The sequence below is a fragment of the Ovis canadensis genome, chromosome 2 (genome assembly GCF_042477335.2).
Source record: "Ovis canadensis isolate MfBH-ARS-UI-01 breed Bighorn chromosome 2, ARS-UI_OviCan_v2, whole genome shotgun sequence".
NCBI lineage: Eukaryota > Metazoa > Chordata > Mammalia > Artiodactyla > Bovidae > Ovis > Ovis canadensis.
This window is the reverse complement of record NC_091246.1, coordinates 214,770,080-214,842,168: the sequence shown is the minus strand read 5'-3', so window position 1 is coordinate 214,842,168 and position 72,089 is coordinate 214,770,080. Positions and strand designations below refer to the sequence as shown.

The window sequence follows — 72,089 nt, the reverse complement described above, 5'->3', positions numbered from 1 at the left end:
ATCATAGACAGAACATAGAAACAGATGGCTGATAGGCATAAATTAGAGACAGAAGATTGATTGTGGTTACCTGATACTGGAAGAGAATGGATGGGGAGATTGAGGTATGATAGCTAAGGGATATGGGGCTTCTTTTGGGGGTGATAAAATGTTCTGAAATTGATTGTGATGATGATTACATAACTCTATGAATACACTAAAAAAACCCACTGAATTGTATACTTTAAATATTTGAATTGTGTAGTATTTGAATTTTATCTCAGTAAAGCTGCTATACACAGAAGAACTACACAAAAAAGATCTTCATGACCCAAATAACCATGGTGGCATGATCGTTCACCCAGAGCCACAATTCTGGAATGTGAAGTCATGTGGCCTTAGGAAGCATCACTGCAAAAAAGCTAGTGGAGGTGATGGAATTCCAGCTGAGTGATTTCAAATCCTAAAAGATGATGCTGTTTTAATATATTGGGTGTTACATTCAATATGCCAACAAATTTGGAAAACTCAGCAGTGGCCACAGGACTGGAAAAGGTCTGTTTTCATTCCAATCCCAAAGAAAGGCAATGCCAAAGAATGTTCAAACAACTGCACAATTATACTCATCTCACATGCTAGCAAAGTATGCTGAAAATTCTTCAAGCTAGGCTTCAACAATACATGAACCATGAACTTTCAGATGTTCAAGCTGGATTTAGAAAAGGCAGAGGAACCAGAGATCAAATTGCCAATGTCCATTGGATCATAGAAAAAGCAAGCAAATTCCAGAAAAACGTCTACTTCTGCTTTATTGATTATGTCAAAGCCTTTGACAGTAGTCATGTATGGATGTGAGAGTTGCACTATAGAGAAAGCTGAGTGCTGAAGAACTGATGTTTTTGAACTGTGGTGTTGGAGAAGACTCTTGAGAGTCTCTCGGACTGCAAGGAGATCCAACCAGTGAATCCTCAAGGAAATCAGTCCTGAATATTCATTGGAAGGACTGATGCTGAAGTTGAAACCCCAATACTCTGGCCACTTGATGCAAAGAACTGACTCATTGGAAAAGACCCTGATGCTGATTGAAGATTGAAGGTGGGAGGAGAAGGGGACGACAGAGGATGAGATGGTTAGAGGGCATCACCGACTTGGTGGACATGAGTTTGAGTAAGCTCCGGGAGTTGGTGATGGACAGAGAAGCCTGGGGTGCTGCAGTCCGTGGGGTCGCAAAGAGTTGGACATGACTGAGTGACTGAACTGAACTGAACTGAAAGCCTTTGACTGTGTTCAGTTCAGTTCAGTTCAGTCACTCAGTCGTGTCCAACTCTTTGCGACCCCATGAATCACAGCACGCCAGGCCTCCCTGTCTATCACCAACTCCCGGAGTTCACTCAGACTCACATCCATTGAGTCAGTGATGCCATCCAGCCATCTCATCCTTGGTTGTCCCCTTCTCCTCCTGCCCCCAATCCCTCCCAGCATCAGAGTCTTTTCCAATGAGTCAACTCTTCGCATGAGGTGGCCAAAGCACTAGAGTTTCAGCTTTAGCATCATTCCTTCCAAAGATATCCCAGGGCTAATCTCCTTCAGAATGGACTGGTTGGATGTAGATCAGAGCAAACTGTGGACAATTCCTCAAGAGATGGGAATACCAGACCACCATACCTGTCTCCTGAGAAATCTGTATGCAGGTCAAGAAGCAACAGTTAGAACTGGACATGGAACAACAGACTGCTTCCAAATTGGAAAAGGAGTTCCTCAAGGCTGTATATATTGTCACCCTACTTATGTAACTTATATACAGAGTTCAGTCAGTTCAGTTCAGTCGCTCAGTTGTGTCCAGTTCTTTGCGACCCTATGGACTGCAGCATGCCAGGCTTCCTGTCCATCACCAACTCTTGGAGTTTACTCAAACTCATGTCCATTGAGTCAGTGATGCCATCCAATCATCTCATCCTCTGTTGTCCCCTTCTCCTCCTGCCTTCAATCATTCCCAGCATCAGGGTCTTTTCCAATGAGTCAGTTCTTTGAATCAGGTGGCCAAAGTATTGGAGTTTCAGCTTCAACATCAGATCTTCTAATGAATATTCAGGACTGATTTCCTTTAGGATGGACTGGTTGGATCTCCTTGCAGTCCAAGGGACTCTCAAGAGTCTTCTCCAACACCACAGTTCAAAAGCATCAATTCTCTGGTGCTCACCTTTCTTTACAGTCCAACTCTCACATCCATACATGACTACTGGAAAAAACATAGCTTTGACTAGATGGACATTTGTTGGCAAAGTAATATCTCTGTGTTTTAGTATGCTGTCTAGGTTGGTCATAACTTTTTTCCAAGGAGTAAGTGTCTTTTAATTTCATGGCTGCAATCACCATCTGCAGTGATTTTGGAGCCCCCTCAAATAAAGTTTGTCACTGTTTCCCCATCTATCTCCCATGAAGTGATGGGACCAGATGACATAATCTTAGTTTTCTGAATGTTGGGTTTTAAGCCAACTTTTTCACTCTCCTCTTTCACTTTCATCAAGAAGCTCTTTAGTGCTTCGTTTTCTGCCATAAGGGTGGTGTTATCTGTATATCTGAGGTCATCCACATATTTGAGGTGGTGTCATCTGCCTGTCTGCATATGCAGAGTATATCATGCAAAATACTGGGCTGGTTGAAGTACAAGCTAGAATCAAGATTTCAGGGAATGTCAATAACCTCAGATACGTGGATGATACCACCCTTATGGCAGAAAGTGAAGAGGAACTAAAGAGCCTCTTGATGAAAGTTAAAGAGGAGAGTGAAAAAGCTGGTTTAACACTCAACATTCAAATAATTAAGATCATGGCATCTGGTCCTATCAGTTCATGGCAAATAGATGGGGAAACAATGGAAACAGAGAGACTTTATTTTCTTGGGCTCCAAAATCACTGCAGATGGTGACTGCAGCCCTGAAATTAAGAGATGCTTGCTCCTTGGGAGAAAAGCTGTGACCAACCTAGACAGCATATTAAAAAGCGGAGATATTATTTTGCGACAAAGGTTCATCTAGTCAAATCTATGGTTTTTCCAGTAGTCGTGTATGGATGTGAGAGTTGGACTCTAAAGAAAGCTAAGCACTGAAGAATCGATGCTTTTGAACTGTGGTGTTGGAGAAGACTCTTGAGAGTCCTTTGGACTGCAAGGAGAGCCAACCAGACAATCCTCAAGGAAATCAAGTCCTGAATATTCACTGGAAGGACTAATGCTGAAGCTGAAGCTCCAATACTTTGGCCACCTGATGTGAAGAACTGACTCACTGGAAAGGACCCTGATGCTGGGAAAGATTGAAGGCAGGAGGAGACGGGGATGACAGAGAATGAGATGGTTGGATGGCCCCACTTACTCGATGGACATGAGTTTGAGCAAGTTCTGGGAGTTGGTGGTGAACGGGGAAGCCTGGCGTTCTGCAGTCCATGGGGTCACAAAGAATCAGACACCGAGTGACTGAACTGAACTGAAAGCTGCTATCCTCAGAAACTATAATCTCCAATGATTTAAATAAAAGGGAGTCAAAGCATTTTAAAGTTGTAAAAGGTGACCCCTCCCCCAAAGCAAGGCTGCAACTTCTTTGAATAATAGCTTGTAAAACTCAAGACACACTGGGTGTAAGTAAGCAATTATTCCTGTTTTATAGATGCAGCAATTGAGACTCAGAGGATTAAACGACTTACGCAAAGTCATACAGGTAATTGGTGGGATAGATGGGGAACCTAGATCTCTCACAGCCTCTTAGTGCATGATTCTGTCATTCCACTAACTCCTCTCAGACTTTTCTTTTCACAGTCCTTTGGAAGCAGCAAAAATACGAAACAAAGCTCCCTTTGCTTATTTCCTTACATTGTGGTTAACAGTGTATTAGTCGCTTGGTCGTGTCCGACTCTTTGCAATCCCGTGGACTGTAACCTCTCTCCATGGGATTCTCCAGGCAAGAATACTGGAGTGGATTGCCATTCCCTTCTCCAGGGGATCTTCCCAACCCAGGGATCGAACTCAGGTCTCCCAAACTGCAGGCAGATTCTTTACCGTAACTAACCCAAGGCTATTTTTAATGCCCAAATCTCAAGGTCTTTGGGGGATATAGCAGAGCCTTGAAGAAACTTGAGGTGGGTGAATTAGTTATTTCCTCACAACCTTTCAATCAGGTAAAGGTGGTTTTCAAGACAAATTCTGCCCCATATATGAATATGAGCAGGTTGGCACAAAGGAGCGCATACAACCTGCTCCGCCAACCTGATGACATCTCAGGGCTCTCACCTTTTGGTTGTGTTTATCTTCACTTGTATGAAAGGTCCACTGCGGAAGACATGGTGATATTGTAGAGGTAGGCTCTGCAACTGTTCAGATCAGTTTAGGCTACAGAAGTCCTGGCTAATGACTGGATGTAAGACCACTCAGACATCAAATCTGGGGCATCATCTTTAAGAGACAGGCTACAGGTCCAGCTCGATTCTGATACCCAAGCAAGGATGCAGAGGGCCTTATAAAGATTTTGTTCAGTCTATACATCGTGAATACATCTAATTTTTACCAATAAAGCACATTTTTAACCTTTTGAACCTCAGGTTTCACTTCTGTAAAATAAGATATTTAAGGAGTGATGTTACAAATATGTGGAAACTTCTGTGATACTCTAAAAAGCCATTCATTTATTTAATAAATAACCATTTTAAATATTTCTAAAATTCACTTCACTAATTAGAAAACCCTGGGTACTGATTGAGACTACAGAAGACAAAATCATTTGCAGTAGCTGCTTCTAGAGCAGTCCTCTCAAATGTGATGCCAACTGGGCACCCCAGGAGTATAGATTTTCCATTAAGTCAGCTGACTGCCCCTGGAGTGGGAGCTTAAACTAAGCAGCATATTCAGAATATCTCAGTCTAGGCTAAAATATTTCAAATTAAATTATAATTAATAAATAAATTAATAAATATGCAAAAAACTCCCAGCAATGTACTAGGGCTGCCACTTGCTTTACATATTTTAATTACATAATTATGATGCTTATGTCCTCAGGCTTGTTAGCAAAGGACACAATTCTTCTTTTTTTGAAAAAATTAATTTTTATATAATTTTTAAATGTTGCTTTCCATTTACAGTTATTTCAAAATATTTACATATTCCCCATGTTGTACAATACATCCTTGAGATTATCTTACACTCAGTGGTTTGTACCTCCTAATTCTCTCCCATCCCACTGGAACCATAGTTAATTCTCTGTATCTGTGAGTTTACTTCTTTTTTGGTATATTCACTAGTTTGTTTTTCTTAAAAAAAATCCATTTTTTTAAGATTCCACATATAAATGATATGCAGTATTTGTCTTTATCTGACTTATTTCACTTAACAACGCCTTCTAAGTCCATCTATGTTTTTGCTAATGGCAATATTTCATTCTTTTTTATGAATGAGTAGTATTCCATTCTATGTTTATAACACATCTTCTTTATCCATTCATCTGTTGATGGACACTTGGGTTGTTGCCATGTCTTGGGAATTGTAAATAATGTTGCTATGAATGTTGGGATGCACGTATCTTCCCAAGTTGATGTTTTTCTCAGGTATATAACTAGTAGTGGAATTGGTAGGTAATATGGTAGGTTTTTTTTTTGAAAATTCTCTGTATTGTTTTCCACAGTGGCTGTGCCAATTTCCGTTACCACTGACAATGTAGGAGTATTCCCTTTTCTCTACATCTTTGCCAATGTTTGTTATTGGTAGACTTTTTGATGACAGCCATTCAGACAGGTGTGAGGTGATATATTAGTATGGTTTTGATTTGCATTTCCCTGATGATTAGCAGTGTTAAACATCTTTTCTTGTATGTGTTGTCGACTGTAGGTCTTTGGAAAAAATGTCTACTCAGAACTGCTTATTTAAAAAATTTTTTTTTATATTGAGTTGTATGAGCTGTTTATATATTCTGGGAATGTATAAATTTAACTCCTTATTGGAAATATAATTTGCAAATCTTTTTTCTCCCATTCAGTATGTTGTCTTTTCATTTTATTGATGGTTTCCTTTTCTGGCCAAAAGCCTTTAAGTTTAATTAGGTATCATTTGTTGATATTTGCTTTTATTTCCTTTACTTTAGGAGATGCATCCAAAAAAATATGGTTTTGATTTATGTCAAAGAGTGTTCTGCCTATGATTTCCTCTGGGAGTTTAATAGTAGCCAGTCTTACATTTAGGTCTTCAAGCAAATGATGCAATTTTTTCAAATCAAATAAAGAGAAAAATGGATAGAAGAGGAAGACATAGAGAATGGATACAAAGAAAAAAAAGTCAGAGGCAGAGAAAAATGGAAACTGAGGAAGGAACAGTTTTAGAGACTCAGAGAGAAGAAGAACCAAAATAGTCAGGCATCCTCAGCTTGGTCATTTTTAAATTTTCATGTGATTCCTTCAAAGACCTCTTTTTCACTGCCAAGCATAGCAAGTCTGTCTCATCAAAACTATCCCTGGCTTGGCTGGAGGGATACAAAGAGGACAACAGAAATATCTTCTGAGAACCCCTGTGTTCATTGCAGCTGTATTTACAATAGCCAGGACATGGATTGAATCTGTGTCCATCAGTGGATGAATGAGTAAAACTATGTAATACATACAAATTTCGGCCATAAAAAGAAGGAAATTCTGCCATTTGGAACAACGTGGGGGGACCTTGAGGGCATTATGCTAAATGAAATGTGACGCAGAGAAAGACAAAGGTTGTATGATCTTACTTTTATGTAGAATCTACAAAATCTGAATTCATAGAAACAGAATACATTGATGGTCGCCAGAGGTGGAGAATAGGACATGGAGGAAATGGGAGAAGATGGTCAAAAGGAACAAACTTCTAGTTACAAGATAAACAAGTTCTGGGCGTAAAACATACAGCATAATGATTAGAGCTAACAATACTGTATCATATATTTGAAAGTTGTTTAAGAGAGTAGATCTTAAAAACTCATCATGAGAAAAAAATTGTTACTGTGTGAGGTGATGGGTGTTAATTAAACTTACTGTAACAAGCATTTTGAAAAAAACACATATATAAAATATCATATTGTACACGAATGCGTGTATGTGTATCTGCTCAGTTGCTAAGTTGTGTCTGACTCTTTGGAATCCCATGGACTGTAGCCTGCCAAGCTCCTCTGTCCATGGGATTTTTCAGGCAAGAATACTGGAGTGAATTGCCATTTCCTCCTCTAGGGGATCTTCCTGATTCACGGTTTGAACCCATGTCTCCTGCATCTCCTGCATTGGCAGAAGGATTCTTTACCACTGAGCCACCTGGGAAGTCCCATGGTACACTAATATGATTAACTAATGCAATGTTCATTGTCCAGTTGCTAAGTCATGTCTGACTCTTTGCGACCCCATGAATTGCAGCACGCTAGGCTTCCCTGTCCAACACTATCTCCCAGTTTGCTCAGGTTCATGTCCATTGAGTTAGTGATGCTATCTAACCATCTCATCCTCTGTTGTCCTCTTCTGCCTTCAGTCTTTCCCAGCATCAGCTTCTTTTCCAATGAGTTGGCTCTTCACATCAGGTGACCAAAGTATTGGAGTTTCAGCTTCAGCATCAGTCCTTCCAATGAATATTCAGGGTTTATTTCCCTGAATATATGTTTTATGTCAATTTTACCTCGATAAAATTGGGAAAAATGAGAAATCTCCTGAGGAAATAAACATAAGCTCACTCTCTTTGACAGGGTGTTGCAGTGCTGGTAGGCACGTGGGTAGAATCCTTCCTAGAGCAAGATGGCCATGCTGCAGCTATACACCAGGGCTCTTTCACAGAGGTGGAGTGAATGACTGCCCATGGGCAATGATATAGGGGTTTCAGGAAAGGATCTCCTTACTCACAATCTATATTCATTGCTTGCCTTGGCTTTGCCACTCAATATGGCATCAGATGAATTATTCAGCCTTTCTGAATCTCAGATTCCATCTTCATACAATGAGGACTAGTGCCATAAGTATATGCTATATGTACTGTGAATACTTCTTTTTCTCTTTTTCCTTAATTCATTCTCTGTCTATCTCTTTTTTTTGGTAACAGATTTTATTTTTCATTACGAGTATCTTTTAAAAATATCAGTGACTCTAGGAGAGGTGCCTTAAGACAATTTTTCTCAAATACCCATCAAAATGCCCCTAATGGAGGAGGAAGATAAACATTTAGACCCCGGAGATCTGGGGAAGGATTTGGAAGCTCTTGCTTCAGGCTAAAAATTTATTTATAGTTTTGATTCATTTTATTTTAAAAGTCCATGAGTTTTGCATTTTACTCCATGTTTGTATAGTACTCTAGTTTGCAATGTTCTTTAAAAAAAAAAGGAATTTCCCCTATTATTGGCACTTCAGGAAAATGTCCCATGTTTATCCTACAGCTTCTTGTTCTCCTGGCATGTGGCCATGTGCTCCTTAGCGTCTATAATCCCTGGCTTGAGCAGAGTGGCCTCATGTATCAGTTAACATGCTGGCAAATAAAGCTACAGAGGAAACAGGACACCCAAAGATGATTCCAGTTTTGTCTTGAGGCCATTGAGCCTGGTATTCTTATGTCTGTGCTGTAGGCTGTGATGTGCTTAGTCGCTCAGTTGTGTCCCACTGTTTGTGACCCCGTAGACTGTAGCCTGCCAGGCTCCTCTGTCTATGGGGATTCTCCAGGCAAGAATCCTGGAGCGGGTTGCCATGCTCTCCTCCAGGGGATCTTCCCAACTCAGGGATCGAACCCAGGTCTCCTGCATTGCAGGTGGATTCTTTACCATCTGAGCTGCCAGGGAAGCCTGGTATTCGTGTCTAGGCTACTCTAAATTGCTAGCTAGAAACTATGGTGATTTTATTTCATACTGAGACCAAAAGGTGATAGGAGGAGTGAGTTTAAGAAGGGGTTTTCTGATTTTATCAGCATCCTAAGAATTTGGCTTTAGATTTGAGGACTTTTTGGCCATGTACAAGGGTTTCTAGTCTCTCAAAGATCTTTATTAGGCTCATTCATCTGGGGCCCCAAGAGAGAGGGTGAGAATTTGAAATGGGATATGAGCCTGAAATATCCTTCCAGGTAATATTTATAGTCCTGGGAGCCTTGAAGTTCTCAAGGTCCTCTTGGTTTCACAGTGCAAGTGTTCCTTTAAGATGGCCATGCTAGTGAGAAGACATCATCTAGTCTTCTGTAGCCACTAAATTAATGATCCCACTTTCATGAAAAGGTACTAAGAGGTTAAATGTTCCTTGGAAGAGGATCTTTTTACAGTCATCTCTCAACAAGTTGTCTTAGGCTGTACAGATTGTCTCAACCATTACTAACAGATGCATCTGCCGTGAGACAATTTTGCAAGCCCAGGCAGAAAAGAACTCATGCTTTTCTAAAATCTTTCCCTTGGCTCATATTAAAACTAGCCAGGAGAGGAGTCATAGCAAAGTTTATTAGGGACAGTTCCCTGGAGGGGAAAATAATGGGGATAATGAGACAAATATTCTTAAGGCATCCTGGGGCTTCTGGAATAAGCAGGCGCTGGTCCACCGGAATAGCTGGTGGAAAAATGGCTTTGTTATACATAATTTTAGAAAATGTGTACTGTTTTTATATTCCAAATACATTTGAAATTTCCTAAAGAAGTTCTTTCTTTGTTGTTGTTCCGTCGCTAAGTCTTGTCTGACTCTTTTGTGACCCCATGGACTGTAGCCCTTCAGGCTTCTCTGTCCATAGGATTCCCCAGGCCAGAATAGTGGAGTGGGTTGCCATGCCCTCCTCCAGGGGATCTTCCTGACCCAGGGATCAAACCCGGATTTCTTATGTCTCCCGCATTGGCAGGTGGGTTCTTTAACGCTAGCGCCGCCTGGCAAGCCTGGTGTAGTATAACCTTAACCAGGAAGGAGGCAGTTAAAGTGTATGTGTGCGTGTGTGTATGTGTGTGTGTGTGTGTGTGTGTGAGAGAGAGAGAGAGCGAGGAAGAGGGAGTGAAAGCTAGAGATGGGCTTTCTGGTTAAGGTGAGACAAGCCATCCATTTAATGGCCTAAAAGCTACTGGAACCATCATGTTCAGTTCAGTTCAGTTGAGTTGCTCTGTCGTGTCCAACTCTTTGCGACCCCATGAATCGCAGCATGCCAGGCCTCCCTGTCCATCACCAACTCCTGGAGTTCACTCAGACTCACGTCCATCGAGTCTCTGATACCATCCAGCCATCTCATCCTGTTGTGCCCTTCTCCTCCTGCCCTCAATCCCTCCCAGCATCAGAGTCTTTTCCAATGAGTCAACTCTTCACATGAGGTGGCCCAAGTACTGGAGTTTCAGCTTTAGCATTATTCCTTCCAAAGAAATCCCAGGGCTGATCTCCTTCAGAATGGACTGGTTGGATCTCCTTGCAGTCCAAGGGACTCTCAAGAGTCTTCTCCAACACCACAGTTCAAAAGCATCAATTCATCGGTGCTCAGCCTTCTTTACAGTCCAACTCACATCCATACATGACCACTGGGAAAACCATAGCCTTGACTAGACCTTTGTTGGCAAAGTAATATCTCTGCTTTTGAATATGCTATCTAGGTTGGTCATAACTTTCCTTCCAAGGAGTAAGCATCTTTTAATTTCATGGCTGCAATCACCATCTGCAGTGATTTTGGAGCCCCCCAAAATGAAGTCTGACACTGTTTCCCATCATGTTAGGTCCAGGTAAATGCTACCAAAGTCTCCACAAGTCAGTATAAGGTCCAAATATGAAGAAAGGAACTTTTATCTATTCCAAAATCACATTACAAAGCCTTATTTAGCGCATCTTTCCAATGGCATTGTAGATAGCTGTGACCCAAGATATATAATGGGGAGGTGAGGAGGGTGTTTCGTGTGCAAACCAGGGAAGCTCCTCCATGCATTACTTCCAAAGTTGACCATTTTATTATAGGCCTGGCCTGGACACTGAGAATATGAAATCAAGCAAATCTGGACATAGTTGAATGTGAGGAGCTTCTGGTCTACTGTAAAGGATTCATGCAGAGGTGTTATACCATGGCTAGAGGCACATACAGAGGCACAGTATAGTGTAAGCTCACAGGCTTCTGAAGTCAGGCTGCCTGGGCTCATGTGCTACCATTGCCACTAATTAGTAGTTCAAGATTACTGAATTTCAATTTTATCATTTGTAAAATGGGATAGGTCTTACCGTATATATGTATGCTATTGCTACTGCTGCTAAGTCGCTTCAGTCGTGTCCAACCCTGTGCGACCCCATAGACGGCAGCCCACCAGGCTCCGCCGTCCCTGGGATTCTCCAGGCAAGAACACTGGAGTGGGTTGCCATTTCCTTCTCCAATGCATAGGATGTATATATATATATGTATACATATATATATGTATATGTCCTCCTATAGGACTATTTTATCTATAAATGAGCTGATACACACACACAGATATATACATATAAAGTGTCTGATTCATAATAAACATTCAGTAAATGGAGATATATTATGATTATATATATAAGTACATTTTTTATTATTGATATTTAGGGAGAAAATTATGTCAGGAGACCTTTGGTAATCCTTAGATTTGGCAATAATGCCATAACTGCTTTGGAGGTAATTTTTTTTACTTCTTTAAGCTAATACTTTGGGGAGGAAGAGGCAAGCAGACCTCAATGAGATATTCTAGTCTCACAAACTAACTCTCTACCCTATGCAGTAAAACTGAAGGAGTGCTCAGCAATGAGAAACTGCCTCTTGCCATGGACTTTTGGAGTTAGACAGGAATAGTCTATTAGGACTATTCAGTTTCAGAGACTGTTGAAGGTCTTTAAGATAGCAAAACCAGCATGAGAATGCTGATTTGCTCAAGGAACAAGAGATGGAGGAATCAAAACAATGGTCCAGTTAAGAGCTTGGAAATTCTGGCTCTGCTCAGGTTGTAGAGTCTGACACAACTGAAGTGACTTAGCACACACACACACCCACCCACCTGTACCAGGTGAGACAGGAACAGTAGAATTTTAGGAGCTGACCTGGGGTTGGGAGTTGTTGGCTGGCCCAAACCTGAGACACAATTAGGCTATGACTGCCTTGAATTTTTGTAGATTCTTTCCATTTTTCTGAGATAGGTGTCTATTTTCTTTTTGATTTTGAATAACTATACCTGGACTCTTTCACACATATGTGAAGGATCAAGCAAGTTCAAGGTAAAATAGAGGCACAGACCCAGATAACCTTCAGAAAAGGTCTTTTTCTGCTTATTTTTCTCCCCTCTGCTGAAGGCTCCCTTCTGAAAGGGTTCCTCATCCTTTCCTATCTCTGCCCTCCCCTTCATCAATTTCTGCTTCTGAAAAGGATTTGACATTGGTCATTTATATTTCATAATGAATTTCAGCCAACATATTACTTCTTTCAGGAGTAATTTTCCCTTAGCCTCAGATACATGTGACTGTTGAACTCAGCTTGTATTGGCTTTACCTCGGCTCCTATGTTCGTTGCAGCATGATAACAGCCTTGGGGGCTCTGCTGTAGATTTTACTGTGATACAACATGGAAGAACTTTTGGTTTCAGAAGGAGTTTTAATTCACTGATATTCTTTGATCAAGCAAAACGTTATCCATACCAGGAAAAGGAGCCATGTTTGCAGGCAAATCAGGAAGCACACTATCAGAAACTGAATGTAAAAGCAGAGGAAGAATGAAGAGCAGAGAGGAGAATGGAGGGGAGAGGGAGGAAAAAGGAAGGAAAAGGAAGAGAAATAGAGAGCATCATTATCTCCTCCTGGCTGAGAACAAAGAATCCGAAGGACAATATGGACACATGGCGCCCGGAAGCATCAGCTTGATGGTATAAACAGGTGCCACAGAGAACCACACTGAATTTTTACAATTCTTTTCTCCTTTTCTTTGCTTTACAAATCTGCGTATGAAAAAGCAGCTTACCATCTTTCTCATTTCTTACTTTTTTTTTAACTCAAAATTTTCTTGCTTAAAACATACATACACAAAAGAAAAACAACACACACACACTCTATTTTAGGATTTTTCTGTCCTCCTGTCCTTGTTAGATACTTTTTTTTCCCCATTCTGCTCATGACCTAGTCTTTTTCTCTTTCTAATTGATTTCTTTGAAGATTTTAAAGGTCAAAGTTTATCACATTATTACCTTTAAAAATGTACATTAAAAAATAGAGCAAAGAATATTCTGAAGAATGAGCCAGGTGATGTACAAAACCCCAAAATTGCTTCTGTTTCTAATTACAAGGTCTAAAAGTTTGCTTTTGAACAGAGATAAAACTAACGGGAGAAAAGAAGATCATTGAAGCAAAGGGAAAGAAGTCTGAAGTATCCAAAAAGTATTATGTTTTCTTTTTTCTCTTTTTAACAGACTAAAATAATCTCTATAGCCCCTGAAACATAGTCGTTTTATATGCAGTTTATATATAGGATGTGTTGGAAATGATATATTAGCTTAAAAATGCTTTTCTTAAAAAACGGCTCCCCGGCTCCAAACTTACAATGTCAAACTGATGATGTAGTTGTAGGGGGAGTATGTAGCCTGAGGAAACTTAGCATCTGAGTTACAGGTTAAAATTAAAATTATAAAATAATGGCTTTCATTCAGCCTGATAGAGTATAAACTGTGATGGCAAAGATCCTATGAATACAAGTCACATGTCCTAATGCATTTGTCCAGTGAATAATTTCACCTTTCTGCTGTGTGCCACTGCTTTACAGGCTGAAAGAACTGGGGTCTCTTCCAGCAAACTGGATCCCCAGGGCTCCATCTGACTGTCACTCTCAGACTGAATTAGGGGTAACCTTTCCCTCTGCCCAGCACTGGAATCCAACACAGATTTTTTAAGATGCATGACTCAATCCTGTTATAGAGAGCACAAGGGTAAAAACTGTGTAACAACAATAGCCACTTGCTGCTTGTTTCCTGTGTGCCAAGCGCAGTACGTGGTTCTTACTTCATCCTTCGCTGTCTTTAAGTCAGGTAAAACCAACATCTTTAGCCCCACTTCCGATCTGTGGAAGAGAAAGGTTCTTTCTTGTTTAGGCTCCAGGTTGATTTTTTCCCATTAGCGGGGCCTTTCCATGCTTTGGCAAAAATGGTTCTCATGATCAAGCTCACAGTGGGTACCTAGGGTTGGGGACTGTCATTTACTTTCCAGAGTTGGTCCCCAGCAAGGGTCCTCCTGCTTGGTGTCCTTTGGGCCAACAGAATCAGGCCAAGCTGGGATCAGAAGCCAAGGAAAGTTTTTATTTTTGGATCAGAAAATGGACAGATGCGAGATTGTGCTGTATAGTAGGGATCCCCAACCTTTTTTTGGCCCCATGGACTGGATTTTAGAAAGACGATGTTTCCTTGGCCTGGGGGTGGGTGTGGGTGGGATGGGTTCAGGATGATTCAAGCACATTACATTTATTATACACTCTATTTCTATTATTATTCTTTCAGCTCCACTAGATTATCAGGCATTAGATCCCAGAAGTTGGGGAACTTTGCTCCTTAGCACACGTTCTCCCCAACAAGCCATTAGCAGGGCTGCTTTATTGAAGTCTTACTATGGAGGAAAGAGGGCGGAGCTTTCATGAGTCTGGCGCAGGCATGTTGCGCAGGGTTTTGGGTCACAGTGCCAGAGCAGCGCTCCTGCATATGCCCTGAGCTGAGCTGTGGGCATGGCCATTTTGTACTAGGAACTGGTCTGAATGGCCAGTGTGAGGCCTCTGCACATGCCCCACTATGAGCAAATGAAACTATTTCCTTTGTCCAAGCACAAAGGGAAAAAAGGTTAGACTTTATTACCCAGATTCTATTTCTAATTCTTGGAAATTTTTCATTGGCTTTGCTGGTGACAGGAGGAGGGATGCTAGCTTGATCAGAGCTGAGTGGTAGAATCCTGGAAAGCAGGGGCAGGTGGCTGGCCTGAATCATGTATTTCCCCACCAATGTGGTCGACCTGCAGACAGTACCGTACAGTTTCTGTCTTATAGCAGTTGAGATTTCGACCTGGAAAACAAATACAGAGCAGAACAGTTATACCGTTTTGTCATGCTGTGAGGTAACTTGTGCATGAGTGGTCCCATTCACGGTCTCATTCTGAGCCACTCATTGACAAGTGCAGTGCCTGGAATGGTGGTAAGTGTGGGGTCTGAAGTGAGACACTTGGATTTGGACCTCTGCTTGACCACTTATGAAACACATGACCTTGGGCGGATCACTTCTCCGGGTCTGAGGAGTTTCCTCTACAAAATGAGGGTTAAACAAGACACATAATGTATGCAAAGTGCTTAATGTAGTGCCTGGCACTTGGTAAGCATTCAGGAAAAGTTGTTCATGATTATTATTCTGATCATCAGTCCAAGAGCCTTAAGTAGCATGTGCTACATGGACTAATGCTTCTGAATACAGATTATTAGCCTTGTTAATCATGTTGAAAATACACAATGTGCTGCATATTTTCTTTTTATAGATACACAATTTGTGATGGTTTTATTCTTTGTTTGTCTTTTCTTTCTTATACATGTTAATGATCTCTTAAAGTGTTAGCTGCTCAATCCTGTCCGACTCTGTGCAACCCCATAGACTATAGCCCACCATGCTCCTCTGTCCATGGAATTCTGTAAGCAAAAATACTGGCGAGGGTAGCCATTCACTTTTCCAGGGGATCTTCCAAACCCAGGAATCAAACCTGCATCTCCTGCTTTGCAGGTAGATTCTTTACCATCTGAGCCAATGTTCGGTTCAGTTCAGTTCAGTTGCTCAGTCATGTCCGACTCTTTGTGACCCCATGAATTGCAGCATGCCAGGCCTCCCTGTCCATCACCAACTCCCAGAGTTCACTCAAACTCACGTCCATTGAGTTGGTAATGCCATCCAGCCATCTCATCCTCTTCGCCCCTTCTCCTCCTGCCCCCAGTCCTTCCCAGCATCAGAGTCTTTTCCAATGAGTCAACTCTTCGCATGAGGTGGCCAAAGTACTGGAGTTTCAGCTTTAGCATCATTCCTTCCAAAGAACACCCAGGACTGATCTCCTTCAGAATAGACTGGTTGGATCTCCTTGCAGTCCAAGGGACTCTCAAGAGTCTTCTCCAACACCACAGTTCAAAACCATCAGTTCTTCGGTGCTTAGCTTTCTTCACAGTCCAACTTTCACGTCCATATATGACCACAGGAAAAACCATAGCCTTGACTAGACAGACCTTTGTTGGCAAAGTAATGTCTCTGCTTTTCAATATGCTATCTAGGTTGGTCATAACTTTCCTTCCAAGGAGTAAGCAACTTTTAATTTCATGGCTGCAGTCACCATCTGCAGTGATTTTGGAGCTCCCCCCAAAAATAAAGTCTGACACTGTTTCCACTGTTTCCCCATCTATTTGCCATGAAGTGATGGGACCAGATGTCACGATCTTAGTTTTCTGAATGTTGAGCTTTAAGCCAACTTTTTCACTCTCCTCTTTCACTTTCATCAAGAGGCTTTTGAGTTCCTCTTCACTTTCTGCCATAAGGGTGGTGTCATCTGCCTATCTGAGGTTATTGATATTTCTCATGGCAATCTTGATTCCAGTTTGTGCTTCTTCCAGCCCAGCATTTCTCATGATGTACTCTGCATAGAAGTTAAATAAGCAGGGTGACAATATACAGCCTTGACGTACTCCTTTTCCTATTTGGAATCAGTCTGTTGTTCCATGTCCAGTTCTAACTATTGCTTCTTGACCTGCATATAGGTTTTACAAGAAGCAGGTCAGGTGGTCTGGTATTCCCATCTCTTTCAGAATCTTCCACAGTTTATTGTGATCCACACAGTCAAAGGCTTTGGCATAGTCAATGAAGCAGAAATAGATGTTTTTCTGGAACTCTCTTGCTTTTTCTATGATCCAGCAGATGTTGGCAATTTGATCTCTGGTTCCTCTGCCTTTTCTAAAACCAGCTTGAACATCAGGGAGTTCACGGTTCACATATTGCTGAAGCCTAGCTTGGAGAATTTTGAGCATTACTTTACTAGCATGTGAGATGAGTGCAATTGTGTAGTAGTTTGAGCATTCTTTGGCATTGCCTTTCTTTGGGATTGGAATGAAAACTGACCTTTTCCAGTTCTGTGGCCACTGCTGAGTTTTCCGAATTTGCTGGCATATTGAGCGTAGCACTTTCACAGGATCATCTTTCAGGATTTGAAATAGCTCAACCGGAATTCCATCACTTCCACTAGCTTTGTTTGTAGTGATGCTTCCTAAGGCCCATTTGACTTCACATTCCAGGATGTCTGGCTCTAGGTGAGTGATCACACCATCATGATTATCTTGGTTGTGAAGATCTTTTTTGTACAGTTCTTCTGTGTATTCTTGTCACTTATTCTTAATAACTTCTGCTTCTGTTAGGTCCATACCATTTCTGTCCTTTATTGAGCCCATCTTTGCATGAAATGTTCCCTTGGTATCTCTAATTTCCTTGAAGAGATCTCTAGTCTTTCGCATTCTATTGTTTTCGTCTATTTCTTTGCATTGATCGCTGAGGAAGGCTTTCTTATCTCTCCTTGCTATTCTTTGGAATTCTGCATTCAGATGCCTATATCTTTCCTTTTCTCCTTTGCTTATTGCCTCTCTTCTTTTCATAGCTATTTGTAAGGCCTCCCCAGATAGCCATTTTGCTTTTTTGCATTTCTTTTCCAATTTCTTGATTTAAGGTCAGCAGTTATATATATTTACTTGTATAGACACATATTACATGATAAAAACACATATATGTGGCATGATGCATAGCATGGTTCTAAGTGCGATTTATTAGATTTATTTACCACACTGTTTACAAGTTTTGTGCCCAAAAAAGAAATTAGTCAACTTATAATATTTTTTAATGAAATGTGTTTAATCAACAAAAATAATAGACAACTTGATAAATTTTCATATTCTAATACAAATTCATCTAGGCAGTTAAAAATAGTAAAGGTGACTAATGTCTTTCCTGGGCACAAAACTTGTAAACAATGTGGTAAATAAATCTAATAAATTGCACTTAGAAGCATGTTATGTATCATGCCACATATATGTGTTTGTACCATGTAATATGTATATGGCTATACAAGTAAATATATATAACTGGTGACCTTAAATCAAGAAATTTAAAGTATAATTTAGTCTAACATTTCTTCAATTCAGTTCAGTTCAGTTCAGTTGCTCAATCATGTCCGACTCTTTGCAACCCCATAAATTGTAGCACGCCAGGCCTCCCTGTCCATCACCAACTCCCGGAGTTCACTCAAACTTATGTCCATCGAGTTGGTGATGCCATCCAGCCATATCATCCTCTGCCGTCCCCTTCTCCTCCTGCCCCCAATCCCTCCCAGCATCAGTCTTTTCCAATGAGTCAACTCTTCACATCAGGTTGCCAAAGTACTGGAGTTTCAGCTTTAGCATCAGTCTTTCCAAAGAACACCCAGGACTGATATCTTTTAAGATGGACTGGTTGGATCTCCTTGCAGTCCAAGGGACTCTCAAGAGTCTTCTCCAACACCACAGTTCAAAAGCATCAGTTCTTCGGCGCTCAGCTTTCTTCACAGTCCTACTCTCACAACCATACATGACCACTGGAAAAACCATAGCCTTGACTAGACAGACCTTTGTTGGCAAAGTAATGTCTCTGTTTTTGAATATGCTATCTAGGTTGGTCATAACTTTCCTTCCAAGGAGTAAGCAACTTTTAATTTCATGGCTGCAACATTTCTCAGGTAAAATAAATTGGTTATCCATTTTTGGTCTTATTCACATTGCAGGAAACCTATTTACCATTTACGTAGTTAATAAAATTACTTCTGAGGTCCTTCCATATCTAAAGCAGTGGCTTTCTCCTGAAGATTTGCCATTTTGATATCTGAGTGCTTTGAGTTAGTTAATTGAGAATTCTTCATCTTTTGAAGAGGCAGTTTAAACAAGATTTGTCACCATGGAGGGAAGAACTTTCTCTATATTCTGTTCATGATGAAGTTGGTCCCTTGGACATGGTATTATTTTCCTTTGAGAGATCATTTCCTGATAAAGGGAATTCAGTATTTCATAAATATCCTCTAGTTTTGTCAAAAATTGGTTTAATAATCTGTTTCATTTCCTGTGCCAAATACTAGTGTAAGACTCTTTTTTTCTTGACTATCATAGTTAATTCATGGACTGCTACATATAGCAGGTCGAACACTACGTCAGCGTGAGGTACAGCTTGGGTTTTTGAAAAAATTTTGTACTTATAGAAAAATTGAAAAAGTAATATAATCCTGATAATATTTATTAGACCCAATGATTACTTTAACATTTTGCTAGTTTTGCGCCTGCGCTCACACAAGCGTCTGTGTCTCTTGATTTGGACTTGTCTGGGTTTTTCTCTCCTGATAAGAATCAAGCTAAACGTTTTTGGCAAGAGTGCAACACAGCAGAGGGTTGCAAAGCTTTTAGAGCTAGGTGATGAGATAGGAAGGTGACAATGTCCCCTTTTATAGCAGTATGAATGTGGGCAGAGTCATCCCTCAGATCAAGTGATATGGGGTGACTGTTTTATATTTGGGGATGGGCTTAGAGAGAGAGTCACTTAGGGATTTGGCTAATGAGAAGGGTCAAGACAGAAAGAGGTTGGCCCCAGGTGGTACATTTAAATACTTCAAAATTCTTGGGTCTAATATGTATAAATATCATCGGCTCATGAAACTTTCCTTCTCTTCCTAAATTTCCAAGGCAAAATCTATGATGCTGTCCCTAACATATCTATTCACAACTTCTAGGTTGACCTTCCAAAAACTTGTTTTTCCCTTCAAGGAAATTTTAAATTGTTGTTTTTATCAAGTTTGACTTAAATGAAAAGATTTATGGATTGGGCTAAGGGCAGGGGAGGGAATCACAAGCCCTAGGTCTTGTACTTACCAAAGTCAGCTCAAAACTTTGTTTTATGTTTCATTTTGAAGCCATGATTCTCTAGGGATGGAGGCAGGGGATTCTTAGAAGTAGAAGAGTTGAGAAGTTTTCCTTAAGTGGGCATCTGAAGAAACCATGCTTGCAGTCCTTCAAGAGGAGATGAAACAAATAAAGAGTTTGGGGTCAAATGCCTGAAGTCCTGGAGTCTGCAGGAAAGGCTGTAAATAATAGATTTTTCTCTTTAAAATAAAGATTGGAAAGTAAAAAGCAGAAAAATAAATGATAAATTTCAGAACATTTCCCAAAATTATTTACTTTGCTTTTTCTAAACTCTCTTGCCCTGGGGCTTATTACCTCTGTGGCAAAGATCTCAGAAAATTGATTAAAAAAAATTAGTCTGACTCTATAAACAATAATGACAGACAGCTATCACATAAGTTCAGGGCGGATGGGAGGTCCTAGAGCCCATGCTGAAGCTCTGTCTTGAGTCCCTGGACCATATCATAGAACACAATGGCAGCTACTAGGACTTTTTTCCCACTGGGTGGTTCTGTGCTGGGCCATTGGCAAAACTGATGTGTTAAAAATCTGGCCACCTCTGGCTGTGCTCCAGGTCTTGCCATCTCCTCTCTCCTGATGGATATAACAGAAGCCGGAGAGCAAGAGAGTGACACCAGGGTGAATTCACCAGAAAGACTGAGTTTCCTACTTTCTGTTGTTATCAATGGCTTTTTGAAGGTTGGGGGTTAGTTTGTAGAAAAAGTGGCACATTGGTTGTGAATTAATTACTGATACAATTTCCATCTGCGTTTTCCATGGACAGGTGGCTCATATGTAAGTCCTAAGAATCTTCAGCCTCAAGGTGCCCTGGTGGGGTTGGCATGTTGTGAAATGAGCTACACATCCTCTAATACCATACTTATCAGCAGCTGTGATAAAGAAACATCTGCCCCCATGAAAAGTCAAGGGCAGAGGTCATCTGGCATTCCAAGGGAACTCTCCACAGCAGGGAGCCTTCTAATTGGCTGATATTGATCAGTAAATTGTGTCCCCACTGTGATTAATTCTAGCCACCCCCCAAACTCCCACAGCAGGAGCGTGATAGGTCAAGATTTGGGGCCTCTAAGCATCCCTTACAAATGGAGCTCAGGTCCTTAAGGATGCCAGTGAAAGACTGCGGCTTGTTAACTCTTCTCCTGGCTGCTAGTGCTAACCCAGGAAGCTGGTTTCATTCAGTTTCCTTGCTCTCACTAATAACGGCTTAATGGGATGCTAATGTGAGGAACAGAAGTTATCAGATGGCTTGTATGATTCATGATGGATTTATTACCATTCTGAGTTCCCTTGATGTTCAGTGCACCCTTTCCCCATCCATCCCTGTTATTGGCCTTAGCAAATGGTTTCATAATTAATTAATTTTTTTGTTCCTGGTGGGGGTTAAATTATTTTTGCCCTGCTGCCTTTTCTCCATATCTAATTCCCAGTGGATGATTCTTCTCTGTGTGCCTACCAAAAATGGAATATACTAACTAACATCTGTTCTCTCCATGGTCCCCTCTCTTTCCCACCTTTCCTGCCAGCTAATGCCTATTAATCTTTCTACAACAGTGGTTCTCAACTTTGACTCTTCACTGAAATTACCAGGGAGAGAGAGCTTTTAAAATACTTTTGCCTGAATACCTTTCCTAGAGATTCTGTTTTGACTGGTCTGGGGTACTTCTTCGGTAACAGGAGTTTGAAAAGCTCCCCAGATGATTCTAATGTGCAGTCAAGGTTGAGAACCATTGGAGCAGACTCTAAATTTATCTTAACTGCTACATGTCCCATGGTGCTTTTTCCTATCTCCCAGTAGACATGACCTTTCATTCCTTAGAATCCATGTATCTCTTTGTATATGTCCTTGGAACTCAGAGTGCTTTGTATATTTCCATTGGCAGTTTACCTATTTGTGAACTTGTCTTATTGCCACTATTAGACTCTGAGCTTACTGTGGTATTGTGAGTAATGCCTGAGCTGTCTTCGCGCCCTTGTGGTGCCTTGCACCTACCTGGGACTCAGTAAATAATTATTGACCTGAGTTTTACCAATAACCATACCCTGTGGGGGGCTTCCCTGTTGGTTCGGACAGTAAAGAATTCACCTGTAATGCAGGAGACCCAGGTTCGCTCCCTGGGTCAGGAAGATCCCCTGGAGAAGGGAAGGCTACCCACTCCAGTATTCTTGCCTGGAGAATTTCATGGACAGAGGAGCCTGGTGAGCTACAATCCATGGGGTCACAAAGAGTCATACATGGCTGAACAACTAACACTTTCACTTTCACACTCTATGGGAAGTTGCTCTCTAGCCCCCAGTCTCAATTACATCTCAGGCACTGTGAGTATATTTTATTTTATGATCTTTAAGGTAGATTTTGCCTGCTAGTGCAACCCTGCTGCCTTCTACCATCCCTTCTCACCAGGGCGACTACCTGACCTGGTTTGCTGGGGACAGTCACTGTTTACACCTTTTGTCCCAGCATCATTATGTATAGTACCTCCTTTCGCTCTCAAAGGTGTTCCAGTTTGGATGGCAGATTATATGGTTCTTCTCCTCATCCCCCTTCTCTTCCAGCTCACTTTCCTTAAGTTACCCAAGAAAAGGCAAGCTTCTTTAGGGCTCAGACCTTCTTGATGTGGTAAGCTTAACTAAGCTTCAGAAAGGCTTGTACTAATAATTCCATACATAAAATTCCATGTCAAATTCCATGTCTAAAAAATTATAAAACAGATGAAACACCTACAGCATTAGGAGTCAGGCTAGTGGTTTTCTCTGGAGTTTTCCAGTATGCAGGATGGAGTACACAGGGGCACTTTGAGGATGCTGGAAATACTGTTTTCTTCATCCAAGTATTGGTTACATACCCTGTGTTCATTTTGTGAAAATTCTTCACATTGTAACACTTAGACTTCTTTTCTGTATGTATATTGCTGCTGCTGCTGCTGCTGAGTTGCTTCAGTCGTGTCTGACTCTGTGCAACCCCATAGCCCACCAGGCTACCCTGTCCCTGGGATTCTCCAGCCAAGAACACTGGAGTGGGTTGCCTATACACCCATAAAAAGTGTTTCTAAAGGGAGGGCTAAATTATAATCAGCACAGATGCAAAAGTCAACACTTATCCTTATCAATTAATATGATCACCCTGATTGATGAATTCTTGTTCAGTTCAGTTCAGTCGTTCAGTCATGTCGGACTCTTTGCGACCCCATGAATTGCAGCACTCCAGGCTTCCCCATCCATCACCAACTCCCAGAGTTCACCCAAACTCATGTCCATCGAGTCGGTGATGCCATCTAGCCATCTCATCCTCTGTCGTCCCCTTCTCCTCTTACCCCCAATCCCTCCCAGCATCAGAGGCTTTTCCAATGAGTCAACTCTTTGCATGAGGTGGCCAAAGTATTGGAGTTTCAGCTTTAGCATCATTCCTTCCAAAGAATACCCAGGACTGATATCTTTTAAGATGGACTGGTTGGATCTCTTTGCAGTCCAATGGACTCTCAAGAGTCTTCGCCAACACCACAGTTCAAAAGCATCAGTTCTTCGGTGCTCGGCTTTCTTCACAGTCCAACTTTCACATCCATACATGACCACTGGAAAACCATAGCCTTGACTAGACAGACCTTTGTTAGCAAAGTAATGTCTCTGCTTTTGAATATGCTATCTAGGTTGGTCATAACTTTCCTTCCAAGGAGTAAGTGTCTTTTAATTTCATGGCTGCAGTCACCATCTGCAGTGATTTTGGAGCCCCCCCAAATAAAGTCTGACACTGTTTCCACTGTTTCCCCATCTATTTCCCATGAAGTGATGGGACCAGATGTCATGATCTTAGTTTTCTGAATGTTGAGCTTTAGGCCAACTTTTTCACTCTCCTCTTTCACTTTCATCAAGAGGCTTTTGAGTTCCTCTTCACTTTCTGCCCTAAGGGTGGTGTCATCTGCCTATCTGAGGTTATTGATATTTCTCCCGGCAATCTTGATTCCAGCTTGTTTCTTCCAGTCCAGCGTTTCTCATGATGTACTCTGAATATAAGTTAAATAAGCAGGGTGACAATATACAGTCTAGATATACTTCTTTCCCTATTTGGAATCAGTCTGTTGTTACATGTCCAGTTCTAACTGTTGCTTCTTGACCTGCATACAGGTTTCTCAAGAGGCAGGTTAGGTGGTCTGGTATTCCCATCTCTTTCAGAATTCTTATTAGGCATGAGAAAAGTATTGCAATGGACAGGGCATGTAAAAATCTATTGTTTATCTTCTTGTGGCATATGTTATTATTGTTTTGTTAAGAAAATGTTGCTATTGACAGCAATATATGTTGTCAATCACCAAATACGGTGCAGTCTTGTTATATAATTCTTCTGGTGACTCTATGACCTAGGCGGCTGTTTTCTCATGTTGCAGATGAGAAAGTTGTTACAGAACTGGTGAAAAGGTAGGCTGAGTTTCCATACAGGCTGAATTTATGCCTAGTAGGTTGAAAAATTAGCTGTTTTTTCAGCTGTCTCAAAGACAGAAGCAGATTAATTGTATGGTTGATGTTATTGATTGGGCAGAAATCAGAGAATTTAAACAAAATAAAATTAAAATACCTCTAGAAAATAAACAATTTCTTGAACTTAAAGAGAAAATCCCAGAGAGTTCGTAGCTCAATAGCAATTAAGACTGATAGTTTTGAGTTTCCAGAAAACATTATAACAATCCAGGTCTTAGTGAGGGTTTTAGTTTCAAATCAAGAGAATCCTCTGAAGGTTAAGTGAGAACCCTGCCCATGTTTAAGTCCTCTCCGAGCCCAGAACAGAGGTTTGTCAGGTTGGAAGCATCTCATAGATTACTTAATGACCATCATTGTCACCTCTTCATTCTACCCCTATAAACATGATCAGGAAATAAATGTCTTCCCTTTTTAGGTGTAGCTAACGTAGGGAAATGAAGTGAATTAATTTTCACGATTACAGATGATAAATACACCTTGTGGTGAAATAAATAATATAATATATAATAATGGACTAAAAAATATGGCTCCAAACTCACAAAGCTGTATCAAAACAGAAACTGTCCAAAGCAGAAAAGTCAGAGAGCTATGTATTTGAACAAAAATAAAGCAGTGAAATCCTGTGGGCCTCACGCACTGTGCCAAAGTGAGTTTTAGCTATTCATGCTGTGTTAACTGCTGATGAAATGTCATTGAGCTTAAAATAAAATAAGTTTGTAGTCCCAGATAACACTTTACAAGATCAAATAATGTTAGGCCACTATAGCCAGTTATATGAAGAAATAACTCATGGCAATGTACCAATATGTCAGGATTTTTCACAGGAGGCAATATGAAAACTAGCTGGATGGTGTCAGGCTTGTTTAAAAGCTCATTTGCTCCCCTTAGTCACTGTCCTTTCACCTTTACATGTCGTATATCCTGGTCTCTTGTCGATGTAGTTGTCAAAGCACCAGCTTAATAGTGCTGGTCCCTCAACAGAGACACGTTAAATGTAAAGATGGCAAAGCTCCCTGCCAAAAGGGAAATGCAAAGAAGTGGAGCCAGCTGAAGTCATGAGATATCAGGTGACAATGAGACTGTGTCATTTCATAACACATTTCCCTGAGGTCCCAATGAACTTTACATAGAGGTTTTTTTTTTTTTTTCTGTTTTATTATTTTGACATCCTGAGGGACAAAAAAGGTTGAAGAAAGACATTTCCATGCTACAGAAATAGAAACTTGGGTTCAGAGGAGTAGAATGAATTGCTCTAGATCACTTTAGTTTTCGGGATTTCCTGGTTTCTGTAAACAACCATCAGTCTGCCTGCACCTCTCAGACACATCAAGACTCCATAGATATTCTTGCATTTGGAGGAGCAGATTTAATGTCTGTGATGGGAGAGGGGGTATATAAGGTGAATGAGAAAGTTCATAGCTTCCTGCCTCCTGAAGTGACCACAACACCAGTCATCTACAAAATCCCTTCCTGGTTCAGTGCAGCAACTGTTTGTTTAATTAAACTCAACCTGTAGGGACTTCTCTTCCACTCCTGATTTTGCCCATCTATAAGATCCAGTGAATGCTCCCAAGTCGTAGGAGCCCAGCAAGAAGACTACACGCTCTCTCTGAACAGTTATTTCCTGGAGAGTTTCATCTTTCCTTTGGGAACTTCTACATGTTTGTGATAATGGGAGATTCGTCTGCAGTAGATGGGGGTTGCCAGTTCTAGGAAACAGGACAGGGTAGAAGCATTGCAGCTCCCCACTTCTGAATGGGCTCAGTGAGGGGACATCTCAGATGTTGGTTCAGCCTCCTGTCTCTAGGTTTTTTTTTTCTTTTGCCAAGGTTTTTATAATTTGATTTTTAATATTGAAATCTTCAGAAGACTTTTTTTTTTTAATCTTTAGCAGGGATATATGGTGAGTCTAAATTTTTCTCTCTCTAAATTTCAGTATCACTTAAAAAATATCCATTCTCCATTGCTTTATGAGAAAAATATAGTAAAAGGAGGCCTGCTTTGGGAAGTCAAAAATCTGGGCTCCAGTCCACATTTATCTTCACTGTATGATGTTGGGCAAGTCATTTAATTTCTGAGTATCAATTGCTTCATAAAGAAAATAAGCATAAGAATAATTCTTGCTTCACTGCATGGTTTTGAAGCATAAATGGTAATGCAGGTGGAAAGCTTTGTAAACTATAGAGCCATCTATAAAAGTGACACTAAGTGTGACAGAATCTGTCCCCAGGGTGTTTGATCCTTTCCTTTGGTTTATAGTTTTACATTTATATCAAAACTCAAGTTATAATTGCTGATTCTTCACATCTATATTCTGATATCCAACAAGACTGATCCCTAAGAATACATTTTGCTAATTATTCTTGTTTAGAGTTTTGGTCCCTTGTTACAAGATAGGCACCAAGCTTAACAGTTAGTCCACACTAATTCTAATGACTTCCCAGAAGGGTCCTGTTGTATTCTTGGCTAGAATTATTTTAATAATTTGAAAAGCCATGACACCTTTATGTTAAAAATTTTCCATTTAATATAAATGTAATTCTTCCTATTAATTATTCAAATTGTATCTCTCAATCAAAGTTTTAACAGTTTTAATACATTTCACATTGAGTTAGTAGGTCTTTTATTTTTTGCTCTTTGAAAAGCTTTTCTTTTCCATTTTATGGTATATTTGGTTGTTGTCAGTATATTGGAGTATTATTGCTTTTTAGGTATTTATCCTACTCCAAGTCATTTTATAAGCCTTTGTTAATGAAGAAAGCTTTTAGTTAATTCATTTTGCTTTTTCAGATATATGCTTATGTGATTTTTGAGTACTTTATTTAGTATCTTAGTTCAGAAAATTTATTCTTTTTGTTTCAAGACTCACTGCCTTAGACAGAGAATATAAGGTGATAAAAATATTAAAGGACATCTTTATATTTATTTCTGATTTGAATATTTCCAGTGTTTACTCATTAAATATACACTTTATTTATTTTAAGCCAAGAGCACCTTTATCAGATTTAAAGGGCATCCTAATTCTATTTAAATGTTTACTCCATTATTAGGAAAAGATATTGATTTTATCAAATGTGGTGTCTATGAAATTATCACATGGGTTAATTATTGTTGAATCAGTGAATACTCAGTGGATTCTTTTTTTCCTTGGAAATCAATCTGTTATCAGTTGACTGGCTCTGCTAACAATGACAAATGTAAAAATGGTATCTTCATGAGTTTGAACATACTAGGGCCAAACTCAGTTCACAAGAAAGTGGGCCAATGCAGAAGCAAGGGTTGTGGGAGAGAACCCCCCTGAACCTGTCTCCTTGGGCACATTCTCTAAAGTCGGTAGCTCTGGACAGTTTTCTAAATTGACATCAGTGTTGTCAACACTATGGAAAAACCACATTAGAGGAGGCAGTATGGAGTACAGTAAAGGAGTTGAGGACATGCCCCCTCAACATGTGATGCTTCAGTGTATTAATCACTTGGTTTTAAAGGTGCTTAAAAAACAGCAGATGCAAGGATGGCACTCGGATATTCCTTTTTCTTCCTAAAAGCAGGAAATAACATTCCCACATGAAAGGTGCCCTGCCTGTACCAGGAGAAAGAAACATTCTTATCACTGGAGGTGGGGAATCGAGGCTGAGAAAAATCTGCACCAACAAAAAACTTGTTCAGCAGCTCATCCTCCATTAGTCACCCCTTATGTTTTAGCTACTTTTCCAAAAGTGCTACTCTTTGTTCCACCTGGTAGAGAAGCACTTTGGTTTAGTCACTTCTTTTGCTCTTCATTTTTCATTTTTCTTGTGAGGACACTCATTTATATGTGAATAAAATGTATCTACTTTTCTCCTGTGAGTTTGTTTTTCAGTCCCAGGTGGAGACTGCAGGAAGGTAGAGGAAATTTTACTTTCCCTACAATGGGAGTGAAAATCAGTGGCCTGCTCATGAAACGTGCAGTTGGAAGGTTGTCCAAGCTGGTGCCTTTCGTGTGTGTGCCTCTCTCTCCAGCCAAAGGTTCAGGCCCTGCTCCCTCGATGGCACCCCCCCACCCCCCGCCCTCCCTGCCACGCCTCGCTGGCTCATACTCAGCAAGCTCCGGCCTCTGGGTTTAAGACTGAGAGTAGAATTTCAATGCCATAAGTCTTACATTTTTAAATGCCAAGCTTAAAAATAGCCTCCAAAATGTAGACAAATGAACTGCTAACATCAATGTCTATACCAGGTTCTTGCTGGCACTCTGGCCACTTGTATGACCTTTCAGCATAGCATTTGAGAAAAATGAGCAGTGCTTTCCTCTTCCCCTGGCAGCTCAGAATAGCTCTGTTTCCTTTCCTATAAACAAGTCGTATCTCTGGGAATTTCTAAAGCCGAATATTGTCTGCTCAGAAGCTGTGACTCACGCTCTTTCCTGGCAGTCCTGACAAATTCATGAACGCCTCTTGAGGAAAGAATCCCAGACAAAGAGTGGTCACAGAAAAGCCTCAGATTCCTGCCTGTCAAACCCAGGAAGCTGGGAGACAAAAGAAAATACCAGCAAGAATCGCTAGTCACAGCATCCCCTTTTACTTGGCTCAGCTCATGTTCAGGACAGTTGGAGCAGAGAGGGGAAGCCCGCTTGGAAACTTGTCCTGTTTGTCTTTAGGTCATCATCTAGCCAGGCCCCTCTGTTTAGGAATCTACCTAGCTCAACTTCCTCCTGATTCTGGATGTACGAGTTCTCTGAGGGGGGACTCCCCAGGGAAATTACCAGGAGGTCACACACACTGGCTGGTGGGGCTTCCTCACCGCTTTTATCAGGAACTCTGTGCCCCACCAAGCCTTCTTTCTGCGCTTCTCTTCCCAGTACTTTCTTCCCGCCTCCACTCCTGGTCCTGTCTCTCTGTTTTTTTCTGTTCCTCTTTAGCGCCACATCATTTTCCTCATGCTAATTTGTCAAGAAACAAGGGGAAAAAATATTTATCCTACCTCTCTCATCTCAACAACATAAAAATCTGTATGTGTGTGTGTGTGTGTGTGATACTTATGTAAACAATAACGCAAAGACATTGGTTGAAAAGTCCGCATGATTAAAATTGAAAAAGCTCTGGCTTCATACTAATGAAGGGACAAAGGATTGATCTGCTTATGGCTCAGCAAATGCCCTGTGGTGGAAGATTTAATCCCAGCTGACCCACAGCACGGTCTGAAATCAGACTCACTATATCCAGAACACAGAAAGTCTGAAATATCCATAACTATGTGATCTGTGAGATAATAACACTTACCATACATACAAGGTGATGTAGGAGTCCGACATGGCGGTAAATACTTCACATGCATTTGCTCAATTAATTGCCAAACCTAACAGCTATTAGTATTACAGTAAGGAAGCAGTACTGGAGAAATTAAATTATTCAAGATTCTTTAAAAAGTCATGGCAAGACTGGAACTTAGCCATATATCTATTTGGAAACCAGAGTCTGGTTCTTAGTCAATGTGCCATAGAGGTACCCTGAGAGATGAATATGGGATGGGAAAGAAGAGAGAGAGAGAGAGAATGAAAAAGAAGACAATGCCATTCTCCCAAATCATCCCACCCTCGCCCTCTCCCAGAGTCCAAAAGACTGTTCTGTACATCTGTGTCTCTTTTGCTGTCTTGCGTACAGGCAAAACCAATACAATATTGTAAAGTTTGTCTTGCGTACAGGCAAAACCAATACAATATTGTAAAGTAATTAGCCTCCAATTAAAATAAATAAATTTAAATTTTAAAAAATAAAAAAGCTCAAAAAAAAAAAAAAGAAAAAGAAGACAAGCATGACTAGGCATATGATACTGTGATTTATAATAAGAAATATATACTCTTCCTCCCAGTTTCTTGCACAGAGCTCTTAAAACTCTCAAAATTTTTAATCAATGAGAATGATAAAGGTGCCTTTTGTTATGTTAGTGAGGTGACTTGTGAACTACACCTAAGGATGGGGGCTGGCTGCCAGTGGAACCAACTGTGTGATTACAGGGTGGAACTTTGTTTCCCCACCTCCTACTCCCCACCTCCACAGAGATGGAGAGGGACTAGAGATTGAGTTCAATCAACAGTGGTTAATGATTTAATCAATCATGTCTATGAAATGAGGGGTAGTGGGGGTTCAGAGAGCTTCCAGGCTGGTGAATGCAATGGGGGTTCAGCAAGAGTGTGGAGGGGAGAGGGCGTGGAGTCTCTGCACCCTTTCCTCCTACCTTGCCCTTGTGCATCTCTTCTATCTGGCTGTTCCTGAGTTGTATCTTTTTGTAGTAAACTGATAATCTAAGTAAATAAAATGTTCCTCCGAGTTCTATGAGCAACTCTCGCAAATTTATCGAACCTAAGGAGTGGGTATTGGGATCTCCAGTCTAGAGCATGGATGACAACTTGGACTTACAATTGGGGTCTGAAGTGGGGGGTGGGGAGCAGACTTGTAGGTCTGAGCTGTTCACTTGTAAGATATGATACTATCTCCCTGTACTAGGGATAGCATTGAGCTGAACTGTAGAATGCTCAACTGGTGTCAGAGTATTACTGAATGGTGTGGGAAAAACCTATAGACACTGGAATTGGTAACCAGAATTATAGTAACTATTGCAGTAATATGATTTACTAATTTCATTTTTTCCTCAGCTCTTTAGTGTGAACAACTTATCCAAATCTGCCTGGGAAGTTCCCAATTTTAACTCTGGAACTCTGGCATCCTAGGAACTCTCTTTGTCTTGGACAAACCTAAACAATTAGTGAATCCATTGGCTGCCATCTAGAAGATTTCTGCTGCAGATCACAGGGATTATTAGAAGACAAAGGCAACCCATTTATGACTTGAAAGAACCGAGTTATTCTAATCCATGTCACAAGGAGTACTGTGTATATCCTGTCTCTATACCTCTCACAGAGACCACATAATTTGGGGCATATAAAAGGCATGGAGTCTCAAAGAGTCGGACACAACTGAGTGACTGAACTGAACTGAACTGAACTGAAAAGGCATGGAATAGTTGTTGACTTGACACATAAAGAGCATGGTAATTTATGTGTCAACAGTTTGTGGGATGGACACAGTTGCAAATAATATGATTTTAGGTAAAACCAAATTCATGAATAGCGAAATTTTAAATATAAAATCTTTGTTTTCTATATAAATGGGCAAGTTTTTTTGCACAATACTAAATCATATATCTATTTTTTTGTGTGTCTGAAACCACCGGTATTCACTTTTTATAATAATGGTGCTCCTGAAAGATACTATGAAAAAATAATTTTTTTGTAAATCATATGTTTAGTGCCTTGGGCTTCCCTGGTGGCTCAGATGGTAAAGAATCTGCCTGCCAGTGCAGGAGACCCAGGTTCAATCCCTGGGTAGGGAAGATGCCCTGGAGGAGGAAATGGCAACCTATTCCAGTATTCTTGCCTGGAAAATCCCAAGGACCCTGGCGGGCTACAGTCCATGGGGTTGCAAAGAGTTGGACATGACTGAGTGAGTAGCATAATGCATTAGGGAGGCTCTTTGAGAGAATCAATATAGCCCCTCATCTGATTGGTTTTGTAAATGTCAGTTTTAGATATATAGTTATTATACTAATTGAAAGTAGATAATACCTACACTAAAACACTTGGGGAAAAATAAACTTCAAGAGTGCTATTAAACTTGAAGTTCTGGTTCTATGCTGATATGGGCTTAATCTTCAACAAGACAGTTTTTCCTTTCTCTGGAGATAGAATTAACTTCCTTTTCTCCTGTGGCTCTCTGTGACCTCAATCTAAAAACTCCCTTTTCTGATACTTGCTTCCTCTCACCTTGCCAAGTTTTTTCAGCACCTTGTCCTTCTGATATAATGTGTCTGGGTCTTGTCTTGTACAACTTTCTAAGAACACCAGGAAGAGGCAACAGATCACAGTCGTGAGGAGTACTGAAAGGAGATTTACCACTTTGGGGGTAACCAAAGCCGTATCACTTACAAGCAAACCCCAAACTGTGGTCAACTTGTAGTTCAGTTCAGCTCAACTTAGCTCTCTCTTCAGTTTTCAAAAGGATCTTTGTTCTTCCAATCTGGAAGACCTCAGACACCCTCCATAACTGAAGAAACATGGTTTCCAGGGTCATCAATTAAAATGAAAAATCTAGGCGAACCCCTCTCCTCCTCCCAGTTTCTTAGAAGCAAAAGAAAGATCTGGAGGCCTCTTGTGTACTGTAGCTGCTGCCTAGGGTGTGAGCACCTGCTGGTCTCTCTTGAGGATCCTTCCTTGGTTCCCTCTCCCAAATGTTCTTATTGTTGTTTTCAAGTCCTTGATTGGGCTTGACCTAGGCTGGGGAAGTTATCTTTCTTTTTCACTTCTTCTTTAGGTGAAAAACGAGGCTGACATATTTAGGGATTTTTGTTACTTGTTTAATAAATGGCACCCTGGGACGCAATTCTAGGAAAATGACACTTTAAGGAATAATGTCTCCAAAGGTGGTGACTAGGCAGAATTAACACTGTGGTGAGAAATATTCCACACTATGCATTTCCAGCAGACTGGCAGTGGTCAGAAATGCTCTTCTTGATTCTGTCTGCAGTGGTGTATACGTGTCAGTAAAATGCCTCTCACGGACATTTACAGGACTTCAGGACTAGGAGAGAAACGCTTTTCCCCTCCACTCTTTATGTTAGTTTGTCATTTCAAATGGAAGCAGCAGGGTTGAAACATGCCAGAGAGCTTGTCATACTTCCTCCAGAATCTGAAATACTTTTCTGAAGAATGATTCCCTCCACTCTTTAAAAAAAAAAAATTAATTAATTTGTTTATTAATTTGGGCTGTGCTGGGTCTTTGTTTCTTCACGGGCTTTTCTCTAGTTGCGGCAAGCCGGACTCTACTCTTCATTGTGGTGTGTGGGTTTCTCCTTGCAGTGACTTCTCTTGTTGCAGAACAGGGGCATTAGATCAAAGGCTTAGCAATTATGGCACATGGGCTTAGTTGCCCCTTGGCATGTGGGATCTTCCTAGAGCAGGGATTGAACCCATGTCCTTGCATTGGCAGGTGGAATCTTATCCACTGTACCACCAGGGAAGTGTTCCCTCCGCTCTTTTAAATGATACTCTATTTCTCTTGAGAGGCAGAAAATAATGACTTTATTTTATAGGGTGGTGGGCTTCCATTGTGGCTCAGCTGGTAAAGGATCTGCCTGCAATGTTGGAGACTTGGTTTCAATCACTGGGTTGGGAAGATCCCCAGGAGAAGGGAAAGGCTACCCACTCCAGTATTCTGGCCTGGAGAATTCCATGGACTCTATAGTCCATGGGGTCGCAGAGTCAGATACAACTGAACTACTTTCACTGGAGGAAGTAGGAGTCTTCCTGATGTAGTTATAAAATTTCCTCATATTTTAGAGATGGGGAAACTAAGGGCCAGGGAGATAAAGGAAGTCATCTTTCATCTCACAGAGAGTTTGCATGTTATCAGTCAGGCCAAATCTCAGTTTCCTCTTCCAGTGCCCAGAAATAATTCCCTGGGAATAATCTCAAGAGAATGTGTTTCAAAACCTGGAACCCAATGCCTCAGCCCCTCCTTTTTCCTTTTTCTCATTCCTCACCTGCGCTTTGTTCAGTAATGGGCCTGCTGTAGCCGGTTCAACAGGCGGCCCATGGGCTCCTGAGAGAGAATTAGTCTTGGGCTCCTGCCTCAAGGGCCCTGATTCATTTCTAGCCATGATTGCATCATTGTGCATGTGTGTCTCTGGGTGAGAGATGTGGGTGTTTCTCCAGTCATATGAAAGGGTTTGCCACAGCTCTCCACCCTCCCTCCCCACTCTGCTTTCTATCATATTCCATCAGCTATGGCTAAATAATAAAATCAAGAAGGAGGCAGCCATGCGGGACTTCATACAGACAAGAGGTCTGGTCCTCTTAAAGATTATACATGCTGCCATAGGAAACATTAAGAATTAAAATCATGATTATATTCAGTGTTTGCTTTATGATCCTTGCTAGCATTTTGAGTCAGTGAATAAAGTGAGGTTGCTGTTTTAATTGGCTCCTTGCAAAAGTGGTTGGGCAGGGTACTCAGGCTTTTTGGGGAAGTGTATGGACATCTCAAGATAAAAGGTTTTATATGAGGGAAAGGTTATTGCTATTATTTTGAACTTTCAGAGTGATTTCCTTTTTGCATATTTATGATATTAATATAACTTTAATAGAAGGCTTAATGTGCAAGTTGCTAAGCACATTGCCCAATGGAAAAAATTAATGATACAACTACTGCAATGATAAAGCAGTTTTCAACTACACTTAATTATCTCTCTTTCTTTAAGTGCAATCGAAAGAATTGATGAAATCTTAAAAGTATGCTGGAAAAGCTTCTAGAATGAAAAAGTTTAATTTTAAGATTTATGTTTTAAGTAAAGACCAGGTAATATTCTCTCTGTTTAAAAAACAAATTAGGTGAGATTTAAAAGTTTCATAATTGTGTGATATGTATTACTATCAGAGAAATCAGATGTTGAAATGGACAAGATGGAAAACTAAAGTGCATATATTCTTAAAAGTGGGTGAAAGAGGCAGGGAGTGTGGGAGTCTGTAGTGAAATAAATCTGACATTGACCTAAACCTATTTTAGCACTAGACTTTGGCGTAATTATGCATAACTTGAGTAAAGAAAGTTTGGGCACCATTTGTTCTTTAATAGTTGAAACTGTGGCTTTGGGCTTGTAGATCATGTTTTATTTATTCTTAAGAAACTAGATATGGTCCACTGTGTCTGTGGATGGAAGTTTTATTGCAAAAACTGTTTACTGTCATGTAAATCTGTTTCATACAACCATGTGAGTTAGTTCAGCTACATATTTACAACCTCTAGCTTTTGCTGGGTCCTTATTGCAGCCATAATCCTATGTTTCCTTTCCTGTTCATTCTGAACAGCCTAGCTCATGACATAACTTACTGAAAGTGAAAGTGCTAGTCACTCAGTCATGTCCAACTCTTTGCAACCCCATGGACTGTAGCCTGCCTCCTCTGTCTATGGAATTCTCCAGGCAAGAATACTGGAATGGGTAGCCATTCCTTTTCCAGGCGATCTTCCTGACCCAGGGACCAAACCTGGGTCTCCTGCATTGCAGGCAGATTTTTTATGTCTGAGTCACCAGGGAAGCCCATAGCCTCCTAATTCACAGAATACACATATCCTGACCAGCAAGAACTCTTTCAACTTCTTGTTTCTCTCATATATACAGTGACAGCCACATCCTTCCTTCTCTCCAAAGTCCTCCTTTGTTCAGACCTAGCCCCTCTATGTGAGCTCTGGGTTGCAGACACTTCCACTCCCATCTCTTAAGGGGGCTCAGTTCGGGGTGCTTTACTAGGTGCTTTCAGTCACTCCTTTTCTATTGGTTTCTGTCCTCAGCACGTAAATACACTCAATTTTTCCCCATCTTCAAATATATATATACAACTTTTCCTTGACTGAGAGTGTCCTAGCTACTGTAAGACTCCTTTCCACATATAGTCATAAGAGTAGCTTATTCAACTTCCTTATGTTTCATTTATAACTTAATTTAGCTCAACCTTACTTCCATCCCCATCACTAATCATGAAATACTTTCACCCAGATCATTTAGCATCTTCTACTCCAAATCCAATAGACTTTTTGTTAGGCCTCTGATTATTTGGCATTCCAGGATGTTCGCTTAGAGAAAAATCTCCCATGTGATCTCTTTCTCACATCCCACATCTGATCCAACAGCAAATTCTGTCAGCTCTACTTTCAAAATCCATCCAGAATTCAACTACTTCTCAATATCCCACTGCCACCTGGTCCACGTTAGGATCACTTTTTGCCTGGATTATTGCAATGGTCTCTTAACTGGTCTCCCAGCTCCTGTCCTCACCTTCCTATACCCTGTTATCAACTTGCAGACAAAGAGTTTCATGCTTAAATTAGGTCATGCAGTTTCTCTCCTCAACTCTCTCCAATGACTGTCATCTCACTCTGAGTAACAAAGTTCTTAGTAGAAGCCACAGGGCCCTACAGGATCCTCGCCTTATTCCTATCTGTTTTTAGCTCTTACAATTTCTTTTGCCTCTCCCAGACCAAGACTAGCATAAAGATCACAAAAATTGTCTGGGGTGTAAAATTGAAGAAGGTTCCCTCTCTCCATCTTGCATGTCATTCTTGAAATGATTATTGACAACTATGGACAACTTCTTAAAACCCCGTTTCTTAAAACTCTTCTTTTCTTTCTTATGTTGCCTGGTTTACCTTTAGTTTCTTTGACTTTCTCCTTAATTTCATCCTCGCTCCCATCTGAGCAGCGTGGTGTAATCATGGAATGGTCAAGTTTTTGCTGTGCAGATATGGAGCTAGAGTGCTTGAGTTCAGTTTCTAGAACCATGTGACCCTGGACAATTATTTAAACATTCTAAGCCTTGATTTCCTCATTTGGAAAATTGAAATAATAATGTTTACTCTGTAGCGTTGTTGTCTGATTAAATAAGTCAGATAAGCATTTAACATGATGCCTAGCATAAAACAAGTGCTCAATAAACATTCATTATTATAGTAATAACAACTAACTTTATTACTCCTGTGTGCATCCACTTAAAGCCCACTGTCCTCTCTAGTAAACTAATTGAGTTTTTCCAGAATGACTGCAAAATAATTCCTGATAGAAATTAAGTGATTTTTGTCTTTAAAGGCAAAGAAGAGGAATGACATAGTTCACATTCCTTTTCTTACAGGAAAAATGTTAAGGGTCACATTTTTGCCAAGAAATTTGAAGACCCAAGTTAATTAAAACATTATTCCTAGAAAGAAAGAGGAACATGACATTCACAAAATTCCCTTATCAAATCACATGCTGCAGTTATACAGTATCAATGACATACAAGATGGAAGAGAAATTATAATCACATGTGTGAGGACCAGTAGAGATTTTTACTTGGCATATAGTGGGCTGAATCTTGGCATATGAGTGGTATATATGAATGAAGTGTTTGATGACTTTAAATTATATTTTTCTAAAACTCCAGGGCTACTGGGAGGGAATTTGTTTAGCTAACAATGATTTTGTGAGTCATTCTATGAGATGCACTAGTAGGATTTATACTGATGGAGCACAAGCTGTGGCCTCAGCAAGGAACTCTGTGTGTTCCCTCTGCCTAGAATATTCTGTCTTCAGATTCTATCATGACTGTCTCCTTCTTGTCAGTTAGGTTCCAGTGCCTTAATCTCTAGGAGTCAGAACTCCTAACAGTCATTCTCCATCTCATTCCACTGTGTTATTTTTGACTGTCAGTTGCAGTCAGAGAAGGGAGTGTGGACATCTTTCTGCTTCTTTTCTACTCTTCCCTCTGCATATATCTAACCTTGCTTTCTGACTCTACAAGTGTTGAAGCTCAGGGAAGTACTTTGTAAATGTTCAATGCTTTCTCTTTCCCTTCTGGACACTTTCCTGGATTCTTTGGAGACACTGCTGGTGTTCTCTTAACCTGAAGTTCCTTTCATAAGTGAATGAATTTCTTCTGTGGCAGTGGATGGGAACCCTAGGAGAAACCTAGATGGTGTATTAAAAAGCAGAGACATCACCTCCTGACAAAGGTCCATGTATTCAGGGCTATGGTCTTTCCAGTAGTCATGTACAAATGTGAGAGTTGGACCATAAAGAAGGCTGTGTCAAAGAATTGATGCTTTTGAGCTGTGGTGCTGGAGAAGACTCTTGAGGATCCCTTGGACTGCAAGAGATCAAACTAGTCAGTTCTAAAGGAAATCAACCCCGAATATTCATGGAAAGGGTTGATGCTGAAGCTGAAGCTCCAATAATTTGGCCACCTGATGCAAACAGCCAACTCAGTGGAAAAGGCACCGATGCTGAGAAAGATTGAAGGCAGAAGAAGAGGGCAACAGAGGTTGAGATGGTTGGATGGCATCACCAATTCAATGGACACGAACTTAGGCAAACTCTGGAAGATAGTGAGGGACGGGGAGGCCTGGCATGCTGCAATCCATGTGGTCACAAAGAGTCAGACATGACTTTGTGACTGAACAACTACAAAAAATGGGATCCCTCAACCTGGCCTCATTGCCTAGCTACGACAACAACAAAATCTCAAGTCAGTCTCCTTTCCCTGCTCTCTCAACCCATTTTCAGGCAAATGGTAAGCCTGCCTTGCTACCCTGAGACAGCCTCAGTATATATGTAATGAATCTTTTCCTATCCCTTTGGTGTGGTATCATTGGTCTTATATTTGGAAACAAATTTTGGGAAGGATGGTCCATCTTGGAAGGGACCCACAAAAATTGGTGCAGTGAGCAGGGTGACCACATTATTTAATGTGTTTGACATTAGTATAGCCCTCCTAGCTCTCTTATGGTTGCAGTTTACATGATATACCTTTTTCCATCTGTTTACTTTCAATTTACTTGTATCTTTCAATATAAAGTATTTAATGTCTTCTACCAGCAGATAGTTGGATTTTGTTTTTTGTTTTTTTAAATCCAATCTGATAATCTTTTTTTGATTAGATTGCTGAATTCATTCATGTTTAATGTTATCATTGATATAGTTGGACTTACATCTGACATTCTGATGTTTTGTTCTCTGTGTCTCATGTCTTTTGTTGTTTTTCTATGTCTCTTTTACTACCTATTTTTTTTTTAAGAAAGTAGACTTTATTTTTCAGAATAGGACTCCAGGAGTTGGTGATGGACAGGGAAGCCTGGCTGGCTGCGGTTCATGGGGTCACAAAGAGTCGTACACGACTGAGCTACTGAACTGACTGACTGACTAGATTTATAGAAAAATTTAGAAAATATCAGAGTCCCTATATATGCTACTGCTAATTTTCCCTATTGTTAACTTCTGCTGCTGCTGCTGCTAAGTCGCTTCAGTCGTGTCCGACTCTGTGAGACCCCATAGACGGCAGCCCACCAGGCTCCCTCATCCCTGGGATTCTCTAGGCAAGAATACTGGAGTGGGTTGCCATTTCCTCCTCCAATGCATGAAAGTGAAAAGTCAAAGTGAAGTCGCTCAGTCGTGTCTGACTGTTTGCTACCCCATGGACTGCAGCCTACCAGGCTCCTCCGTCCATGGGATTTTCCAGGCAAGAGTACTGGAGTGGGGTGCCATTGCCTTCTCCAATTGTTAACTTCTTACATTAGTATAGTACATTTGTTACAATTAAAGAACCAGTATTCCCAGTGGTAAAGAATCTGCCTGCTAATGCAGGAGACGCAGTTTCAATCCCTGGGTCAGGAAGATTCCCCTAGAGAAGGACATAGCAATCCACTCCAGTGTTCTTGCCTGGGAAGTCCCATGGACAGAGGAGACTGGTGAGCTACAGTCCACGGGGTCACAAAAAGTCAGATATGACTTAGCAATGAAACAAGGAAACAGTTGATATATTAAGTAAATTCCATAGTTGATTTAGATTGTCTTAGTTTTAAAAAAAATTTTAAAAAGTTTTTTAAAAAAATTTAAGCTTTAAAAAACTGACAGCTATCATTTTGGCCGTTCAAAAATGTATAGTTCAGTAGCATTTAGTACATTTATATTGTTGTGCATTCATCACCACCATCCATTTTTCATCTTCCCAGACTGAAACTCTGTACCTATTAAATACTAGCTCCAACCGCCACTCTGCTCAGCCCCTGACAACCACCATTCTGTTTTCTATCACCGTGAATTTGACTAACTAGCCACCTCATATAAGGAGAATTATGAAATATTTGTCCTTTCATGTCTGGTTAATCTCATTTAGCGTCATGTCTTCAAAGTTCATCAATGTCAAAGTTTTCTTCCTTTGTAAGACTGAATAATATTCCATTGTTTGTACACACTATATTTTGTTTATTCATCCATTGATGACCAGTTGGATTGCTTCCACCTTTTGTCTCTTGGAAGTAATGCTGCTATGAACATGGGCACACAAATATCTGAGCTCTGCTCTTGATTCTTCTGGGTATATACCGCAGATTTCCTTAGTTTTTACTTTCTTTTTTTCCTCTATGATCCCATCCATGATGCAACATTATATTTGGAAATCTGAACATATATTTGTAGCGAATATACAAACTTGAACATTATATTTGTAATGTAATACAACATTATATTAGTTTCCTCTTGGGAGTGACAGCTCTCAGACTTTCCATGTTTTTGATGATCTTGATAGTTTTGAAGAATACTAAGATGCTCCTCTATTGAAATTTGTCTAGTGTTTTTCTTTTGATTAAACTGGCATTATAGGGTTTACTTGATCAGAGAGGTCAAGGGCCATTTTCATTACATCATGTCAAGATACATACTATCAGCATGGCTCATCATTGTTGATCTTGACCTTGATCATTTGCCTGAGATAGTGTTTATCAGGTTTCTCCACCATAAAGGTACTCTCACCTACCTGTATCTTCTATATTGATTCTTTGGAAGGAGGTCAGCAGTCTACACTTAAGGAATGGGAAGTTAGGTTCCCTCATTAGGAATGGAATATCTGCATAATTTATTTGGAATTCTCCCGCCAGGAGATTTTTCTCTTCTCCCTATTTATTTACTTATTCAATCATTTTTATGTCAGTATGCTGCTGCTGCTGCTGCTAAGTCGCGTCAGTTGTGTTCGACTCTGTGTGACCCTATAGATGGCAGCCCACCAAGCTCCCCCGTCCCTGGGATTCTCCAGGCAAGAACACTGGAGTGGGTTGCCATTTCCTTCTCCAATGCATGAAAGTGAAAAGTGAAAGTGAAGTCGCTCAGTTGTGTCCAACTCTTAGCGACCTCATGGACTGCAGCCTACAAGGCTCCTCTGTCCATGAGATTTCCCAGGCAAGAGTACTGGAGTGGGGTGCCATTGCCTTCTCCGTTTATATCAGTGTGGGCACATGGATATTTATTTTTATGCTATGGGCTATAATCTAATGCTATTTTATTTATTTATTTTGCTCAAACGATTCTAACCTTGGCTGCTGGGAGCTCTCTCAATTGGTTCCTATATTCCTTTGGCCTATCTCTATTAATGTAGGGTTTTAATTTATTTATTTTTTAGCACTTCCTTATTTTCTGTCATTGCAAAATACTCCAGGTTCATCTTGTATGTTTCTTGCCCCTGTCCTAGAATCAGTCATTTCTTCAAGAAAATCCTGTTTCCTTTCGGTTGAGAATGGTATTAGAAACCAAGATCTGGAAGCTAGGTGTGCTTATTACTATTGTTTTGCATGTCTCACATTTTTTTTTTTTTTGGAAACTGAATTTCTTGGTAGTATATTATAGCAACTCTAGATACTGATTCCCTTCCTTATCCCAAGGGATGGTGGTGGTGGTTGTTGGCTTTGTCACTTGTTGATTTGTTTAGTGATTCGGCTGAACTAATCATGTGGCATCTGTTTCCCCCTCAATGGGCAGCCCCTTTAATTCATACTTACATTTTCCCCCTTGTTTTTGCTTTTAAGCCTGTCTACCTAAGGGCTTCCCTGGTGGCTCAGATGGTAAAGAATCTGCCTGCAGTGCAGGAGACCTGGGTTCAGTCCCTGGGTTGGGAAGATCCCCTGGAGAAGGAAATGGCAGCTCAATCCAGTATTCTGGCCTGGAGAATCCCATGAGGAGAGGAGCCTGGCAGGCTATAGTCCATGGGGTTGCAAAGAGTCAGACACGACTGAGCAACTAACACTTTCACTTTTCTTTCTTTACCTAAGTAAGGGTCATCCATAGGTCTGGGTTGGCATAAGCCACTTATTGGTCAAAGGTAGTACTTAGCTCCCTTAGCCAATCAGATTTTTGCTGTATATTTTATGACATCCGTGTGGCTTCGAGGCTGCTATTACAGTTCAGGGAATTTGTGTTTATTGCCCTGTGTTCAGCAAAAGACTTATAGCTTGGAGGTTCTTTCTCTGATTGTTCTCAGGAGGGCTCAGCCTTGGGGATGCCCATGATCTGCCAGTTTGTTAGGGGTGAGTGTGATTGTAGTTTTAAACCCAGGTGTCACCCTGGATCAGAATTCCTACTCTTCATGGTTTGGTCAGGGGGTGTGTTTAAGCCCCTTATGTCGGCAAGGCTTCCATCCTGGACTCTGACTGCTCCCAGGAGGGCTTTTCCTGGCTGCTCTTTTCCCAGTTCTCTCTATTAAACTTCTGGCTGCTCTGCTGTTTTGCATGTCTTCAGGAGCTATCCTTCTCCTGTTAATTACTCTCTACCAAGATCTCCAATGTTTCTTAAAACACCCTTAAGCATAGAGATCTCTACTTCCTGTTCCAAATTATTAACCCTCTCAGGCAGAGCTTCAGGATCCTTCATCCTTCAGGTCTGGCTCACCTCCTGGGTGGAACCCTCCTGCTACTGCACTAGAACTCTACTCCGGTTCTGTGAGGGCACAGGCTGGCCTTCTCAGCTTGCCCTTTCAGAATGGAACCTCTATAATGGAGCCGGGGCAAGGGTGATCAGGGTTCTTATACTTTCTGTGCGCTACAACTGGGGCAGGACTTGGCAAGGCGCCCCATCCTCTAGATCTTTCTTCCTAGGAATAGAGCTTTTGCAACAGTAGGTTAGTTGGAGTGGGCTGGGGTATGAGAAATACTGCTGGCAACATGCCACTCCTGGGGTGAAATCATAGCCCAGACGGTGCACTTCAGGGAGAGGAGGCCCCTCTCTTCTTTGCTGCACATGCCTAGGATATGGGAGTTAAAGGAGCAGATGGTGGCAGACATGCCATAGATGCTTGTTCTTATGCAATTCAGTGGATTATTTTGCATGAGTATTTCTCCTTTTGCTCTATGCCCTTGAGATAATTTCCAGAGACATTAAATGATTTTACTTTAATTTTTGTAATTTTCTCTATCCAAATTGTTGTGATGCGAGGGAGAATTCACTGGGAGTCCCATTCATCCTATTTTAATGTTCTTTTACACCAACAATATGTTCCCTACCATGAATACTTGACACAGTCTTCCACTTTGTTAATGTTGCTGCTGCCATGGAGTGCTTGGTGGGGAAGTGGGGTCTGAGAAACAATGAGAATACGAGAGCTATGGGAGAGCTAAGGAAAGAACTGGCCCTACCACCGCTGGGGAAGGAAACAGGTTTTAATTTTATCAGGGGCTTCTGATTGTAATTCAGGTTGATGATCATCACCCTGGTCTTCTTACTACATTCATTCTAGCCTTCTGGGGATCCTGATATAGCCATCTGATGTTTCCTCGGGCATCTGAACTAATATCAGCATCAAATAGCATCTGTTCACTGTGAGAAGAGAAAATGCACTTTAATTGTAGCAGGAGGAATCTGGGCTAAATGTGAGGAGATAGTCCCTGATCAAAAGCGTCAGCCTGAGAGGTCTTTTTCAAGTGAAAATCAGATCATGCCTCTCTGCTGCTTCAAGCCCTCCAATGGCTGCCCAATGCAATTAGAATAAAGTCCAATCTCCTAACCAAAACCTACATTTCATTTCGCTCTCTGTCATTCACCATGGTTCAGTAACTCAGCCTTTCTTTCTGTCTTTCAAGTCCACCAGGCTCGCTCCTACCCTAGGACCTTTGCATTCTCTACCTGGAATGCCCTTCATCAAATCTCCACATGGGTAACTGTGATCAACTGTCTTAATTCCAAGTTTACCTTCTCAGGAGGACTTTCTGGACCATGATATCTAAGGTAGGTGCCCCACACCCAGACTCTTCATTGTTCACTATTCCTTATTAACCTGCCTTCACTCTCATACTAGAGTGAAACTTCTAGGAAGCAAGAATCTTGATGAATCTTGGTTATGCTGTCTGCTCTCGCCTATAGGAAGTGCTTCCCATCCAGTGGGAATTTAATAAATCCGAAGAATAAAAGGAGGAATGAAAACATGGGTGGGATGAATGTCCGTGGTTTTCTTTTTAGATTTTAAATAAATGAATAAAATACTCTCTTGATGTCTCAGAAGAAGGGCCTAGATGAGATTTCATGTTGAGCTCTTGCAATGCGAGAATTCATTTTTACTAGCAGAAGAGTGCTTTATAGAAAGTGGCAACCTGAAGTGTTTTCCAGGGAAATAAATCCTCCAAAAAAGAACAATTCAAAATATGTTCAGCCATTCAGTTGTTTGGGTCCTGGCTTTAGTTTCACTCTGGCCCCGAGACAGTTTTATGTACACTTGTACCCTGTTTTGTTATAACACCCAAGGACAGGCACAGTAGGAGGATAGCCCACCGTTGACCTCATATACTTGTGATTGAAATAACTTTGAATATTATGACTCATGGAAGACACAGAAACCCCAAATAATGCTGGCTTTGTCAGTTGAAACAAATCCTGGTTCCTTTCTATTTCGTCAATCAATTGCATTTGGTATTTCTAGTCTCTTTTAATCTGAAACTGATCCCACCCCCCTTTTCCCCATGATATCACTTTTTGAGAGGCTAGGCCAGTTATCTTGTAGAACTTCCCAAATTCTGAGTTTTTCTTATTGTTCTATTGTGACGTTATTGAATTTCCCCTTCTATTCCCTATACTTCTTATAAACTGGAAGTTAGGTCAAAGGTTTAGTTCAGTTCAGGTTGTCAAGAGCTCTTCAAAAGTGATCCATACTGCATCACAGCAGGAGGTGTGGAAGGTTAGGATATTCTGCTACTAGTGATGCTAAAGTTTTTAAAGCTCTTTAATTTCAGCGTTTCTATAAGAAAACAGTTTATATTTTGGACAGTAGAGAGCTCCTTTGTACTAAAAGTAGGGTGATTTGCAGCTTACAAAATAGACACAAGCAACAGTTTGCAAGAATAGTCTAAAATGATGACTCATTATCCATTATTCCATCAGTGATGGGAGAGACATGACTGGATGTCAAAGGAGCTTGAGAAATAGCTGAGGTCAGACTACCTCTCCCCTGGAGGATGAGCAAATTCCCCTGTGTCCTGGATCCTGGCAATAACTTCAGGGAAGTGGACTTGAGGGGTCTGGGGGACACCTGGTAAAGGGCTTAGGAGGTTGGTAGTAAAGTTCAGTCACCTGTCCCCATTGCTCTTCCCCTAAATTTTAGGAAAATCTTCAGGAAAATAATTAAACAGCCAGAGTGGAAATTCTGGCCCTATTGCTTGTACTGCTGTTATTTCAAGTGCAACAACTTTACATTTATCTATTTGATTTAAAAAACTGGTTCTTGCTTTAAAAAGCTTTGGGGCACCAGAACAGTAAAATTGTCCAATAAAATACTTAAATCAGTTGACAGCACCACGCTTAAAAACACAGTGTATCGCAAAGTAACCTAAATGCCATGACCAGTATGAGATTCCCTTTGGCTACACAAAATTTTAAGGATAGGCTTTACAGTGGATTTAAACACATGTATACCTGCGTTTGATTGAATGAGTGAAGGCAAATGGCATGATAGCAAAGCATGTCTTCACTGGTTCAACCAGACTTAGGTTAAACAAGGAGGGGAGCTAATAACAATGCAAAATTACTATCAAAGCCAACTTTTGGTAGTGCATTGGGCTAAGAGACTCACATTCTGTGTATCATTTAATTGTCACAACAAAGCTGTAAAGGAACTGTGACTGTTATCCTCATTTTACAGGTGAGTAAGCCAAGGCACAAACTGAGACACAGAGAGGTTAAGCAAATTTTCCAATGTCACTGTTTGATGATAAAGCTGGGATTTGAACCCAGACATGTTGGTTCTAGAAGCTATACTTTTAATGTTTTCAATTTCTACTGCAAACTGACTGCATTCATTCATTCAATCACTTACTTAATGACTAACATATACAGGTGCATGTCTATGGGCATGCGTCTTACTCTGTGCCAGGCATTTCATTTTACTGGGCTTTGGAATGAAATGAAAATCCAAAACACATGGGGCTCCTCAATTCAAGCTGACCCTAAATAGTAAAGGCTTTGGATGTGTAGATAAAATCCGATGAGGGGGCCACATGTCAGCAAGTTATGTAACTGCTAATGGAGGCATTTCAGGTTAGGAAATCTTTCCAGTCTGACCATTCCACGGGCTCTCTGCTATTAACATTTACTGGCATTTTGGAGGTCTGTTAAAGTTGATCACAGTGTAGACAACGTACAAACCTAAGAATGGGCTCAAGGAAGCTACTGTTACAAGAAAGGAGTGATGGAGGAAGAATCATGAGGCAAGAGGTTTACTTGAAAAGTATCTCCCATATGAATTGCTCATGTTTGCTGTGTTTTCTTTCAAGAACAGAAACTAAATAAACATAACAAGAAAAATGCACACTTTAACAGAACACATTTATGTTTCTATTTTGGACAAAAGAATTTTTTATGAGGAGATAAGGTGGCTTATTTCAGAGAGGGATGTTTCACCAATAGCAATGCAAACAGGAGAGACTTCTTTTCATTTGCACTGTCTGATTCAAAGCTTATCAAACTTATACAAGAGCACAGACTATGAGGTGAAAACACACGTGATTTTTTTTTAAATACCAATAAGACAGCAACATTTGTCATTGTTTGGGACTTTATAGTGTTCAAACTGCTTTCAGATACTTTATCAGAAATGGCTATGTGTATCTTTTCATCCTCACTGGATTCTCTCATCCTCACTCACCTCCTGGCCTGGACTCTCAGCTCCTTCTTCTGAGGAGCTGCCCTTCCTGAAGCTGTGGGCCTGTGGTCAATCTTCCACAGGCCTGGAGACTTTGGCTTTTTCAGAAATGTTCAGACTTGGACAAACTTTCAGACTATGCTCTTTCAAAAGGACATAGGAGTAGACTTTCTGGGTGCTTTCAAGGGGTAGAGGCATGGGGCAATCCGGAAGTATGGGGCAGTAAGTTTTTCAGTGGGTGAATGTTCATCATGCTTCATCTTTTCTTGATGGGTTGCCTCAAGGTCTAGTTTCTCCACAGATATCTCACGTAATCCTGCGGATATATCTGTCAAATAACTGGTGGTGACACTTTGTGGCTGTCAATGCAGTAACGCACCATCTTTTCATTTCTTCCTGTTTTTCTTGTCTTGTTTCCTTTTGCCTTCAATCTGGATGCTCTAGGATTGTACCCTCTAAATAAAACACCAGTGCTTAATCCCTGCCTCAGGCTCTGTTAGGTCTCATACACATAATACTTATTTCAGACTCTCTCCACACTTTGAGGCAGACAAGTATGTTAGTGTTAGTCATAAGATGAGAAAACTGAGGCTCAGAAAGTTTAAGTGATTAGTCTGAGATTACATTCATTGATTTGTTCATTAATTCACTTATTTATTTAACAGACATTTCTCAAGCACATTCTGTATGCTATCTAAGACAGACTAGGCTTCTGTCTTCTTGCAATTTAAATTTTAAGTTTGAGGAGACAGATGGCATGTAGGTACCATTAATGTCTGCTAAATGAATGAAATGATGAACAAAGGAAAGATTCTTAGCTTCCCCAGGATGACTGACATGAAAGTGTTCATCACTCAGCCAGGTCTGTCTCTTTGCTACCCCATGGACTATAACTCACCAGGCTTCTCTATCCATGGAATTCTCTAGGTAAGAATACTAGAGTGGGTTGCCATTTCCTTCTCCAGGGGATCTTCCTGACCCAGGGAATTGAACCCAGGACTTCAAGAGATCAAAAAACATATCAAATTTCAAATGATTTCCCCCATATAACCTTTTTGGGGGTACCATTGCTTTATTGTTGTCCTATACTTATGCTTGTCTTCCCTCGTGGCTCAGAGGTTAAAGAGTCTGCTTCCAATGCGGGAGACCCAGGTTCGATCCCTGGGTCGGAAAGATCCCCTGGAGAAGGAAATGGTAATGGTAACTTATGCTTAATTTGCCATCAAGTAATCCAGTATTTGTTGAGAGCCAAATGATTAGTAGGCTCCTTTTAGGACAACACAGGCAAAGGGAACAAAAGTACGAAGACAACGAGGTATAAACAAGCCCAGTGACTTCAGAAACAGAAAGAAGGCTGGTGCAGCTGGAAGTAAAGTATGAGCGGGAGAGAAGTGTGGAATAGGGTCAGAATGATGATCAACAGCCAGGGCATACAGAGTGCTGAATATGGGTTATGACTTATCATAAGGGCAGTAGGAAGCCACAGGAAAATTTTAAGTGATATGATTAACATGACTGCTAAGTGGTAATTCTCAGACCTTCTAACTCTTGCACCTAAAGACTTCTGCATGAAGAAGGTGTCAGAGTTTGGACTAGAAGGCAAGCTCTGAGGCTCTGACTTTTGATGGAGTGAAGCAAGTTTCATAACGATGACTCAGCTATGAAGCCCTCTGGTGATGCAGAAATATGTCTCCAGTGGCACACTTTCCAATACAATAGGTGAAAAGGCAGACTCATGGAGTCACTTCCACCTAAACAGGTCTTTATTGTTCCATTTATAGACTGGGAATGATATAACCTCTTATCCAGTAATGAGGTAGAGGGGCAGAGACCTACAGGTCCTTGGGAGCAGGGAGCATGTGACCTCGGGCGGCTGAGAATCATCTGTGGTTCAAATCAGTCTGAGTAATCCTGGCATCAGATAGGGAGTGTCTGTCCTGATAATTCCATAAGTGAAAATTATGATACTGCCTTGTCTGGTGTAAGAGAACTGGCTGCTTATGTTCAGTGACAAGAAAGGTGTCAGCATGGGTTTCACATTGTTTTGAACATCATCCAGAAAAGTCACAGGCAAGATAGGTAAATGCAACCTGATTAATAAAGTTCTGTTTAATTTTTGTTTTTTGTTTTTTTTTGTATGAAAAGGATGATGGATTTTCCTACATGGGGGGGTCTTTGCAAGGGACTCTGTGATCCTCAATAAATGGGCAGGGGACTGCCAGTACTGGGTCACTGTCCTGAAGAGAATTCAGGATTTATCCAAAGGCTTGAAGCTTGGCTCCCCACTTCCCTCTCATCTTCCATTTCCCTAAAAGAGAATGCCAGCCTGGGGACACAGCTCCCCTTTTCCCTACGATGCCTCCCTCCAGAAACTGTGGACTTTCAGTCCTCAAGCCTTTGCTAACTCATGAGCCCTGTGCCTTTGCACCGCGAGTCCCCAGTGTGGACACCCCTTAGTTCCCAGCCCATTCTTTCTTCTGACTCTGCAGCTCTCAGTCCAATAGTTTGCCTTGAGGCCAGCAGAGACTGTCCTTCTTGAGCTGACCACTAAGTGACATTTCGATGTTACTAATGTGTATTCATCTGCTCCCTTTCTTCTCCCAAAAGCAGTCAAACAAACATTGCAGAAAAGAGATTATGGGGACTGACTGGTGATCACGTAGGTGGGGGAAGGGAGAGAGGAAATTCAAAATGAGGTGAGCTTGGTGGAGCAGAGGACGGGAGAAGACGCCCAGGAAAGCTGATAAACAACAGTGTCTGCGCATCGCAGAATCACACCTTCTCTGAGTCTGCTGTTTCGCCAGCCTGCCCCCACCAGCCCGGCGCCTCTTAGCAATTCCCCAGCTGTCAGCTCCCTACCTGCCTGGCTCTGGCTGCTCGGCTCAGAGCTGCTCCCCTGGGCCTCGCGCTGGCTTGTCAGTGGGCTGCGTCAGCATCACGCCACACTGTCTCCCGTTGGCCCGGTGATCAACGCCTGACGGGTCGGCCCCCTCTCCCTTCTCAGCTGGGGCCAATGGGAGTCAGGGGAAGGTTTTGGTTACAAATGAAAATAAAATAAATAAGTCATACTCTTGCACTCAGGAGTCTGGGAGAAACATCTTCATGGACTCGTAAATCTTTCCTTTTAAATTTGTCCTTCTCCTTCTAGATGCCCCTCCCACCCCCCTGCATACCCTTGGCTGCCCCTCACAGTGCAGGGAATGCAAAATGCGAGGCTTGGGCGCTGGCTAGGTGTCGGTATCCCCCCCTCCTCAAGAACCCCCAAAGGCATTTGTGCTGCGCTCTGTGTGTGTATGTGAAGAGAGGAACCAGCTAGACAGAATCCAGGCCAGTGACAGCTGGTCCCCTGTCCTACTCTTCTGAGTTTGTCAATAAGACACCCAGCCCACTCCCAAGGCTCCCCTCTCGACCTGGCTACATTACCCCCAAAATTCTTGGTTTCTTTCTTTCTTTCCATTACAGGGGGTTCTCATGATTACATGCAATACTCTATTTTAAAATGCCTAGAAGTTTTTCTAAATGTGCATTAGACATTTTATTAAAGCTGTTCACTTTGAACGTTTTGCTTAAGACTTTGTCCTCTGTTTAAAGACACGTCTTAAGGCAGGGGATGCTATTAATATCATATACCTGAATGCGAAAAACAGTGCCCATAAGCTGGGCCTCAGAGGGTCAGGGGAAAGTGCTAGAGGTCCTGAGGGCACCAAGAGGATGACATGTGAGAGGCGCCAAGCAATATAAGCTGGAATAAGCCTTAGACCCCTTTGCCAGTTCGCCAGGGCTTGCCCAGCTTGGTCCCTAAGGAGGATTCATGCTGTTCATCAGAGGGGTGTTCCCTGAGCGGATGTGGTAGTGGTAAGAGGGAAGCATAGTCACAGAGGCCAAAGGACGAAAGGGAAAGAAAGCAAGAGGGTGGCTGCTTGGGCAACCAATATTGGTGCAGAGGAGCTCCCCCCACAAAGGACCAGCTTTGTTCTAAAAGGTCCTTTTACTTCATGAGGGTAGATGACCCTCCTTGATCACTGGTATGCCAGACTCCTTTCCCTCTCTCACTTTAATGCATAATTGATGAAGCAAATGGAGGTGAAAATGAAAGCTGCTCAGCCGTGTCCGACTTTTTGCGACCCCATTGACTTAGTTCATGGAATTCTCCAGGCTTCTCCAGCAGGTCTTCCCAACCCAGGAATCGAACTGGGGTCTCCCGCATCGCAGGCAGATTCTTTACCAACTGAGCTAAGAGGGAAGCCCCGAATGGAGGTGTGCCACCCATTAACCGTGGGCAGAGGGCCCACTTTGCCGATATCATGAGTTGTTGAGGGGCTGAGGAGGGATTTCTACCTGATATGTTTTCTTATGGGTTAAGGAGGAGGAAGAGACTGGGAAGGGGTCAGGTTTAAGGAAAAGTTCCCCAATTTCTGCCAGATGGGAACAGTGGAGGCACCACATGGCAATGGGGTGCCCTCTGAGGGGTGCCAAGATAGCGCCCTGGCACTACAGGAGGGTAGACCGGCAAGACGTCTGCTGTCACATAATTATTATCCAGGAAGATGTCAGTGTTCAGAGCCATGCACAGCTCTCTCTCTTTGAACATTTTCTATCTGCTTCCCCTGCATGGTTGCCATGCTGAGGTGGTGGTGAAATTTTTATAGACTGCTTTTGGGGGGTAGAGTACCTTCCACATTGGCTTGGGGCCAAGATAAATAGGCACCATCGCAGAAAAGCTAGGTGCTGTGTAGAGGTGGATTTGCCACAGCTCTGGTGAAGTTTAAGGCTTAGAGTCCCTCATTTGCATGAGCTCTGTCCGTGGCAATGAGGTTGTCCTGGGAATGTTTACAGTGGGGTAAAGTTGGCCCTTGGGAGGACAGACAGAGGAAGAGGGCAAGTGCTGTGTGAATGAGAAATCCTAGGATCCCATATACCTGGAGCAAGATCAAGAAGTGGGAAGCATTGGCTTTGAGTGAAAAGTGAAAGTGAAAATGTTGGCCGTTCAGTTGTGTCCAGCTCTTTGCAACCCCATACACTGTAGCCCTCCAGCCTCCTCTGTTCATGGACTTCTCCAGGTAAGAATACTGGAGTGAGTAGCCATTCCTTCTCCAGAGGATCTTCCCAACCCAGGGACTGAACCTAGGTCGCCTGCGTTGCGGACAGATTTTCTTCCGTCTGAGGGCATTGAGTATACATGTCCATTTGACCCCGTAGATGCCTTGCCCTGTGTAGAAGAACAGAAAAAGAGGAGGAACAGAGTGTAGCCTATAAATTCAGATTCCCTCCAGCCTGGGTTATGCGTGTTTCTGAGAGCATCCCAATAAGATGCCTGAGGCTGGGCGTACATGTGTATACAGGGAGTAAAAATATTTCAGACGTGCAGAGCCAGAAGCCAGTCTGTGGAAAATTCTTCCAAATCCTAAATCTCATATATATGAAAGAAACTTGATGAAGATTTCTCCAAATTTGACAACCATGCTAACAGTTTACATGACAATATCAACAATGACTTCTGAAGGTTTTCTAAACTATTAATAATAAAAGGCTAATTTTGACCAATCATGCTAGAGGAAAAACTGGTTTATCTTTTTATTTCCTCTATGGGCTAAAATATAACAAAATTATCATGTGAGGAAATTATCAAAGAGCAAGCAGCCAAAAATAGTTTTCATAGAGGCATGTCAGGAAGTTAATAAAAATATTACTTTTTTCTATTTGTGATGTATGTGATATTTATCCATTAATTTTGAAAAATTATGTGTATTTTGTTTCTTCATTCTAAATAAATGGGCTTTTAGGTACCTAATTTTGAACTTGTAGCTTAGCATTATTTTTTTCAGAGGGGCTTTTACATTTTATAAACTTCAGCCCCCCCAAAACCTGTACCATTACCTATCACCTTAATTTTTTCTGGGTAACAATATCTGATTTCCTTCATGAGTGTAGCTGAGAATAAGAGAAAATTGCTATAACCACTTGAAGTCCTCAGTAGATTGGGCTGTATACGCTAAGCCCAAGGTTAATAATATTTGTAATGTTAGAATGTTTATAATGTTTGGGATATTTACCAAACTTGCAGTGTCATATGATCTGGAGTAAGCTATGAACAGTTTGAATTTTGGATTCCTCATCTATAAAGTGAGAGGAACAGACAAAATGTTTTCTCAAAATTTCTAGGTTTCTCTCCAGCACTAATATTCTATACTTTCCCCACTGAACGCTGAACTCGGCATTAGCAATTGGTATAAGCTGAGGACTGTCAGTATGAATTATAATCCACAGCAATAACTAGATACCCAGATAATGTCATTTGTAAAAAGCCTCCAATCGCGCAACTTCTCTCCATATCCCACCTCCATAAAGGCATGGCTCACAATTTATATGTGCTTTTTCAAAGTCATATTTTCCTGATTCAGAGTACATAATGGATATGCTAGGGAGGGCTCAAGAAAGAAAATCTATCATGAAGCTCTTACTGGCAAATGTAAGCAAATGTGACTTTACAAATGAATTCTTCAAGTGGATTCCATCTATGCGAAGATATTCACACCTCATATATAATTTCCTAAAATTCATATATTCAGATTAAGTTATATGAAGCCAAATTAAAAATGGCAAAATTAGGAGAGCCAATTTTGATCTTAGAATGGGGAGAATGGGATAAGATGGCCAGATTCCAAGTCTGGGGAAGCTGAATATGCCAGCAGAAAGAGGCCCTGTTATCCCTAAATATCTGGGTGACACCAAACTGAAAGACAGTTCTTGGGGTGTGTCTCAGGTGCCACACTTACTCCTACTTTGACTGTAATACTTTCTGGAGCCAGAAATATGGCCAAGAAAATTCCATAGGTTCGTATAAAAGAATCTGTTTCTATTAATACATACTGTGTATAATATAGAACGTCCCTGCCTGCCAATGCAGGAGACAGAGGAGGCACGGGTTGGATACCTGGATCAGGAGAGTCCCTGGAGAAGGGCATGCAACCCACTCTAGTATTCTTGCCTGGAAAATCCCACTGACAGAGGACCCTGTGGGGTCACAGACTGAAGTTGGACACTGCTGAAGCAACGTAGCATGCATGTGTATAGTATGTTCAGAACTGGAACATTCGTATATGTCTCTAACTGGATCCATGCAGTGATGTAGCTAAAGAACTTCTGCCCAAAGGAGTCTTGATCTCAGCTCTAACAGACAGACAGACTGCCCTGACACCTTGCAATTGTTCAACAGGCATTTCTCCCCTCTTTCATGATCTCTGGGGAACTGTTTCTATGTACACACACCCCCACCGTAAAATGCACTCCAGCTTGGTGCATATGTTATTCTGAGGCAATAGTGGCTCTGAGTACACACTTCTTAATTCATTCTGCTGTGTCACAGTCTCACCGGATCAATACCTGGCACAGGAAGTGCTAACTCGGAGTGAAGGCTGCTTCTTCTGTCCTCTTGCAGAGAAGTCGGGTCTCCCTGGAGTGTGGCTTACACTTATGCACTTACCATTCCTTTTTTCCCTCCTGTTTCTGTCTTCCTTCATTGGCTGAGGCTGACTCTGTTTTAAGAATGGATTTAAGGATGGAGGACTTAGGTCTTATTATTTTTTTTCCCTTTTCATTCCTATGCAAAGTTTTATTTTAAAACAAGGAAAGAGTGTCTATTTTAGGCTTCATCCACTGCCCAGGCAGCGTTGCGCAGAGTTTAAACACGTGGATGGGGAGAAAACTTCAATTATTTCATATCTGAGTGTCCTTGGGCAAGTCACTAACCTCTTTAAGTCGTAATTTCACAATTTGGAAAACGGAGATTAAAAACGTACCTCCCTGAAGAGCTGTGAGATTAAATGACATGATGTATGTCAAGTTCCTAGGGTGGCTCTGACAGGTAAACAGTAAATGCTCAATGGGTATTTGCTAAGATTATTGCTCCCCTTGTTTCCAGTTCATTCTGCACTCACGTGTGTGTTTGGGGGTGGGGGGGATTTATTTTGTGACCTGAGTTTCTGCAACAGAGACAAGAAGTTGTCTCAGATCTGTATTTTCAGCCTTTTGCCACTGAATTGGGCTTCCTCCCCCCCACACACCTTTTTCTTTCTTTCTTTTAAAATCTTCCCTCCAAACCATACCTCCCTCACTCTTTACTTCACATACACTTCACCCTGACAAGATGTTTCTCAGTGGTCAGTAGTGAGTGCCTTTATCTCTTATCCCTAGCTCCTGACTTAGGGCGTGATTTATATCAAACGCCTGATAAGCGTCTTTCAAGGGGTTTTCTGTCTATCTTCTGATTTGATTCTTGTCTCGTTACTTTTTATTAGAGTCCCACAATCTGCACATTGACTTGTTTTAGCAATGGAGTCCACGTTTGTAAGATACTCCTGTAAGGCTGTGTCCTAAAATATTTCCCAAAGTAGGTATGACCTGCAGGGACGCTAGCTCAATGGGAAATATCAGAAGAAAAGATATCTATGGCCATCTACCTCCCCTCACCGCTTTGTGAGGAGTGGACACTTGTGAAGAAGTGTCAAGTGGAGAGCAAAAGAACAATTAGAAATCCGGGGAGGAATGTCGAGGGTTCTGTGCTTTCCTTCTGCCTTTAGCCTTCCTGCACAGAGATCTTCCCAAGAAGATCCTATCCAACATCCCTGCCTGGTCCCCTTCACCTGTCATCTCTTCCCCTCCCTCTTTTAAGTTATTCTCCTCGAACCTTCTAGTAGTTGTAGGTAATTTGTCTGGCCACCCTGATTAGCTGTCAACCTTTGCACATTTTTCTATGTGAAGTAGAAGTTTTCTACTTCTCTCCATTTTTTTTTAATAACCACACCGCACAGCATTTGGGATCTTAGTTCCCTGACTGGGGATCAAACCTGTGCCCCCTGCAGTGGAAATGCAGAGCCCTAGCCAGTGGACCTCCAGGGAAGTTCCCTCCTTCTTTTTTAAGGATGTCTAGCAGTATGATGTCTCATCCCCCTGTCCTTCCCAGCTGCATTCTCCCCCCAGAAAGCATTATTTTTTCATTGGCCTCTCTGCAAAGAAGAGTCATGGTAAGTTCAGTCATCTTAAGCTAATTTCTAGAATACAGAAATTGAGAGATACTGATCTATGCTAATAATTCTTTTTTAAAATTTAAATAAATATTTTACTTTAAAAGTATTTTTAGATTTACCAAAAAGTGACAAAGATAGTACAGAGAGTTCCTATATACCTCACATACATTTTCTAACCTATTGCTAACTTCTTACATTATTATACTGATTACAAGTAAAGAACCAGCATTGGCACATTACACTGCTATTAATTAAATTGCCTGTGCTGTGCTGTCGCTCAGACGTGTCTGACTCTTTATGACCCCATGGACAGAGCCTCCAGGCTCCTCTGTCCATGGGGATTCTCCAGACAATAACACTGGAGTGGGTTGCCATGTCCTCTTCCCAACCCAGGGATTGAACCCGGGTCTCTCACGTTGTAGGCAGATTCTTTACCATCTGAGCCACGTGCGAAGCCCCTTAAATTGCCTACTTTCTGTAAATGTTCTCAGTTTTCCCCATTTTCCGTCATTTCTGTTCCAGAATCCCATCCAGGATACCACATTACGTTTAGTCGTTGTGTCTCTTTAATCTTTCCTAGTTCGTGACAGCTTCTTGGACTTGTATTTGATGATCTTGAGGATACTGATCAGATATTTGAGGGCTTCCCAGGTGGCGCTAGCGGTATAGAACTCACCTGCCAATGCAGGAGACAAAGAGACATGGGTTCGATCTCTGATTCAGGAATATCCCCTGGAGGAGAACATGGCAACCTACTCCAATATTCTTGTATGGAGAATCCCATGGACAGATGAGCCTGGTGGGCTATAAGTCCATAGGGTCACAAAGAGTCAGACACAACCGAAGCGACTTAGCACATGCACATTCTTATCTGAGGGCTTCCCAGGTGGCGCTAGTGGTAAAGAATCCATCTGCCAATGCAGGACCCACTCCAGTACTCTTGCCTAGAAAATCCCAGGGTCGGAGGAGCCTGGTCGGCTGCAGTCCATGGGGTCGCCAAGAGTCGGACATGACTGAAGCGATTTCACTTTCACTTTTCACTTTCATGCATGGGAGAAGGAAATGGCAACCCACTCCAGTGTTCTTGCCTGGAGAATCCCAGGGACGGGGGAGCCTGGTGGGCTGCCGTCTATGGGGTCGCACAGAGTTGGATACAACCGAAGTGACTTAGCAGCAGCAGCAGCAGCCAATGCAGGAGATGCAAGCGATATATTTTATATATCCATAGAATTTATCAGTGTACATTTTTATAGTATATTCACAGATATGTACAAATATCACTGCAGTCTGCATTAGAGTATTTTCATGATTTCAAAAAGAAATTCCATATCCTTTGGCTATCACGGCTCCCAATCTTTAACCCCCTGGCCCCTGTACTATGTGCCCTTTTTCCCTAGCCCTAAGCAACCAATAATCTTCTTTTTATAATAGTTTTACCTATTCTGGATATTTCATTTAAATGGAATAGTATAGTATATGGTTTACTGTGATTGGCTTCTTTCATTTAGCTTAGTGTTTTTAAGATTCATCCAAGCCATAGAATGTACTTCATTCTTTTTTATGGCCAAATGCTGAAGTCAGGTGTTTGCTATCTGTTTTTCCCCCAGAAGGCTGAAAATGACTAGGGTACTTTCCTGCAATTAGGAAAGTACTTGCATGGAGAAGGAAATGGCAACCCACTCCAGTACTCTTGCTTGGAAAATCCCATGGACAGAGGAGCCTGGTAGGCTACAGTCCATAGGATCGCAAAGAGTCGGACATGACCGAGCAACTTGTCAATGTCAATGTCAAATGTGAGACTAAACTGATGAGTCGGGAGGCAACACTGTTGGGAGAGCATATTTGGAAATAGGAAAAAAGAAATGGTAATACCTTGAAAAATAGAAGCATTAGGCTGAAAAAAGTAAACATTTAAACTCCTATCTCAAATTAAGTGTAAATTTTAAACCTGATGAAAAGAAGTAAATAATATTTGGAAGAGTGGATTTTTCCTTAAAGGTAAGATATTAAAAACAAAGCAAAACAAAAACACTGAGCCTAAATTTAAATATTAATCTCAATTTTAAAAGGTAAGCCTCATACATTTTTCCCTCAGGCTTATTTTCAATTACATGTATGTAGAGAATTGAGAGATTTTAACAGCAAAATTTTTATAGATGAAGAAACCTAAAAATGTTGGCCATGTAGTCTGTTTCTAAGAATTGATTCTAATTTAGAATATAATCTGAAATGCTAAAATATATTTATGCATAAAAAGTTCACAGCAGCATTATTTATAAGAAAGGAAAATAGTGTAAGTGACCACCTAAGGAAACCCTACTCCACACAAGGATCTTTATGCAGCCATTGAAAATGTTTTTAAAGAGTTCTAAATGACTTGAGGAAGCATTTCTGATAAATTGTTATGAAAAAAGTCAGTGACTGAGGAAAACAGTTTAAACTTCATATGCTTAAAAAACTTCATGGAAATATGTCAACTGTAAGTCAGTTACCTTTAAATAAAGGAATTATTGGTTATTTTATCTATATTTTCCTAAAATAAAAAAATATTTTTTCTTTAAAAAAAAAAAAAAAAAAAAAAAGGAAAGTACTTGCAGAGAGAACTAGATATATTGCCTGTGAAGTAATTGCCCATTGATCCCAAGTACATGAAGAATATAGTTTTATAGCTAATTTAAAGTAATGTAGGGAATTAAGAGCACAGCCTCTGCAGTCAGATTGCCTGGGTTTGCTTCTTGGATTTAACCTTTTATTCACTGTCTAAGTAAGTTGCCTAATCTTTCTGTACCTCTGTAAAATGGGGTTAATATAACTGTATTCACCTTAATGAATGTCAGCCATCAGGTAGGTTATACACATAGTAGGATTTTGAATTTTGTTAGATAGGGTCAGTGGTAAAGAATCAGTATTAGTGAAGTCCCTCAGTTGTGTCTGACTCTTTGCAATCCCATAGACTGTAGCCTACTAGGCTCCTCCGTTCATGGGATTTTCCAGGCAAGAGTACTGGAGTGGGTTGCCATTTCCTACTCTAGGGGATCTTCTCAACCCAGGGATCAAACCTGGGTCTCCCACATTGCAGGCAGACACTTTACCATCTGAGCCACCAGGGAAGTAATACAGTTTTATATATATATATATATATATATATAGTTATATATATATAGTTATATATATATAGTTATATATATGGTTATATATATAGTTATATATATATATAGTTATATATATAGTTATATATATATATAAATATAACTTATATAATTTATAATTTATATAGTCTTTATCAGGGAAGTGGTAAAGAATCCACCTGCCAATTCAGGGGACACAGTTCCGATGGAAATGGCAACCCACTCCGGTATTCTTGTCTGGAAAATCCCATGGACCAAGGAGCTTTGCAAGCTACACTCCATGGAGTCGCACAAGAGTTGGTCACAACTTAGCAACTAAACAACACATAGATCAATGGGATCATTTAATGACAAGCATGGAATATCAGTTTTCAAAAAAGGAATTAATAATGCATTCAATTATGATCAGTGTAGTTAAGTGTTTCTGGGGTGATTCAGAAAGCACTTAGGCATTTTATAGGAACCCAGCATCATGCCTCTGAGAGGAAGATGTGAGGGAGATGGGCTGAATCCAACCTGGCCCAATGACATCCCCTAGAAGTTAATTTTGTAATGAACCCTTAAAATCTGCTTAGCTTACTTATCATTTTTCTCTTTTCTAAAACAAGTGTGCCAAATGTATGAAGAAAAAAACGCTATTGTTTAAATGCTGTATATACAAAATTTTATGGTATTCCAAACACAACAGGTGTCATAGCATTTCCTGGGGGGTTGGCTAAGACGAGCCGTAAGGTCTCTTCTCATCCTGAGAGTGCGTGATGCTCTGTATCAGCATCATCAATACTTCCTCCACCAAAGCCTCACTCACGGCGCTGCCAAGAAGAAGCCCCACAGAGCCACTTCGGTGAAGTAAAGCTTACTCTTACTCCTTCTGTGATCATTATAAATTCATCATTTCCAGCTGCTCCCAAACTCATTTCTTCCTTTCTTCTTTGTGCTTTACAAATTGTGTAGCTTGAGGGTGGAAAGGGGATAACTTTAGTAGGGAAGCTACTGCCAAAAACATAAAATGAAAGAACCACTTTTCTTTGTTTCAATTCTGCCATCTCAGAGGATTTCTTTTATTTTATTTTTCTTGTTAAATTACCTCTCCTAATTAGGTCATGCTACTGGAGGTGACCTACATTTCAGAAGCCAACAAGCAACAACAGAGAGACAGGGAACTGGGTGAGAGAAAAAAGAATGACTTCAAAATGGCTTCAAACGCAGCTTTTCTCAAGTGATTTGCTTGCAACAGAAGTCCATAAACTTGATCTTTAAATGGGAGTCAATTCAGTGCAATATTTTGAAAGCCTATCTAATGGGATACATTGTGCTCTTTTATTTATTCAGTATGCCCACATTTATCAAGCATATTTTGTGTGTGTGAAATATATATATATATACATATATACACATATGTATATCCACACATACACACACACACACACACACACACAATGTGAGATACCTATACCTATATATATAGGGCCTCCCTGTTGGCTCAGACGGTAAAGAATCTGCCTACAATGTGGAAGACCAAGGTTCAGTCCCTGGGTTGGGAAGATCCTCTGAAGAAGGGCATGGCAACTCACTCCAGTATTCTTGCCTGGAGAATTCCATGGACAGAGCCTAGTGGGCTACAGGCCATGGGTGTCACAAAGAGTCAAACATGACTGAGTGACTAAAACTTTCACTTTCATATATATATATCTGTATTTATATGTGCATAATTATTAGACATGTTTGAGGGTGCAGAGAAATACAAAATGATGCCTGTTTTCAATTGCAGTCTAGGAGGAGTAGAGATACCAAGGGAACATTTTATGCAAAAATGGGCACAAGAAAGGACAGAAATGGTATGTACCTAACAGAAGCAGAAGATATTAAGAAGAGGTGGCAAGAATACACGGAAGAACTATACAAAAAAGATCTTAATGACCCAGATAACCATGATGGTGTGATCACTCACCTAGAGCCAGACATCCTGGTGTGCAAAGTCAAGTGGACCTTAGGAAACATCAGTACAAACAAAGATAGTGGAGGTGATGGAATCCCAGAAGAGCTATTTCAGATTCTAAATGATGATGCTGTGAAAATGCTGCACTCAGTATGCCAACAAATTTGGAAAACTCAGCAGTGGCCACAGAACTGGAAAAGGTCTGTTTTCATTCCAATCCCAAAGAAGGGCAGTGCCAAAGAATGTTCAAACTACGGCGCAATTGCACTCATCTCACACACTAGCAAAGTAATGCTCAAAATTCTCCAAGCTAGGCTTCAACAGTACATGAACCGTGAACTTCCATATGTTCAAGCTGAGGAACTATAGATCAAATTGCCAACATCCACTGGATCATAGAAAAAGCAAGAGAATTCCAGAAAAACATCTACTTCTGCTTCATTGATTACACTAAAGCCTTTGACTGTGTTGATCGTAACAAACAGTGGAAAATTCTTCGAGAGATGGGAATACCAGAACACTTTACTTGCCTTCTGAGAACCCTGTATGCAGGTCAAGAAGCAACAGATAGAAATGGACATGGAACAATGGACTAGTTCCAAATTGGGAAAGGAGTATGTTGAGACTATATATTGTCACCCTGCTTATTTAACTTATATGCAGAGTGAGTGAAGTGAAGTTGCTCAGTCATGTCCAACTCTTTGGAACCCCATGGACTGTAGCCCACCACACTCCTCCATCCATGCCCACCACACTCCCCTTTCCAGGCAAGAGTACTGGAGTGGGTTGGCATTTTCTTTTCCAATATGCAGAGTACATCATGTGAAGTGCCAGGCTGGTGTAGTACAAGCTGGAATCAAGATTGCTGGGAGAAATATCAATAACCTCAGATATGCAGATGACACCACTGTTATGGCAGAAATGAGAAGAGGAACTGAAAGAGCCTTTTGATGAAAGTGAAAGAGGAGAGTGAAAAAGTTGGCTTAAAACTCAACATTAAAAAAACTAAGATCATGGCATCCAGTCCCATTATTTCATGGCAAATAGATGGGGAAACAATGGAAAAACTGAGAGACTTTATTTTTCTGGACTCCAAAATCACTGCAGATGGTGACTGCAACTATGAAATTAAAAGATGCTTGCTCCTTGGGAGAAAAGCTGTGACCAACCTAGACAGCATATGAAAAAGCAGAGACATTATTTTGCCAATAAAGGTCTGTCTAGTCAAAGCTATGGTTTCTCCAGTAGTCATGTACGGATGTGAGAGTTGGACTATAAAGAAAGCTGAGCGCCAAAGAACTGATACTTTTGAACTATGGTGTTGGAGAAGACTCTTGAGAGTCCCTTGAACTGCAAGGAGATCAAACCAGTCAATTCTAAAGAAAATCAGTCCTGAATATTCATTGGAAGGACTGATGCTGAAGCTGAAGCTCCAATATTTTGGCCACCTGACGCACAGTACTGACTCATTACAAAAGACCCTGGGGCTGGGATAGATTGAAGGCAGGAGGAGAAGGGGAATGACAGGATGAGATTGTTGGATGGCTTTACCAGCTCGATGGATATGAGTTTGAGCAAGCTCTGGGGGTTGGTGATAGACAGGAAAGCCTGGTGTGGTCCATGGGGTTGCAAAGAGTTGGACATGACTGAGTGACTGAATTGAACTGACTGAACTGAAGAGGAGTAAAGATATTCCCCCAAACATCTTTATCTTTAGAGTCAAGCAATTGAGCTAGCATATGAGAGTAAGAGTTGTATTATTTGTCTATTTTGCTGATAAAATTACCCCATCACCTAACATGCTAGAACAGTAGATATTTATTACCTCATATAGTTTACATGGGTTTGGAATCCAGGAGTAGATTATCTTGATAATTCTGGTTCAAAGATTCTTATGAGGTTTTAGTCAAGATCTCAGCCTGGGCTACAGGCATCTGAAGGCTTGACTGGGATTGGAGGATATGCTTCCAAGTTGGTTCACTCTCATAGATGGTGAGTTTGTGAGGGCTGTAAAATGTGTCTGTCTCCTTAGGGCTTCCTGAGTGTGTAATGACATGGCACCTTGCTTCTTCCAGAGGGAAGTGTCCAAGAGAGCAGGGAAGTTCCTACAGTGACTTTGATCACCTGGCCACACATCATTTCCATAATATACTCTTGGAAATATATATCAGTCCTATCAACATGGAAGGGAGCTACACAAGGGCATCAATACCATGAGGTGGACATCCCTGTGGGCCATGTGGGAGGCCGGCTACCACAGCAGCCCAAGGATTTGTTTAGAATTTAGGAGCCATGGGCCTCAAGGAAAAAGAGGGTGACCATGGATAGGAGCAGTGTATTAGTTCCCTAGGGCTACAATAACCAATTATCACAAACTGGTGATTAAAAATAACATGAATTTATTCTATTGTCACTTTACAGTCCAAAGTCAAGGTTTTGCGGGATTCCCCCTGAAGGCTCTAGAGGAAAATCCTTGTTTTCCTCTTTCTTAGCTATTGATGGGTACATTACTCCAATTTCTGTGTCTATTTTCACATGAACTTCTTCTCCCTATGTGTCTCTGTATCTTTACTTGGCCTCTTTATAAGGACACTATCCATTGGATTTAGTTCCCACCCTAATCCAGTATCACCTCATCTTAGGTAATTATCAATACATATGCAAAGATCCTATTTCCAAAGACAGTGATTCACAGGCACCAGGTGCTAGGACCTCAGTACTTCTTTTAGAGGGACACAGTTCAACCCACAGTGATCAGGAAAAGGGGCCATGAGGAAGCAAAATCAGACTTTCATGTATGGTTAAAATTTGGATGGAGAAAAGAATAATGTTTTGGGATAGAAGGAGGAGGTGTGGTTGATGTTTTGCTGAAAGTTTTCACTTTCGTCTCAGGTTCAAAGAATTTGTTAACAAAATAAGCCACATAAATAATGCAAATATTATTAGAGAATTATCTAGCTTACTTTCAATATACTAACATTGAAAGAAAAGAGAAATAGAAACAGCAGAGATACATCACCAAATTGGGTTTTGACCAACGTCCAGACTCAAACAGCACTGGGAAGTCCTGTGTCACAGCACATCTGGAGTCCCAACAGGGAAAAGGTCCCAGGCAGTCCATCCAGTTTGTGGGTGAGACTTCAAAGATTGCACTTTGAGGTTCCCGCTTATAATCCCAGGATGCAAAGTAATATTATCAATCTGTGAGCAAATTGCAGCTATGCTTTCATGTTAATGCTGTTTGTTTTGTCATGTGAAACTTGGAATGTTGTTAAGCCTGGGGCTTGGTTGGCCGAGAATTACTCTGCCAACAAAGGTCTGTTTAGTCAAAGCTATAGTTTTTCTAATAGTCACATATGGATGTGAGAGTTGGACCATAAAGAAGGCTGAGCGCCAAAGAATTGATGCTTTTGAACTGTGGTGCTGGAGAAGACTCTTGAGAGTCCCTTGGACAGCAAGGAGATCCAACCAGTCCATCCTAAAGGAAATCAGTCCTGAATGTTCATTGGAAGGACTGATGCTGAAGCCAAAACTCTAATACTTTGGCCACCTGATGTGAAGAACTGACTCATTAGAAAAGAGCCTGATGCTGGGAAAGATTGGAGGCAGGAGAAGGGGACGATAGAGCAAGAGATGATTGAATGGCATCACTGACTCAATGGACATGAGTTTGAGTAAGCTCTGGGAGTTGGTGAAGGACAGGGAAGCCTGGTGTGCTGCAGTCTATGGGGTCACAAAGAGTCAGACATGACTGAGCGACTGAACCGAACTGAACTTGGTAATTTTGGAGGTGATCTTTGCACCATCCTTTGAGAAACACTGATGAAGAATTCGGAATTTGGGAGAGGGAAATTGAACATCTAAGTATTTTCTCACTGATGTGTCTTGATGATCACCTGAACTAGGATGTTGCCTCTGGGAGTGAAAAGGAAGGGATGGTTATCAGATGAGAAAGACAGAAGGAAGATTCAACAGGCAGAAGGAAGATTCAACAGGCATTGTTGACAGACCAGCAGTGAGGAGTGAGGGAGACAGATGAGTCTAAATCACTCTGTGGTGTCATGCTGGGATGACTGTAGAAAAGGTGACATCATTTACAGTGACAGGAATGTCATACTAAACAACTTGTTTTATGGAGCTGATAGGTTCAGGGCAGTCTGTGGTTTGAGAAGATGATGTAGGCCCATGAGAACATCTGGATGGTAATTGAGGAGGCTGTGTTGAAGGTCACTATTTTCTCGACAGATTGCTGCCATCTTATTGAGCTTAATGCCAGTCAAGTTTCTAAAATGTCAATTCTGAGAGGTCCTCAAAGTCTTTCTGGTCTTCTCTCTGTTGCTAACCAAACTCACCCAGAAAGAAGGCTAGGTATAACATTGCTTAAAGTTTCCAAACAGACCCATAGTCTCTTTTGATATTGTTAGAAATGGTTCTGAGTAGCCCTCTAGCTGAAATACTCAAAGATTTAAACACCTGTTCAAAGTATATCTGGTTGCTCTTGAACAGCCATGCGTTGGTTGTTGTTGTTCAGTTGCTAAGTTGTATCTTTGCAACCCCATGAATTGCAGCATCCCAGGCTTCCCTATTCTTCACTGTCTCCCAAAGTTTGCTCAAACTCATGTCCATTGAGTCAGTGATACCATCCAACCATTTCATTCTTTATTGCCCTCTTTTCCTCCTGCCCTCAGTCTTTCCCAGTATCAGGGTCTTTTCCAATGAGTTGGCTCTTTGCATCAAATGGCCAAAGTATTGGAGCTTCAGTTTCAGCATGAGTTCTTCTAATGAATATTCGGGACTCCTTGTTGTCCAAGGGACTCTCAAGAGTCTTCTCCAACACCACAGTTTGAAAGCATCAGTTTTTCAGCACTCAGCCTTCTTTATGTTCAACTCTAACATCCATACATGACTATTGGAAAAACCATAGCTTTGACTAGATGGACCTTTGTTGGCAAAGTGATGTCTCTGCCTTTTAATACACTGTCTAGGTTTGTCATAGCTTTTCTTCCAAGGAGCAAGCATCTTTTAATTTTGTGGTGGTAGTCACCATCCACAGTGATTTTGGAGCCCAAGAAAATAAAATCTATCACTGTTTCCACTTTTTCTCCATCTATTTGCCATGAAGTGATGAGACCTGATGCCATGACCTTAGCTTTTTGAATGTTGAATTTTAAGCTTTTGCCTTCAGTTAATTCATAGAAACACTGGTTGTGCATATCCCTTCATAATAGGGTTGAGAGCTCCCTTTTCCTACTAGTCCTTCCTTCTTCTTGAGGATATATTTTACATTAGTTCAATTTCCCAAGCCTTTAATCATTTTTTGTGCCTCTCATCTGGAAACATGTGATTACATGCTTGACTAAGAGAAGCATTCGTTTCTCCATACTGTGCTGGGATTACTGGAAAGTGCTGGAAGAATGTGATCTACAGGTGTAGTTCACTTTTAATCATGGATGTGTTCCCTTACAAATGTGCAAGCAAAATCACCCTTTGGGGGTGAAATTGAACTGTGCTTTCCCTTTTGTTTGAATTGTAATCTCAGCAATACTTTCACTTACTTCTCATTGACCTTCTCTGACCCCTAACGTCTAAGACGTTAGTTGTAAAGCATGCTCCTCTTTCTAAATTGTCAGCAGCTGCAACAATTTTCCCCTGAAAAGCATGATAAAATGTCTCTTTATCATGATCTAACAATTATCACTTCCTCAAAAATCAGATTTATCTAATTGGAAAACTTTTAAGTCTCTTTAAGTTGAGAAGTGGTAAAATACCAGAGTGTCAAAAATTCTGGCAGGAGCTCGGGTAGGAGGCAGAGACCACTGATTCAAAACAAAAGAATATTGAGAGTGAGCCAACTTCTCTGTAGCTCAGAGAAGTACCTGCCCCACCCCACCTCTTGTGGAAGGCAGAATTCCATCAGTCCTCTTGGTAGAGCTGGGCAGGGCTTATACACGGAGATGAAAAAGGAGAGCATAGCAAGCAAGGCTGGCCTTCCCATTCAGAGAATCACTTAAGTTTGTGAATGCTTGAAGCAATATAGAAGCATCCCCTATCTTGCTCCTTTGAGTATCTGAAGAAAGATAAGGGTAATTTCAGTTGGCAAAGTATTTCGCAGCCCAGAGAGTTTAAATGATTAGCTGAGGATGACAATGCAAGTAAGTGATAGGATTAGAAGAACTAAAGATTATAGATCTAGCATGTTCTTGCCAGAAACCAGAGGGTTATGATCATGGTGAATGATGTCAGGCTTGATAAAGATGTTTCTCACTGGGGCAGCATGGATACATGCCCAGACAGGCAGGAAAATCCTGTCTTCCCTCATAGCCATCAGCCTTTCTAGCCTCCACCTGGAGAAAGTGTTCCAGAGCCATTTCCCAGGAAGAAAGGATGATTTATTTAGGATTTAAAGAGAGGGCAGAGCCAAAGTGGGGAATGATATTCTGTTCTCCCAGCTGTTCGTGTTAATTGACAGGGTTTTGTCTGCTGCCTCTTCTGGTTGTCCATGATTGTACTGAATGAAGCTTGCCCCCTCAAAACCCAGCATCAGTGCCCGGCTTTGTTTCAATGTTTGTGAGCTTCCAGAGGAGGTCCTGGACTCCAAGAAGAGGAATAGTGTGGGTGAGAAAAGCAGAGCTCCATGTTCCCCAAATGCAATCATGCCCAGACACAGTTCCTTCGGCGCATTTCTTAAGGAAAGTTCAGACCAAATGAAAAGGCTCCATTTCTTAACTTCAGCAGCAGAACTGTAATACTGCTTTTACAGCACCCTGTCAAATCTGAGGGGTGCTCAGAGGCAGTTTGCAGAATGCACTTTTTCCCAACCAGGTTGTTTTCTCACAAGCCAACAGTCTCTTCTAGGCAGTGAGGCTGTGCACACATTTGGCAAGTAGTTCATCTAACTAGTTCAGTTCAGTCCAGTCGCTCAGTCGTGTCCGACTCTACGACCCCATGAATCGCAGCACGCCAGGCCTCCCTGTCCATCACCAACTCCTGGAGTTCACTCAGACTCACATCCATCAAGACAGTGATGCCATCCAGCCATCTCATTCTCTGTCGTCCCTTTCTCCTCCTGCCCTCAATCCCTCCCAGCATCAGAGCCTTTCCAATGAATCAACTCTTCGCATGAGGTGGCCAAAGTACTGGAGTTTCAGCTTTAGCATCCTTCCTTCCAAAGAAATCCCAGGGCTGATCTCCTTCAGAATGGACTGGTTGGATCTCCTTGCAGTCCAAGGGACTCTCAAGAGTCTTCTCCAACACCACAGTTCAAAAGCATCAATTCTTCGGCACTCAGCCTTCTTCACAGTCCAACTCTCATATCCATACATGACCACAGGAAAAACCATAGCCTTGACTAGATGGACCTTAGTCGGCAAAGTAATGTCTCTGCTTTAGAATATGCTATCTAGGTTGCTCATAACCTTTCTTCCAAGGAGTAAGTGTCTTTAAATTTCATGGCTGCAATCACCATCTGCAGTGATTTTGGAGCCCCCAAAAATAAAGTCTGACACTGTTTCCCCATCTATTTCCCATGAAGTGATGGGACCGGATGCCATGATCTTAGTTTTGTGAATGTTGAGCTTTAAGCCAACATTTTCACTCTCCTTTTTCACTTTCATCAAGAGGCTTTTTAGTTCTTCTTCACTTTCTGCCATAAGGGTGGTGTCATCTGCATATCTGAGGTTACTGATATTTCTCCCGGCAATCTTGATTCCAGCTTGTGTTTCTTCCAGTCCAGCGTTTCTCATGATGTACTCTGCATATAAGTTAAATAAGCAGGCTGACAATATACAGCCTTGATGTACTCCTTTACCTATTTGAAACCAGTCTGTTGTTCCATGTCCAGTTCTAACTGTTGCTTCCTGACCTGCATACAGATTTCTCAAGAGGTAGGTCAGGTGGCCTGGTATTCCCATGTCTTGAAGAATTTTCCACAGTTTATTGTGATCCACACAGTCAAAGGCTTTGGCATAGTCAGTAAAGCAAAAATATGGACATACCCTTGGAAGAATTCTTGGCTCTGTGTGACTGGGTTATGGTGAAGTTGAAACAATACACACTCGGGTATTTATCTCAGGGAGGCCATGAGCTTTCCCCTTCTTTTAGGGTAAAAATGTCTCGTTTACCATAATAGTATGATGAGGACTTTCTTGTGATGGTGAGTCCTTATTCCCTGGAGTCTCTGAAAAATCCAAAGGCCTCTCTGCTCCCCTACAAAGGGCATGGGGAGGGTCAACCCTGCGTAGTACTTGGGTCAGCTATATTTGGAGAGCACTTTCTTAGCTGTCTTCTTATTTTTACTTTAAAAAAGTATTTATTTATTTATTTGGCTGTGCCAGGTCTTAACTGTGGCACGTGGGATCTTTAGTTGCCACATGTGGAACCTAGTTATCTTACCAGGGATCAAACCCAGGCCCTCTACATTGAGAGTGTGGACTCCTAGCCACTGCACCACCAGGGAAGTCACTTATTTTTATTTTTTAAGTAAGCTTTCTATTGACATGTAACTTATACATAGAGAAGTGCATAAATCCTAAGTGTATAGCTAGATGAATTTTCACAAAGTGAAATCTGACAATGTAAACACTCTATAGAGGACTAAATGGGCTTTCCTGAGGGCTCAGTGGGTAAAGAATCTGCCTGCAATGCAGGAGACATAGGAGACCCAGGTTTGATCCCTGGGTTGGGAAGATCCCCTGGAGGAGGAAATGACAACCCCCCCTAGCATTCTTGCTTGGAGAATCCCATGGACAGAGGAGCCTGTCAGGCTACAGTCCAAAGGGTCGCAGAGAGTCATACATGCCTGGAGACTGAGCACAGAGGACTAAACAGAAGATCCCAGGACTCAGAAGACTCCTCACTGCCCCTTCCTCTCACTGACTTCCTCTCCCAGGAGTTGCTACTATCTGTGAACTCCAATACCCTAGAGTATTTTTGCTTAAAAAAAAAAAAACACAGAAATGAAACACTACACTGTTCTTTGCATGTCTGGCTACTTTTGTTCAACATTATAGGCGTGATATTCAATCATTTCAAAAAGATAGTTGTTGTTGTTGTTTAGTCGCTAAGTCATGTCCAATTCTTCACGACCTCATGGACTGTAGCCCACCATGTTCCTCTGTCCATGGGATTATCCAGGCAAGACTACAGGAGTGGATTGCCATTTCCTTCTCCAGGGGATCTTTCTGACTCAGGGACTGAAACTCAGTCTCCTGCATTGGCAGGAGGATTCTTTATCACTGAGCCACCAGGTAAGTGCCAACATATACTGATCCACAAGGGTACTGTAATTTCTGCTCAGTATTCCATTGTATGTATATAGCACGATTTGTCTGTTTCTCTGTTCGGGGACATTTGGGCAATTTTAACTTTGGATTTTACCTGTCTTTTGATGTTGGACATAAATGTCCGTGCATTTGTGTGACCTCATTCTCTGCAGAGATATAGCAGCCAGAGAGCATAGATTCTGGGGCTCAGGCCTGATTTCAAATACTAGGATCTCAGATATACCCATTGTTCCATGAATATCCTTGAACTTATCAAAGCACTTATGGCAAATTTGGGTTTGGAGAAAATGGTTACTGCACATATAAGACATGTAAACATACTTCTCACAAAAGTCTTTTCCTTTCACATGGGTATTTTGATGCTTTGTGATTTTCAGCTAATATATTAAACACGCGCATTTAGGAAAAGCTTCGGAGAAGGTGATGGCACCCCACTCCAGTACTCTTGCCTGGAAAATCCCATGGATGGAGGAGCCTGGTAGGCTGCAGTCCATGGGGTCTCAAAGAGCTGGGCACGACTGAGCGACTTCCCTTTCACTTTTCACTTTCATGCATTGGAGAAGGAAATGGCAACCCACTCCAGTGTTCTTGCCTGGAGAATCCCAGGGACTGGTGGACTGCCGTCTATGGGGTCGCACAGAGTCGGACACGACTGAAGGGACTTGGCAGCAGCAGCAGCAGCAGCAGGAAAAACTTAAGAAGCATGTGAAAGCAATCCAAGTTATTTATACAGAATTTGAACACAACAAACTTTTACTGATATGAAGAACATTTTTACCCAAATTATACTTTTTACCCATCTTGATGGGGTCGTCTTGCTAACATATATTCTCTTTATTACACATTTTTCACTTTATAAGGCTAAACATTTGTTTACAAATGCAAAGTGAAATGTTTTTGGAAAGGGCATGAACAGGTATAAAGTATGTGGCTTTTGTTGTAAGTTTATCAAACATTTTGATTTTTACCCTTTCACATATGATTTTTACCTTTCATATTTTTACCCATTAGGGATGAGAAAATGGTCATCTTTCTTTTCAGTATATGTATGAATCAAACTATTAACATTGTTTTTACTAGATTAATAACTACCCTTCCCCAACTCTGTTTGACTTCTTAAAAATCCTCAATTATGTTAGCCGGTACCACATAAGTAGCTACACTAAATTATCCTATATGCCAACTGGAAGATGAACATAACTCTTCCCAGGACAAAATGAGGCAAGCAGTGAAATTACCAAGAATACTTTCCCCCTAAAATTAGAAACACTTTTAAATGGATTCAAATATGTGAACGAATATTTGGAGAATATTTTTGAGTAAAACATGTTTACAAGAGTCACCAATGAACTACTAACACAGTAATTAATTTACTGCGCAACTTTCGTTGGGAAAATGACTTGAAATTGTAAAAATGTCTTGTAAAGAATGATTTAATACAATGATTTAACAGCAAGCATTACTCCCTTTAAACTCAAATTTATGGAAACCCCTTCTGTGGTGTCTCCACGTGCCTAGCATAGTAATTCAGTGAGGAATGGAACCATTAGAGGGAAGCAGACCCCCCTACTCCAGGGGGAAGGTGGAGGGAAATTACCCTGCCTTACCCCTGCTCTTTCCCACTTTTCTTCAAGGACCGTTTCTTGAGGCTCTCTCACCAACCTGTACTCCCCTTCTATCCTCACCTCCTGTGGAATAACTGAAGATGTGACCAGAGGAACGAAGATATAACGCGCACAAAATTTCCTTCCGTCTGGGTCCAGATGGAGTCAAGGGCAAAGGCGGTTTATGAGTATATGTTTTCATTTGTGTCAGTGGCCAGCTCTC

General features: G+C 41.2%; 1 long non-coding RNA gene across 1 annotated transcript; it reads right to left on the bottom strand.

The window, feature by feature from the left end:
• Positions 1–14,206: 14,206 nt before the first annotated feature.
• LOC138434150 (uncharacterized) lies at positions 14,207–49,841 on the bottom strand. The gene is made up of 3 exons (XR_011254658.1): positions 49,748–49,841; positions 19,870–20,007; positions 14,207–14,977 (listed from the first exon to the last, which is right to left on the bottom strand). It is a non-coding gene; the product is annotated as an uncharacterized lncRNA (long non-coding RNA).
• Between the last annotated feature and the right edge of the window lie 22,248 nt (positions 49,842–72,089).